The sequence below is a fragment of the Lissotriton helveticus genome, chromosome 9 (assembly GCF_964261635.1).
Source record: "Lissotriton helveticus chromosome 9, aLisHel1.1, whole genome shotgun sequence".
Lineage (NCBI taxonomy): Eukaryota > Metazoa > Chordata > Amphibia > Caudata > Salamandridae > Lissotriton > Lissotriton helveticus.
In genome coordinates this window covers 692,801,260-692,873,348 of record NC_136070.1, presented here as the reverse complement: position 1 = coordinate 692,873,348, position 72,089 = coordinate 692,801,260, and the positions used below count along the sequence as shown (strand labels likewise).

General features: G+C 45.4%; 1 pseudogene; it reads left to right on the top strand.

Annotated features, from left to right (window-relative positions):
* The first annotated feature begins 45,916 nt into the window (after positions 1 to 45,916).
* On the top strand, positions 45,917 to 46,937 carry LOC144783705 (28S ribosomal RNA; annotated as a pseudogene).
* The last annotated feature ends 25,152 nt before the right edge of the window (positions 46,938 to 72,089 follow it).

The window sequence follows — 72,089 nt, the reverse complement described above, 5'->3', positions numbered from 1 at the left end:
CCGAGTGCTCCGTGGGCTGCTGTTTGGTGAAAAAGCTCGAGGTCCTCTTGTGACTCCTGTGCCTCCGGCCTGTGAGTCCATTTGAGGGTCTACTTTGCTTTTCTTGGGCTCCTCTGGTTGCTCCAGGCCTGCCCTGACTCCCCTTGCTTTGGAGAGTCTCTTGGACCTTGCTGATCCGAACCGTAACCTTCTTTGACCTTCTGAATGGGTTGCCGTTTCCAAGGATTGTTGGTGCTCCCACCGGACACCGACCCCAAAGCACTTGACATTCTTTATGGGACAGCTCATATCCGGCTCCTGGTCATCCTCGAAGTCTCCTGGTCCAAGTGGCTGCAGAGTCAAGAATCCCCTCAACGCACCTGAAGGACCCGACATCGGCGGGCATTCGTCTAGCGAGCCCCTGGTCACCCCTTAGTGACCCAGACTCTGTCCCCTCTGCTTTCAGGTACTCTTTGACTAGAATCCACCTTTGCATTCCAGCAGACACTGTTCTTCCTTCCAGAAGCGGCTCTTCTTCGAAGTCCTACATTGGGTTCGACAGCGGTACGCCACTTCAGACTTATGCACCCGGCTCCCCTAGGATAGGTAACTCTGGTACTACGGTATCCATGGGTGGGGTGGCTCTCCAACCTCCTAACTTCCACAGGGTTTCTCGCGGTCCACTAGGAAGGGCCTTTAAACTCTAAAACTTAAACCGCGACTCTCCTGTAGAAGTGTACGTTCCCACACTGCACCCGTCCTCCGAGGGGTCCCTACTTTTACCTTGTGTGGTTCCTTGGGGTCCCAGCGATTCTACGTCCTCTAGACGCTGTCTTGCCTTGAGTCGTGGTTCTTATACCACTGTTTTAGTATATGGTTTGGTCTCCCCTGGAGCCCACTGAGCATTAGTACTATTTACTATTGTTTCAGTGCTACAGTATTGTGAGCTATGTGATTATCTCTATGTAGGAGATACTCTGCCGTACTAGTGAGTGTTAAATCAATAAATACATATTTTTATAGCTACTGTGTGGTTCTCCTTTCATTTCACCAATACCATAAGGTTGCAATCTGGTAAAACAAGCGGCTTGACATTCCTTCAAGACTAAGCTCTCCACAGCTACCACTTGGATAACTTTCTATGGTTATCTTTGAACTCTTAAATCATCATGAGGGCTGTTTGGACTGGTGCAAGGATCCCACTTTAATTAGTGGACAGCATATACCAGGCCAACTTCTCACACTGCAGAATAAGCATGATTAGAACCAATTCTGGCTGTGCAGACCCATCAGTGTAAATTATACATTTATACTGATCAAGAGGGATTAGGGAGAAAGGAAGAGGATGAACATGTTCATACTGTAAAAACTCATGTGTCTGCAAAGAAGGATCAAAGATGAAATTGAGATAAGCCAAAGTCAATGAACTAGCCCATTGTATCCAACAAGGATGCAGAGCTTTAGAATTGGGCATGCTCGCCTTGGTGACAGCCTCCAAAGCTGGCACAGGTGAGACCATGAAAATGTGTTTGCCCTGAGCCATAGAGTGTTCTTTCAGAATTGCCATCTGTACTGCCGTCAAAAACTTTTTGGTAGGATTAAAACGCATTTCAGCAGGAGTATATAAATACGATTTATAAGCAATGGGAACTGTGTCCCCTTCATTAAAAGTCACGTAGGTGAAACCTAATGTCCCCGGTACAATCCTTACGACCAAGTTTGTAGTACTATCACGTGTCAACTAAAACTGAGTAATAAGCAGATCAGACTGCAAAGACTGCAGTATTGGGGTGTGTTCCGGAATCCAACTGGAAGACGAGAAAGAAGGTTGTATCAACGCATACAGCGGTTTGATACGTTGAGCATAAACTGGAATGTAAATTCTGCCAAAATTCAAGAAACCCAGCAAAGACTGTAACTTTTTGAGGGTAGATGGAGGTTGCACTTGAGCACATTTTTCCCAAAAAGTGGGGTGCTAAACACCTACCTTCATTATTCAGTTCATAACCGGAAAAAAGAACAGCTAAAAAGGCAATATGTGATTTCGCAAAGTTGAATTTGTAACCTAAAGCCAAAAAAATTGTAATTATGCGATCTACATGCATCTATATTTTACCTTAGGTTTCAGTTTTGTAGCCTGTCTTAGAGGCACAGTTGTATTCACTAAATGGCTTTGGCGTGCATTTGCTTTTCTATGCTAAGATGTCACGAAGACAAGTTGAATTAATGTCTTCTTATGGTCACAATGTAAAAATATGTGCACACATAGGCTTTCAAAAATATGTTACAGGAATACTGACCCTTCACCAAAAGTATCTACTACACTAAATTATGTTGCATGTGCTTTCTAAGTTCACCACTCACAACACAAACATTATCTTCTAACTCCTTTACATAACAGTCCTCTTGAGAGCACATTTTAACTTTGCTACGGCTGTCTGTTCACCAAAGGGCACTTACTCTCACCTGAGACCAACACGCACAAAGTTGCAGAAATAATAGCAAACACCTGTACTAAATATAAGACCAGATATGTTGGCTTTGCCTGTGCTTGCTCCTTTTGTTGGACCGATAGAAGTTAATTCTCCTGTACGGCAGTAGGTGATTAGCACTGAGGCCCAACCCGCGCTCAGCTAGTTAGAGTGTGAGCCTGGTTACATCTTATCTACTGCCCTGCATTACAACCACTAGGCCTGACTCTCTCCAACTGCCTACCAGACTGATGTTAATAGGTCTCTACTGCCCTGTAGTACAAATACTAGGCCTACCTCTCTCCCACTGTCTGCCAGACTGATGTAACCAGGTCTCTACTGCCCTGTAGTACAAATACTAGGCCTGCCTCTCTCCCACTGCCTGCCAGACTGACGTAACCAGGACTCTACTGCCCTGTAGTACAAATACTAGGCCTACCTCTCTCCCACTGTCTGCCAGACTGATGTAACCAGGTCTCTACTGCCCTGTAGTACAAATACTAGGCCTACCTCTCTCCCACTGTCTGCCAGACTGACGTAACCAGGACTCTACTGCCCTGTAGTACAAATACTAGGCCTACCTCTCTCCCACTGTCTGCCAGACTGATGTAACCAGGTCTCTACTGCCCTGTAGTACAAATACTAGGCCTACCTCTCTCCCAACCAGGTCTCTACTGCCCTGTAGTACAAATACTAGGCCTACCTCTCTCCCACTGTCTGCCAGACTGACGTAACCATGTCTCTACTGCCCTGTAGTACAAATACTAGGTCTACCTCTCTCCCACTGTCTGCCAGACTGATGTAACCAGGTCTCTACTGCCCTGTAGTACAAATACTAGGCCTGCCTCTCTCCCACTGTCTGCCAGACTGATGTAACCAGGTCTCTACTGCCCTGTAGTACAAATACTAGGCCTACCTCTCTCCCACTGTCTGCCAGACTGATGTAACCAGGTCTCTACTGCCCTGTAGTACAAATACTAGGCCTGCCTCTCTCCCACTGCCTGCCAGACTGACGTAACCAGGACTCTACTGCCCTGTAGTACAAATACTAGGCCTGCCTCTCTCCCACTGCCTGCCAGACTGACGTAACCAGGACTCTACTGCCCTGTAGTACAAATACTAGGCCTACCTCTCTCCCACTGCCTGCCAGACTGACGTAACCAGGACTCTACTGCCCTGTAGGACAAATACTAGGCCTGCCTCTCTCTTACTGCCTGCCAGACTGATGTAACCAGGTCTTTACTACCCTGTAGTACAAATACCAGGCCTGCCTCTCCCACTTCCGGTCAGAATTATGTAAATATGTCTCTACTGCACCGTGCAGTACAAATACCCGGCCTGCCACTGCCTGTGAGGCTGGAATAAACGGGTATGTACAGTTCAGACGCCAGGGCTCCCTGCCTCCCTCTCTGTCAAAGTCTGTTCGGTTGTGTACAAGGGTATTTCCCGCCCAGAAGGCAGAAGCACAAGCACAAGACCTAACTCTCTGCCTCTCGGTGTTATACGGCGTGCATGGGTATTTCCCGCCCTTCAGAACAGACGCAGGTCCTCCCTCCCTCACCACTGCTTCTCTAAGGCTGATGTCATAGGTTCCTCCATCCCTATAAAAAGAAAGCGCCTGTCCTCGCAGCCTCCCCCTCCCCCCCGGCTGCCTCTTTGTCTCGGAGGCTGATGTGATGGATATCCCCTGACCTGAACAACATACAGATGACCGGCTGTGGCCCCCTCCTCCCCTCTGTCTGTGAATCTCCTTCAGTGATGGATCTCTGCTGCTCCACGGTGCACGCAGGGAGCCCTCTATGAATCAAGACATGCTGCAGTGTCTTTAAGAGGCATCAGCATGTTTTAATCAGCTGGATGGGGGACGCCATGATGGATTCACCTCAGCTGGCAGGGAACCGCTCTCTAGGGGCATGGTGGAAGGAGAGGAGAGTGGACGGGGTACACACAATGAGGAGCGGATAGGAAGGAAGAGAAAATGAAGGGGAGATAATGGTGGAACGAAAGAAAAAGAAGGTAGGGACGACAGAAGGGGAAACGAAAGGCAATAAGAGTAGGAAATGAGAATTGGGAGGGATGGAATGAAAAGTGGGCAGGGAAGGAAGGAAAGGAATTTAGGAAGGAAAAGGACAATGAATAAGGAAAAGAACGGAGGAAGGTGCAAGGAAGACAAGGAACGAGGGAAAGAAGAAACTTAGAAGGGAATGACAGAAGGGAAGGGAGGCGGGTTTGAGGTAGAGAAGGACGTTAGATGAAGAAAGGCAGAGAGGGACGGAGGGAGGGAGAAAGGACATAACAATGGAACCATGTCTCTTCTGCCGCCAAGGGAGACCGACAGGAGTGAAGGGAGGGGGCTATAAGGCAATGAAGCGACTGCGTAGGTAGAGAAATATTAACTGAGATAGCCGGATCAATACACTAGAGATAAGGAAACGAAGTGGGGATGGAAGATAGGACAGCGAGGATTCGAAGGGTAAGTACGAGACATTAATCTCTGCAGAAGAACTGTCAACCCACCCTCACCCCTTCCGCGGCCTTATGCATAGGCAGGCGTCCGCCTAACACTTAAATTATCCTAGGGTGCAGGCGCCCAAACCTGGGTGCAGGGCAGGCCAAGAATGATTTTCTATACAGCTTCTACCACTGTACAGTTCACACCACACACTGCGTTGTCTTGAGGCTTGAATACCAAATGTTATCATTCGCCCAAACTCGGTGGCACTCCCTTTTTTGACATAGGAAGGTTGAAAGGCCTAATCCCCTCTGCCGGAATTAGGAACTGTGACCTGTAGGTGGTACAGAGAACCCTGCAGCTCACCCACAACCCACTGAGCCATATCACTGTGTGTAGTTTCAGGGCGACCAGCAACTGTACTCAAAGGCAGGGAATCTGTAAGGCGTGCATTGGCTTGTTTCATCGCCTCAGTTTTCTTCTTCTTCTGCTTCCCCCCCAGTTCAACTAGATAAAGTTATGTCCTAACAATTTATCCCACTCCTCCCATTCAGGCAGTCCGAAGCTGTGAAAGAAGAAACAGCTTGGAGTCCCATATCTGGGTAGCACAGTGGGGCATTGGAGCTGTTTTCGTGTTGGGTAAGGAGGGAGCAATTTGGGATACTAGGATTAGGGGACTGGTCCAAGGTTTAGGTATTTCTGCTGAGCCTGAATCCCCACATGCCTAGTGTGGTTCCAGTGGGATTCTGGTAAGGCAAATATCTGACAAAGTGTCCCCCACACCTTTATAACAAACCCCAAAAATGGTCCGCAGAACTGGACATAATATGTATGCCACCTGGATAGTGAATCTAGAATATTGATGTATACAAATATAGGGGGCAAAATATTGAACTTAAAATACTGAAGGGTAAGTATAGATTTTCTATACCTAACTTATGATATCTATCTGTCTATCTATCTATCTATCTATCTATCTATCTATCTATCTATCTATCTATCTATCTATCTATCTATCTATCTATCTATCTATCTATCTTTCTATCATCTACTGGCGGTCGCCATTAGATAGTTATAGTTAGGACCTAGTTTCCATGGAAAAAATGTTTTTTGTTTTCCCAATAACTTTGGTGCCAGTTGACGAATGTTCATGAAATTTTCAAAACTTGTGGCCGGCTCCGGTCAGCTCCTATCCTGGAAGTTTCGGGGTGATTTGCCAAGCGGGGGCTGGGAAAAAAGGGGGGGTTCCAAATGTGTTTTCTCCATGGTATTTTCCATAGGAAACTTTAGACACGGCTACAGCCCGAACTGCTGAACGGAATTAAACCAAATTTGGCAAAAAGGTAGTGCTTGGTTCAGAAACGCCCTTTTTTTTCCAAATGGTGTAAATCCGTTCAGTAGTTGCTAAGAAAATAAAAAAAATTAAAGTATCGATATATAGAGGCGCGGTGGATCCGCAGACCCTCCCTACCACGAGCTTTATTCTAATTGGCTGTCAGCACTCCAAACCCGGAAGTGTAACCGAGGCACAAGAAAAGAGAAAAACAAATGCGAAAAAGAAGAAAAGGGGGCAGGTTAAAAACACCCTGACCCCCTAGGCCAGCTCAAGGGGTCCCACAAGGACCCCCAGGGTCAAAAACAGCATTAAGAAAAATAAATCAGCGAGATTCGCGCACCCAACGCGAATTTCGGCTGAAAATTAAAAAACGAATCGCAGGCTCCCGCGCTTCATTATTATTTAGCCCCCGGGTGGGCCAAGTCCTGGGGGCATATACCAATGTAATTGCGGGGGCCCAGGGAGGCCTCCACAGCCCCTGGGACCCCCATCCCTGGGGCTTTCCTTAAATATTTGCGGGGGTACCTACGGTGCTTTTTAAGTTGGGGAATTAATTCCCTTTCAATCCTGAGAGCCCCTGGGGGCAAACTAGCCCACCAGATACCTCCAGTGAGTGCCACTGACCTGCATTGCAGTGATGTGGTCCAGGCCACGCCCCTTTTTACACCTCTCTGCAACGCAGCTCTGTGGCGCTTACTGGAGGTACCTGGTGGGCTAGTTGGACCCCAGGGATCCTCAGGATTCAAGGGGACTTAATCCCCCAACTTAAAATGCGCCACAGGGCATGTTTGCACAGTGGTGAAGGGAGAGGGCAGGGCCTGAGGTGACATGTGTGCAAACACGCCCTGTGACACGTTTTAAGTTGGGGAATTAATTCCCCTTCAATTCTGAGGGCCTCTGGGGGCCAACTAGCCTACCAGGTACCTCCAGTAAGCGCCACAGGCCTGTGTTGCAGAGAGGTGGTCCAGGCCACGCCCCTTTTTACACCTCTCTGGCCCCGTCCTGCGGCCTGCCAAGAGTCCATCTGCCCGGAACAAGAGTCCCTGGTGCAGAGCCCTGGAGACCTGCAAGGCTCCATGGGTCACGGGCAGTCCTCTCCCGGGCGGCTGGGCCCCAGGAGCGCCTGCGGGCCTCCCCATGCCTGAAGCCCAGCGTGGGGTTTCAGAGCCCCCCTGAGCCCTACAACCCGGAGCCCTGCAGCCCCGGAGCCCTGCAGCCCCCTAGCCCTGTGGAAAAGTAAATTTTGCCATGTTGTATGTGCCTACGTGTTCCCCATCTTATGCTATATGTGCATGATCGATATGCATGTATTCCCTTCTGATCGATTAAAGATGCAATTACAGTTGTGTCCATCTCTAGTATGCCAGTTTCCAGTCTTCGTGAATACAATGAATATCAGGCCTATGTAAAACTACGTTGCCACGTTTTACAGTGTGCACGTTAATTCATTGAATTATCCCCGTTTTTAGGCCTCAAAAGGGCCCGGACTCAGATTCAGCTCCTGTTTCCTGAACCCTCTCCGAGGAGCGATACAGCCCCCACCTGTATCCCTGACCCTTCACTTACTTCATGCCTCGCAGTGCCCGGCTCGGCCTGGCTCTGTCTCCCAGTCTGCCAAGAATATGTTATGTTTCTAGTTATCAGTCCAACCCTCCTTCTCTGCATTCCTAAGCTACTGAATCGCATCAATAGTTTCCGTCATGGTCTAGCCTTTATGTCTCCATGTAAGAGAAATACTGTATTAATATTCATAAGAATATTCCTCGCACACGCATTACATATAGAATTATGCATGCACCAGTCTTAAAGTCTGTTAGCCTTTGCCCTGATAACTTTTGGATTCTATCAACATGTACTATAAACACCAGATACCAGATATGCCTGAGTACATGTCGCTCTGACACTCCAGACTTTAGTCTCCTCTTCTAGCGCAGAAGTCATAGCCCCCAGTTCTCCCTAGTAACACGTCATTGTCAGTTTGCGCGCACCACTAGGTTAGAGGTCCCAGCTGCTCAGGTAGCCCCCTCCATGTTTCCGCCCCGTTTATGACATATTCTGTTACGTTTGTATCACATGTCTATGTATACGCCCTGTACACACCTCTTGTTACACCCACTTTATGCCTTATCTTTCGCGACTGCTACAAACTCCGCCTACTGCTACGCCTACTGTATTGAATGCAATGTATTTGTTTAACTATAAATATTGTGCACTGTTATTAAAAGTTACCCCTTATGCTCCCAGATCCTGCCCCCGGCAGCTGCCATCCCATTCCCGTACAGGCTGTCCTGTTCCAGTCCTTTATGCTTGATTAAAGCCTGTATACTCCAGCTACCTCGTATCTTGACTCTTATTTATTGAGCTATCTGTTTATATTGTATCCAGTCAAAAATAGAACCGGTAATTAATTATTTATTTACCACATAATGGCGCCCGAACAGGGACTTGCCCTTTCCCCACGCGCCGGAGAAGCCACGCAGGCCCCCTGATCCTCTGCAGCCGTGACGGAACCATACCGTGCACGTGCAGATATTTCTGCTTCAAGTATCCCTCAGGCCCACGGAGGAGACGGAGGTTGCGGTCCAGCATCCAGACGAGGCGGTGGAGGAACGCGGCGAGTCCCGACCAGAGCCCAAGCCGAGAGTCCAAGGTCCGAGGTATCCGGAGGCCCACCTGTAACTGAAGTCCGAAGTTCGTCCGTCCGTCGTCGTAGCAGTCCAGTCCAGTCCGAGGCCTTCCGTTCTTGCTGCCCGGTGAGTACCGTTGCTGGGGTAGTATCTAGACAGGGTCAATTAATTTGTCTCTGGTCCGTGGGTTTGGGTACACAGATCCAACACGAAGTGTCCACTTAGGTGGATGCGGGTCCTGACGTGTCTCTTTATGGGACCGGTAAGTTTCGTACTGTTTCAGCAGTGCATCTAGTAATTCTAGTCAGTTCTGTTCTCGAGAAATTCATGTGTTCTGTTCTCAGTATTTCAGGTAGTATTCTGTCCAAACTGTTATTTTAAATGTTATTTCATGTGTTTTCAATGTCGTGGTATGAGTGATTTGTTTTCTTAAAGTTATTATTGTGTTTATCGTGTATTGTACTGTGTCCAGACTCTAGCCTAGTTATGCCTCTGTTCTCGAAGTTACGTCAGTTAAAAACTGGAAAAGGTCTGCTCGAGGAAGCAGTTCCTGTCCCGCCTAGGGACAGTCCAGGTCATTTTATGTATCATAAACATGGCATAAGTGTCATATTATATCTAGATTTATGGGTAGAGTACACCAAGGAATTAGAAGAGAAATATAGATGGCCTGTATCAGGTACATGGGATGCCGAGTGCATCATGCGAGTAGAAGAAGCATTATGGAAAAAGAAATCCAGACAGTCCCAGAAAGATGCCATCGAGTTATGGCGCAAAGAATCTCATAAAAGAACCGAAAAAGAAATCAGAAAGACAGAATTAAGTAGAGAATCCTCAGAAAGAGCCCAAGAAAGGGAATTAATCGAAATAGGTGAACGAGTTAAAGCCGAACAGTCAGACAGACAGAGAAATGCCCTCATTAAGGGTATGTATCCTCTTCTTACCGAGGGCTTGCCAAAAGCAACCCCGGAAGCACCATGTAATTTTCCGCCACCATTAGTTCCGATTAAGCTACGTCACAAACCGACCGCAGCTGATATTTTTCTCTCGTCCTATTTGGACGACACAGTCCCAGAATATGCAAATCCTGTTCCGCCAGCTCCTGTAAATAATGTAATTCCTGTTCTTCCAGCCACCGGGGCACCTGTTACAGCACCTGTTACGGTACCCCCGGTCCAGCCCATAGTACAAGTTCCCGCTACATCGGTCACTCTGCCAGCACGAAGAGTATCAGTCGACGATTCCAGTTTAGGGGCCGCGGGGGGAGGTCCTCCTGGTACCCCGCCGCCACACAAACGTGTAACGTTAGTCGAGTTACATGAACGTGCGTTACAGCGTACGCCCAAATACCAGTCCGTTGCAGATATCAGACGAGCTCTTACCGAATGCCGTTATGATCCAGTCCCAGGCGATGATAACATGGTTATATATTCATTGCGCGTAAGACGGGTGATCGAGTATTTGGACACCCACACCGAATATGAAAGAAGATCTAGACAGAATATATTGTTTCATCCGTACAGGAGACGATCCAGAAAGTATTGGCGAAATCATGTCTCTAAGGAAAGCTGAGACTCAGCTCATGCTATTAAAATTTTTAATTAATTGTTTAATAAGGGAACAAGATTGTCCGACTAAAGATCCGACCGAAATGAAAGTTCTGACAAGGTGGAGTGATAATATAGCCGAGGGTAGACACAAGACACTCAGTAGTATAGAGAGTATGTACAAGAAAATTCGTAAGGAAATAATAAGGTTACACGACAATCGTAAAGCAGCACAAGTAAGCGAGAAAGAAGACAACACTGATACTGAAGAAGTAGAAGACGAGAATACCGCCAGAATAGCGTATGTAGGTAGATCTAGACTTCCAGACCGACATTCACGCCTAGAACACAAGAAAGTTTTTCATCTTCCAGCACCAGAACAAGGTTCTCTTGAACAAGTATTTCAAGCTACCGATCACATTCTGAAATCACGAATCGGTTATAGTGAACTTAGCACCATGTATGAACAAGAACTAGCCCGATCAGCAGTCCGATGGGCTACTGATTCTACCACTTTTCCAGACGAAATAGTGGCACAAATGTTTCTGAAACTGCCCCCAGCCGAGCAGCGACTGGTGGGTATGTATATGATCCAGCACCTCATCACACTGTATGAGGGTCAGCATTCTGATCCAGGTCCGTTACATGATGTTCTGAACGAGTTACTCCAGTATAAATGGAAAGGTTTAGGTACTGATTTAATTAGCGTCATTCTAGAACAGCGCCACAAATATAGAACGTTTCTGAATCCGCATTTTGGTCATGTCTCACCTCCAGAAAGTAAATCATTTTACATAGATAGACAGCATCCGTTACGAGAAGTACACCCAGTTAGGACAGCGGGTGGTGAAATGCAACGAGTATTTGTTTACACCCCTATCACAAAGATGGAACTCTTAGAGATGAAGAAATTAATTCCCTGTCACGACAAAGATCCAGCAGGGTTCCATCGAGAATTAAAAGACATGCTCCGTATGGGAGAATACACGTATCCAGATATCATTAAAATGTTAAAGGTCCTGTTGCCCGCAGGGGTATATGAAAAACTCAAGGAAAAAGAATGGGAGGTGGGAGAGAAAAAGATAGATTGGACAGCTCTAGAAGCTGAAGATAAAATACGAGTACCAGGTACCGGTCTTGGGGATAAATGTAAAGAATTGCCCGAGTTATTGATACAAGTTTTGCCAAGGTTACTAGCCACGAAAAAGGAAGATTGGGATGCAATCTCAGCATGTAAACAGAAACAGGATGAAGACACTAGTGATTTTTATTCTAGATTTGAAAAATGTTTCATTATCAACAGTGGTTTAAAGACAGGTAGCGAGTCATACCCTCATCTTTTTGTTACCAAACTAGTCGAGAATTCAAGTCCACAAGTTAAAAATCGAGTTTTGAAAGTCGAAAGTACCTGGCAAGCTAGTACCCCGTCACAAATGTTACAGATGCTCCAGTATCACCAGAACAGAATCAGGGAAGAGCAAGAACACGAAAGAAGACGTATGAAAGACACGAAAATGAAAGTACTAGTTGCACAATCTGTTCCACAAGACAGTCAGAAGAGGGGTCCGAATCAAGCCTGTCGTGTATTTCTATAGGTTCTGAATCGATCCCCCTATTCCTGACCCTATTCTGGTTAAACTAACTAGCTAGTTAACTAACAGTCAGCCCATGAGGCAAGAAATCCCCCATGATGCAGATACCGTTATCTGACGCAGTCACACTACGGCACAGGAACGTGTTATCTGATTAGGTCATAACGCTTGAGATCTAATTAGACAAGCGACATTCCTCCAGCCCCTGATAAGGCATACGACGTTCTCATAACAAATCAAACCTATGACAACCTGGATAATCCGTGCGGCCATTGTTTTGATTTCACAGAGAACTTTAGTAAAGAATGTGCTAACGAGCAAGTCGTATGACATCTTTATTGACGTACCTATGTCCATCCTTACGTCAATCCCGGCACCTTTAAGGTATAAATATTGCCGACCTTGCCCTATGCAAACACACGCGTGGTGACAAGACGGAGCAGCCATACTTGCCGAAGCCGAGAGCAGAAGCAGCCCCGCCTTCCTGACGCGCTGAGAGACGCGCTGCTATCTCAAGCCGAGAGACCCAGCACCGGCGTTTCTGGGCAGCCCTCGCAGGCAGCCTGGAATATCGAGAGCAGAGAAAGAGATACCATTCCTCATTCATCCTAAATTCCAGGTACAGAACTGAATAACCCCTCCTAGAGAATTCTTTAGTTATTCACTTGGCAAAAACAAACTTAACTTAAACTGTAACTTTCTATTCCCGCCCACGCATTAGACTTAGGTCAGGTACACGGGGTAGGCGTATTTAGAAACACCAGTTGAGTACGTTTAGTCAAATGTATATGTGTATGTAAATATATTTTAATCATTTCAAAACATCATATGGCTCAGAAACCATATCAATGTTTTTACAGTATTATTTTATACTATTGCTTTTAATGTATGCACTTTACTTAACTATAAGTATTGCAATAATATCGATCCATTTCTCTTGTACGAGAAAAGAGACTGATCAATAAATAACATCTTTTATTGAACACGCCCGTCTCTTCCTTTTCTCTACATTCTGATGAGACTAAGAATGCACGTACTGACTGAGTAAAATAATTGCCTTGTGCTCACACGACTCTTGAGATTGACTCTTGATTAGGGGAGAGCAAAGTTGTCATGTTCTATGGTTGTCAGAAACTAAATCCCTTCTTGTCTAATCAGGGGAGTTAATCCTTCCTTGAACATTCGAGAAAGTTTCTAGCGAACTCTGAGCTTAGCTGGCAAACCCAAAAATTAAGTCTAGCATCGACAGTAGTAGACCTAGTTAACGTCTGGCCTAGGCCTTTACTGCTGTAGGTACTATTCCAATGCGCAGAGCCTATTGGTAAAATAGGAGCTACACTACATGGCGCCCAACGCGTTTGGAAAGGGCGATAAAACTAACGTAAGACATTTAGAGTAACTCAGTCGTGCTTTCTCACTCAGACCCCTTTTCCCAAATACTCCAAAGACGTCTGGAGTGGGTGAAAGGTTATAATATCCTCCAAAACCTCGCAGGAGGGAACTCCTATGTATGGTTCTTGGTCTAGTCAACGTTGAAGGATAAACAGTGTTCCAAAATATTGTGCATCTAATCTCTGTTTCCATAAAGAAACCTGATCTGCAAATAAACATAATACCATCCTGTCAGCAAAATGGACAGCGATGAAGAACGAGAGGTTACTAGATTAGCTACTGAAATAGCAGATGCTGATGCTACCATGCAAGCAGCAGACGCGGATATAATACTCATTCCGGTCGCAAAAAGGAGATCTATAACCTTAAAACTTATAGAAAATGGACTGACACCTAGAGGTGGCACAGTCATATTCGTAATCGAGGCACACGAATATCGGCAGACAGAGGTATACTATACATGGATACATTTTCCAGCAGCTAATACTATAACAAAGTACTTCCACTATTACAAAGTAGAGGAACCTCCTAATGAGTACACTCCTTTCGAGGAGGTGGAAGTACCACTCAAATTCCAAGAGCATTTGCTCTTATTTGATGGCGCCCTAAAACATAATAATCACATTACAAGGCTCTGTCCTTTAGGAAGACCAGGAGCAACGTGGCCGGTCCTAGCCGGATACACACCATATCCAGACATCGAAAGAATGCCTGCAGCAGAGCTGTTAATACAGCTAAAACAACTACTAAAAATTCACAGACAATTAGTTCAGTATGTAATGCGGACTTCAACAATTCAGCCAGCGATTAAACTTCCACAGCTGACCCCTCACCAGGGGAACACAAATAAAATTACACCACAGAACATCCAATCCTGCCTAGGTAAAGTTCCAGCTAAACGGGAACAAATACCATTCTGGTTGGCACAGAAAATTACCCAAATAGAGGCGGTGTTTCCTGACACCACCCCATTAGAAAAACACAGGATTCTGACTATATGTCTCCCAATGGGAATCGCACCACACATTGAGGACTGTGACACTTGGGGTACAGTCTTTGCTTCCATCTACACAAAAACGCACGGTGTTCCATCCATTTCGGTAATACCAGATGTGCTAAAACAAATTCAAGATGAATACGGTCCAGAACCTGCTTTAACTCTTGGTATGAAATTACTAAAAGACTTCAAGCAGGTCTCGGCTATATTACTAGCCAACATAAAGGGTGAAGCAGCAAACGTGGCGATCCGCCAGAGGTTAAAAGAGACAGATATAGCAGACCAACCAGCTGAAATTGCCAGAATCATAGAAAAATCCTATGAAGAACTAGGCAGAGATAGTCTAGGTGGAATACCAGTAAAACCGCAACTGACTACAAGTCCAGAAAAAATGTTTTTTAATAATAATAATAATTCACCAAAAAAGAACTGGGATGGGAACAAACAATCCAATCCCAAAGAAAAGAAATTCCAGTCCAGAGGAAGGTCTCCTAGGCGAAGAGAGAAATCTCCAAACCCGAGACAAAGGTCACCCCAGAGTGAACCCTCTGGGAATAGATATAACCTTAGAAATAGGGATAATATTAAAAAACCTGATAGATATCAAGACATTGATACACGTCCCTCTCAATCTTTTCAGAATTCCTCGCAGAAATCGGAAAGAAGAGGACGATCAGAAGAGCACGCCAAGTCCAAAGACAAGGAACCTGCTCAACTGAAAAAGAAATCACAATTTCCAAAAAAGAAGGTAGCCAGTATCAAGGTAGTTAACAATGCCGAGAATACTGAGGACACAACTGAAAAACGGAGAGTGGGCTCAGACAATGCTAGACAGTGCAGCAGAGGTGAGCATAGCTCGCAAAGTCCTTATGAATCATCTGGAGACAGTGGACACGAATGAATACCTTCAAGTGGAAACTGCAGATACCAGAGTTAGCAAGCCCCACAAAATATACGAGATAACATTACGTATAGAGGGAGATAAGACTAGGAAAATTAGGGGACTATTTTGGGATAACCTCTCAAAAGGCTATGACATCCTTCTAGCTGAAAAAGACTGGCCACCAGAGTTTGTCAGGGAGTGCCCTCATGGCGAAGAAGTAATTATGCCTGCCTTCTCGAATCAAATCCCGATTCATAAAAAATACACACTTGCTAGAAAGTGGGCAGTGGCCTTAGCACCTGCTTTATATAAAAATCATGTAGGATGGGATGAGGATTCTCCTCCTCACAAAGTCCAGTTAAAATCACAACCAACTGCACAAAGGCAGTACCCAATTAAGCAAGAAGCTAAAAAACAAGTAAATGAAATACTAGATCAGCTAGAATACCAGGGGGTGATTGAAACTTGCACCTCACAAATGAACAATCCTTTGTTTCCGGTCTCCAAACCAGACAATTCATATCGTCTAGTTTTGGATTACCGACACCTTAACACATGTTGCAAAACTTTTGCAGTGCAAAACTCACACAGTGCTGCACTAATGAATAACATAGTGCGCAAAAAATACAAAACTACCTTGGACATCTCCAACGGATTCTTTTGTCAAAACATAGCACCAGAGAGCAGATATTTAACAGCTTTCTCAGTAAATGGCACTCAAAAACAATTCTGTCGGTTAGCCCAGGGGTACAAGAACAGCCCGGGGGTATCCTCAGCGAGAGTAACAGAATTACTACAACAATATGATGATGAAGCATTATCTTATGTCGATGACATTTACTTAACAGATGATGACTTGGAGACTCACTTGAAAAGAGTGAACACCATAATACTTGGTTTCGCTGCAGAGGGTTACAAATTCAACTTCAAAAAGTCCAGAATTGCCCATCTGACGGTCCTATTCTTAGGATATGAGTTATCAAGTGAAGGCAAAAGCCTGGCAGACAATTTCCTAGAGAAATGTGCCGTAATCCAAGCTCCTAAAACACTAAAAAACCTACAGTCAATTCTAGGCTTCCTAAATTTCGGAAGAACTTACATTGCAAATTACGCAGAAAGGGTCAAACCCCTTTACGATCTAATTAAACCAGATTTTAAAAGATCCAGTTGGACTCAAACACACACAGACATTTTGAGATCCTTACAAACAGACATGCTAATTAAGACAAAATTAGAAACACGTGATAATACACGCAACCTTGTGATCCGAGTCATCCCAGGGAGATGCGGATTCACATACCTGACCTCTAATGAGGGAGAAAAGGTACCAATTGCATTCAAATCACACTTGTACACTAAGGCTGAAATGAAATTTAGCCCAACGGAAAAAATTCTTACAGCAACACAGACAGCTATAGCAAAAGAACGAGCCCTGGCACAAGGTAAACGAATAATAATCGTGACACCAATACCAGCCTTAGAGGCGGTAACAAAGGCAAGCATTCCAAATGCGAAAGCACTCCATCCGAGATGGATACAATGGGCTAACTCTCTTGCTGCAACAGACGTGGTGTACGAATTTGATCCTTACTTAAAAACACAAGAATTTCTACAATATGAATTCGAATGTCCTCTGCCAACTGAAATTCTGCCTCTAGACCAATACGGCTGTATAATATATACAGACGGATCAGCACAACCCGCAGTAGGGGGTAAACAAGCTTACAGTGCTGCGTGCGCGATTGTTAAAGGTCGTTGGCACGAAGGGAAATTTAAACCAACCCTAACTAAAACACAATCCCTAGGAGATTGTACAGCTCAGCGAGCTGAACTACTAGCATTCAAGATGGCGCTTGAAAATACGGATCGAGAATTCCCCACACTCATAGTGTGCGATTCGTATTATTGCGTTCAATCTTACAATGAATACTTGCAGATCTGGCTTCAAAATGGTTTCAAGGATGCGAAAGTTGGCACAATCAAGCACAAAATGCTCTGGGAACAAGTAGCTCTTTTACAAAAAGAACTACCAAAGACTCACGTGATACATACACTGAGTCATCAACGTGATGGCGTTCACGTTGCAGGGAATTCATTGGCTGATGAGGCCGCGAAGGCAGCTGTGCAAACGGCTTCCGTAGCTGCCGTCACCCGGTCAAAAACAAAAATAGACAGTGAAATATTACAAGCTGTCAGCGCTTCAGAAAAGGATTCGATAGAACCACTCCCTAAAGGCTTTCCAGTAAAATACTCATACATAACTGATGCAAACAATGTTCCTTTTGCTCAAATCCCTGGAGTGGGGGATAGGGCAATTCCAAACATGGAACATAGGTTAGGACTAATAATAGCGGCACACGAAGGGCTTGCTTCTACCCATGCTGGCGTCTCAGCCACAGTATCATTATTAAAACAGCGATACTGGTGGCCACAAATGAGAAGACAAACAAGGAACTATGTTCTAGCATGTGAAATATGTCAAAAAATGAAAGTATCAACTGTGAGACGTCCAGCACAGACGCCCCTTCTAATCTCGGATAAACCATTAGCCTGTGTTTATCTAGACCACTGCGGTCCCTTACAAAGGGATGGTAACTATAAATATATCTTGGTCGCAGTGGACTCATGCACGAGATTCATATGGATGTGGCCCCAGCGAACGGCTGACGCCAGAACTGTTATAAAAGATTTGCGGGTCTTTATCGGCACATACGCAATTGGCATTCTGCATTCGGACAATGGTCCTGCTTTTAGCTCTCGGGCTTATAAGGAGACCATGGTCAGCATGGGCGTGCAATTGCGGTACTCTTGTCCATTTCACCCTGAGGGGAACGGAATTGTTGAAAGAAAAAACCGTGACATAAAGCAATCTATAACGGCAAAGGTATTAGGTTCGGGAGCTGGGTGGGTCAAACATCTAATAAGTGTCCAACGTAGTCTAAATAACTTGCCAAGAAATTCTCTGAAGGGATTCAGTCCGTACGAATTATTATTCGGAACTAGGATGTTGATCTCTGACCTTGATAGTCAGACTTCAGTGGTAATAGAAAAAAGCTTTGATGTCAAAGACCGTTTGGCTATTTTTGCAGGACTTAAACAAAACAAGAAAAGACCTGAGCAACATACAGTTGAAACAACAGCCAACAACCACTGAAGAATCACCACCTGTCCCAGCAAGACCTGTCTGGATTCCAAAAGTCGGGGATCTAGTCAGGGAGAAGATCGCGGTAAAGAAGGAATTTGGGCCTTCTTACAGAAAAGCAGTTCCTGTCTTGTCTGTCAACGGGACAAGATCAGTTGTACTACCGCCACTTGCTGGAAAAAAGGAGAACCGAGTTGTATCCATCGACCTGGTAAAACCACAACATGTGGCCGATAACAAACAGTAGGCCAAGTGGACTCCCAATAAGTAGCAGAACACCAAGGTTTGCTACCAGTACAGAGGTCCTAACAAAGAGGCTCATCACATTCGAAACGCCTACAGAAGAACAACAAGGACTATGCAACAATGCAATAGAACTTAGACCTCTGAAAACCCAAATAAAGACATTTAGCAGAGACACACCAATCTATACTGAAGTACCAAGTGAAAATGCAAAAAACAAAAATCCTGAACCAATTGGAACAATTGACAGAACTGCATCCGGTTACTTCATCAACTTCGATGATTCCTCTGAAGGCTTCAGCGAACAAAAAACACAGCCATCATCAAAATCCTTTAAAGACAAAGCGAAGGAACTTTTGAAACAACTAAAAGAAACATATCTGATTTCTCCATGGATTGAATTTTGGGTTGTTTTTGGTGCATTTATCCTCATACTTTGGCTCATCATGGTATTTACTTTGGGACGCTTCATTGAGGGAAAATATGCTAAAATGGACACAGCAAGTCAGAACATCAACTTGGTCCTCAAACCACACACATCTTCACACGTCGAGAAAAGAGAACTTTCTTCAGAACTTTCTTCAGCCAACCTCACAGCAATTCCAATACCTGGTGGGGTAGCCTGGGACAACACTGACTATGAAATTTATGGTCCGGTCGAGATCCTGAAATATCCACACCAAATTAAGATCTCTTTGAGTGACTTTGCAAAACCAAACTCATTTGCTGATGATTGGGACTTTGAAAGTATAAACAATATGATGTCTGACTTAGTAATGTCTGCTAAATTTACAAAACATGATTATTTGCAAGGTTCTACAAATTATGATAGTATGTATTGCTATAACCACTATGGTAACCATTTCTTGCATAAATCTGCACAACCTAGAAATGTTTTAAATTTTAATCAATGGGAACATTGTGTTACACCTCCAAAAGGGAGCTCTAGAACCGTTTATGACAAATATTCATACTTTCAAGGTTTTAACACTAGTAATGCTGAAACATTTTATTATAAATTGTCAAACAAGACAGGGACCAAAACCATGATAACCAACACAAAATTGATTTATTCTGATTCATTCTTTGAAAAAATGAATACTTTTGGATTCGATTATTGGGACAAAAATGTTGATTTGAAAAGTGTTTGGGGTACAAAAGAATGGCAAGTACAGGGTATAGAAGCTTTGTTTAGAGCCTGCATGATCCCAGAACAAATGATATTTTTAAATGACACTGTTCAACAAACCACCTGTCTTGGCTTAGCCAAAATCAAAGATTTAAATAACCCGTCTATTCCAAAGCCAACAATGTTTAGCAATAACTCTGATGAAGAAATAGACATAAACCATATACTTAACCAAAACAGAACACATCCTGATTGGAAACAATGGTTGATCTGGCCCACAGATACAAATAACTGTCAAGATAGATTCCTGAATAAAACACAGGGTTTCAAAATGACCAGGCCAGACCCTAGATATCCCCAAAGACATCACCCAGGGATAATAACAACCTACAGTGTGGGCAAATTATGCCTTCAATGGCTACAGTCTTCCACACTGCCTGAAATTAAGCAACACCTAACTTTACTTACTGATGGTGCTGACTTGCGTGATTTCATAATGGGACCACGCAAACAGCGTCAAAAGCGTTTCATAGCAGCCTCTGTATATGCAGCATACAATGAGGCCTGGAAGGTTACTCAAATTGAAACAGCAGAGAGAATACGTGAAATTGATCGTATTAATTTGGAAAAATCACTTTCTGTAGTGGACAATGGGTTAATGACTCTGTCCTCCAGAATTTTTTCATTGGACAGCATTGTGTCTTCAGCAATCGATATATTATCGCAAGACTTACTGTTATTACAACATGGTCAGTCACAATTGCGTTCTATCGTACAGCTTGGCTGGACGTTACAAAATCTGCGTTCAGGCTATGTGCCTTGGCGTTTAATCAACACTACGTCACTATTCCAAATCTTTAACCTTACTGATAGACAAATCGGTATGGCGCAGAAGGGTGCTGATTATACAATCTTGAGCATTGAAAAACTAGAAAGATTACCAATGACAATGTCAGAACGACCTGTCAGTGAATGGATAATCCACGGAATCATAAATATTCCAATCTCAACCTTCAGGTTTCAATACTGCCAAAAATATATACAGGCTGGCATGTACGAGAAATTGGGAAAGGGGTACCTTAAAACAACTTGGAACCTGCCCTATTCACATGCATGTGTCAGTAACAAAGGACAGAAAGTGTTTCTTAGTGGCAACAATTGTGCTATGTCACTAAGCGGCACGCTTCTGTGTAACGGTATTAGTTTGCACGGAGCCTGTGAAGGGAATTCATACAACCTTTCATGTCACCAGCAAGGCGCACCTGCAACTGAAATAGAACCATTCTTTCAAAGACTCTATAATGGGAGTTACATTCTTATTGTAGACCGCAGATGTTGTAGTCTTATGCCCGGGACTCCTTATCACGTCACTACGACGGCGAAGGTCAAGTGCTGTGGACGTTCTTTGTTCCCCAGCTCCTTTCCAGACAGGGAGGCAAGGGCATGGCCCGGTTTGAAAATTACTTCTATTCGAATAGACACTTTAAGCAGAATGAAAACAGTGCTTCTTCAGACGCCTACAAGGCTCACGTCATCAAAAGAAACGTATGATCTACAAGTCGCAAGGACGACTGCAGAGATACATACATTATTATCAACTAATTCCCCCGTACATTTCGCGGAAATCCTGAGCGAAATCTTAAATATTTCTGATACCACAGGGGTCTCAAAGGTATTTAAGACAGTATTTTCTATGGAATTAACACCATTCAAAGCCATACTGGGTATTTTTCCAGATTTTGTCCATTCGATTTTTGGCGGACTTCCCCTGATCCTGGGACTAATTGCAGGAATCCTATTCCTAGTCCTTATTTTTCGATATGGCAACCCATGTCACAGATCAAACTCTCGCGACAATGGAAGATACGATCCTAGCCATTGGATACCGGGACCGGATATCAAAAATCCTGGGACTCTCCCGGCTTAGAGACCTGAACATGACTTGGTTTCTATCATTTCGACCAATGTGGCAAAGGTGTGTTTTACCTGTACTAAGGTGTCTGCTGTGCGGAGAAGAATGCGTGTTAGACACCTGTCTGACACTACAATCGGATGCGCCGGTGGATGCAGATACACTGCTGGTTCCTACCAAGGTTCACGCTTTGTGCTGCCCTCAAAGGCTGCCAATTCTGATGACGGCATTCCTGGAATCTTCACCACTGCGATTGAAGAGTAGTGAAGTTCAAGATGAAAGCAACATCGAACAGGTACGACCTTCTGTCAGCAATGCAAATCAGAATGTCAATGCAGACAATCATGCGCATGAATGCATGGTTACCCCTATTTCCGACTTAGTGGAACTTTCCCATGAAGCTGTTGACAGTTTTTTCGAAAGCCTGAATGATATGATGTTCTCTCCGGAACAGAAATAGAGACTTTTGAGTAAACTCGCACACGGCGTTCCCTGAATTCGGCCTTCAACTTTTAAAAAATAAAGTCAAATGAACAATTACAATCCAGTTCACGGACAGCAACCTTTTTCAGCAAGCCCTTAAAATATTTTTCTATATATTTTTTCCCCGGGACACTGACCTTCTGCTTAAAGTAAGAAACTATTCCTAGAGAACTAAGATTTCTATTTTTTTTAGATACTTTATAGACTTTATATAGACTTTAGCTGCCCGCTGGTATGTTCACAATATATTTTATGTGATGAAATGGTTTCGACTTTTTTTCTGTATAGCCATATTAAGAGCCATTTCATGTGTATTTCTCATATACCAACAAACAATAATGCATAACAATGCGTGTTTACTTTTGCATTTAATTCATAGCTTAAGTGCATACAATATATATGACTGCAATTTTTCAGTATATTTGAAAATTTCAAAATGCATTTATGTATTTTGGGGTGGTAAGGTATACACTATACTCTATAGTATGTTGTACTATGTTATACTATGCATAGATTAGTAGATATGACCATAGTTAGCGTGGAGTGGGTGTCGTGTATTTCTATAGGTTCTGAATCGATCCCCCTATTCCTGACCCTATTCTGGTTAAACTAACTAGCTAGTTAACTAACAGTCAGCCCATGAGGCAAGAAATCCCCCATGATGCAGATACCGTTATCTGACGCAGTCACACTACGGCACAGGAACGTGTTATCTGATTAGGTCATAACGCTTGAGATCTAATTAGACAAGCGACATTCCTCCAGCCCCTGATAAGGCATACGACGTTCTCATAACAGATCAAACCTATGACAACCTGGATAATCCGTGCGGCCATTGTTTTGATTTCACAGAGAACTTTAGTAAAGAATGTGCTAACGAGCAAGTCGTATGACATCTTTATTGACGTACCTATGTCCATCCTTACGTCAATCCCGGCACCTTTAAGGTATAAATATTGCCGACCTTGCCCTATGCAAACACACGCGTGGTGACAAGACGGAGCAGCCATACTTGCCGAAGCCGAGAGCAGAAGCAGCCCCGCCTTCCTGATGCGCTGAGAGACGCGCTGCTATCTCAAGCCGAGAGACCCAGCACCGGCGTTTCTGGGCAGCCCTCGCAGGCAGCCTGGAATATCGAGAGCAGAGAAAGAGATACCATTCCTCATTCATCCTAAATTCCAGGTACAGAACTGAATAACCCCTCCTAGAGAATTCTTTAGTTATTCACTTGGCAAAAACAAACTTAACTTAAACTGTAACTTTCTATTCCCGCCCACGCATTAGACTTAGGTCAGGTACACGGGGTAGGCGTATTTAGAAACACCAGTTGAGTACGTTTAGTCAAATGTATATGTGTATGTAAATATATTTTAATCATTTCAAAACATCATATGGCTCAGAAACCATATCAATGTTTTTACAGTATTATTTTATACTATTGCTTTTAATGTATGCACTTTACTTAACTATAAGTATTGCAATAATATCGATCCATTTCTCTTGTACGAGAAAAGAGACTGATCAATAAATAACATCTTTTATTGAACACGCCCGTCTCTTCCTTTTCTCTACATTCTGATGAGACTAAGAATGCACGTACTGACTGAGTAAAATAATTGCCTTGTGCTCACACGACTCTTGAGATTGACTCTTGATTAGGGGAGAGCAAAGTTGTCATGTTCTATGGTTGTCAGAAACTAAATCCCTTCTTGTCTAATCAGGGGAGTTAATCCTTCCTTGAACATTCGAGAAAGTTTCTAGCGAACTCTGAGCTTAGCTGGCAAACCCCAAAATTAAGTCTAGCATCGACAGTAGTAGACCTAGTTAACGTCTGGCCTAGGCCTTTACTGCTGTAGGTACTATTCCAATGCGCAGAGCCTATTGGGAAAATAGGAGCTACACTACAAGCCAGTCATCCTACAGCTCCCGTTAAAGGGACATGCAATTATTGTAAACAGCCAGGTCATTTTATAAACGAGTGTGCAGTTCTGAAACATAACATAGCAACTGGTAAAACTAAAGAAAGACCACGTCCGCCTAGACAAGAACAAGTTTCGCAGACTTCTCAGCCACCACAGAATGCACAACAGACAGCTCCAGCACCGCAGCCTATCGCTGCAACACAGCATGTTACACAGCAGATGTACCAGTATGCCCAGACAGAGTATCCAGAGTATCAACAGTATTCATGAAATAGCCTAGAGAGGGAGGTAGGCTTGCCTCTCATCGAGATACCTGTAGATCAAGAGGGTCCCTATGTACACAGTCAAGTATTAGGGAAAGACAGAAAGTTTCTGATTGATACAGGGGCAAGTAGGACTACTATCAGTCATGACGAGGTTCCAGGGGCTCCGCTCTCAGGCTCTAGAAATGTTTCCCTTGGATTTTCAGGAAAGCCTATTGTAAACGAGATATCAAAGCCAGTTACTCTAGAAGTTGGTCCATTGTCCCGAACTACTGATTTATTACTTACGAAATCATGTCCAGAAAATGTGTTAGGCATTAAAACATTGAAAGAATTAGGTGCAGTAATTTGCTGTTCCCCAGAAGGAATCCGATTGTTCTTAAGGGACTTTAAAGGTCACTATGTATTACGTGATTTTGATCCAAGATTGTCAAATGTACCGCAGCATTTATGGGTGCAAGGTCCAACTGATGTAGGTTTTATGCAAATCACACCCCATCGTGTGACTCTCAAGCAAGGTATAGTCTTGCCACGAATCAGACAGTACAGATTGCCACCTGAGGCTGTAGCAGCCTTATCCAAAATTATTGATGAGCTCATTGCTCAAGGAGTGGTTGTAGAAACTGACTCCAATGTATGTAATTCTCCTATCATTCCAGTCATGAAACGTACTGATCCAAATGCACCTCCAGTATATCGATTAGTGATTGACCTTCGAGAACTTAATAAATGTATCATACCCCAGTATCCAGTAGTCCCAGATATTTCATCCTTATTGACAGCTATTGATTCTGAAGCTACATTTTTTACTGTAATCGACCTCAAGAATGCATTTTTCAGTGTCCCCATTCATCCAGACAGCCAGTACCTTTTCAGTTTTTGTTTAAATGGAAGGAGCTATAAATTCACACGAGCTCCTCAAGGTTTCACAGAAAGTCCTAGTATTTACAGTCAAGCACTTAAAAGACAACTAGACAATATTCACATGCCAGCTGACACTGCCCTGCTCCAGTATGTCGATGATCTACTGATCACAGCCCGTTCTGAACGTGACTGCGAGCGAGCGTCACTTACAGTTCTGTATTTCCTAGCCGAGATGGGGCACAAGGTGTCCCCTTCGAAGCTTCAGTTCTGTGTCCAGCAAGTGATCTACTTAGGCCACTTACTGTCCAAGTGGGGTAGGCAGTTGACACCAGACCGTATCCAGTTAATAGCGAGTCTTCCACAGCCCAAGACACAGAAGGAGGTACGTGCTTTTATTGGCCTTACTTCTTACTGCAGACAATGGATTCCTCAGTATGCATTTCTAGCCAAGCCATTGATACAGTTAACGACACAGGAGGCAGCCGTATCGACTGTCCTCCCTTGGACCCAGGAACATACACTTGTTTTTAATGAGTTAAAGAAAGCCTTATGCCAAGCACCTGTTCTAGCTACACCGAACTACAGTAAGCCTTTTACACTTTTTGTCACAGAACGTAATGGTACTGCATTATCTGTTCTCACACAAGATCAAGCCGGACAGTACAAGCCCTGTGCTTATTTTTCGAGCACACTAGATCCAGTAGCCCAGGCTCTGCCTGCGTGCCTCAAGTCAGTTGCAGCTACAGCTCTAGCTATCAGACAAAGTGATTCCATAGTATTAGGACACTCCCTGACAGTACAAGTTCCACATTCCGTGGAAGTTCTTTTAAACCGAACACAGACTCAGCACTTGACCATTGCACGTTTAACAGGTTATGAACTGACACTGTTCCAGCCACACATAGAAATCAGACGCTGCAACGTTTTAAATCCTGCTACACTGTTACCGTCAGTTACTTCAAATCCTGCCACACATGACTGTGTGGAAGTTGTTAACACTATGACAAAGCCAAGACAAGACCTGACAGACATTGCATTACCTAATCCCGACCTGACACTTTATGTGGATGGTTCATGTATGAGAACTAGTACAGGAGAACTAGTAGCCGCGTATGCAGTGACTACTGAAACCGAAGTTATAGAAACACATCGTATTGACACCCTGTCTGCTCAAGCAGCAGAGCTAGTTGCTCTGACCCAAGCCTGCATACGTGCCAAGAACCTGAAAGTAAACATATACACAGATTCACGTTACGCATTCGGAGTTGTACACGACTTCGGAGTGCTCTGGCAGGAGAGAGGTTTCATGACTTCTCATGGAACCAAGATTCAGCATGGTCTCCTCATTCAAGCTCTGTTAGATGCAATACATTTACCGATATCTATCGCTATTATGAAGTGCAAGGCACATACGAAAGTTACTGACATCATTTCCCAAGGTAATGATCTAGCAGATCGAACAGCCAAGCTTACAGCTCAGACCCCAGACATTCCAGTTAACAAGACACAGACATGCATTCCTGAGCAGACTACTTGTATGACAGTTAAGGACCCTACACAAGATGTCATAGACATACAGTTACATGCCACTCCCGAAGAAATCAAGAAATGGTCCGAACAAGGAGGGGTCCAGACAGATCAAGGATGGGTGACGAGGGGAAAAGCCACATGGTTTCTCCCCGACTCTATGGTTCAAGTAATTATCCATACCGCACATAGTCCAGCACATCTAGGAGAAAAAGCTATGTTAGACAGTATCCAGAACCTTTGGTTCAACAAGCACTTACGAGCTGCAGCCAAGCAGAAAGTCCGTACCTGTATGATATGTTGCCAGTTCAATCCAGGTAAAAGTGTCCCGGTGGAACAAGGTGGATTCCAGCCCCCTGACCACCCTTTTGAAGCCCTCCAGATGGATTATATTCAGATGGAGCGATGTCGAGGTTTCAAGTATGTTCTTGTAGTTGTATGCGCTTTGTCCAGGTGGACAGAAGCATATCCAGTTCCAGATTACACAGCAGCGACCACTGCCAAGCAGTTGGTTCGTGAATTCTTCCCCCGTTATGGACTCCCTAGGGTCGTGTATTCTGATAACGGCCAGCCATTCTCATCCGAGCTAATGAAACATGTTTCCCTTTTGTTAGGGTACCAGTGGAAGTTCCATTGTGTACGCCATCCTGAAGCAGCCGGTCTCGTAGAGAGACATAATCAGACCTTGAAAATCCGTATTGCCAAGACATGTAAAGAGAAAGGTGTAGACTGGCTAGTTGCCCTGCCAGTTGCTTTATTCTTCATGAGCATGGTTGAACATTCCAGATCAGGTCTGTCCCCTTATGAGGTCGTATTCGGCCGTCCCCCAAATATGTGGGGTACACCTAGACCCCGCAGTATTACAGATGTTTCCAGTAATATGTTGACAGATTACCTAGCTTCTTTGATGTCTGCCCTACACTCTTGTCGTTCGCAGGTTGCCGCTGCATTTCCAGACAATACTGAAGTGAAACCGCACGAGGTCATTCCAGGAGACCTTGTTCTCGTAAGGAACTTTGATCGTTCAAGTCCGCTGGAGCCCCGTTGGAAGGAGCCGAGACTAGTCCTCCTGACCACCCGCACGGCCGTGAAGTTGGAAGGCCGCAAGGGATGGGTCCATCTGTCGCATATCAAGAAATTCCATGGAGTCCGGAAAAAGACGTTTATAAAGGACATTTCTAAAGACTGTTCCATTTCTAAAGACTGCCTGAAGCCAGACTCTAAACCAGACATTGATTTGAATCCCGAACTGAAAGTTCCTCTGTTAGAGAAAACTCCGCAGCAGGAGTATAAGTTAAAACTCCGGTCTAGTAAAATAAATCAGCCAGTTTAATTGTCTAAGTCCCCCTCGGGTGAAACGGTTAGACAGGTATCTGACATGTATGAGATAGACCCCCATAGTGAGAGAGTTAGTCAAAACTCTATACAATGTATCATTTTTCTAAGTTTTCTATTGTTTCTAAGTTTGATGGTTACCTGCACAAGTTATGCATTGCATTTATGTTTTCCAATGACCAGACCAGCAATGCCACTAATTGTTGGGTGTGTGGTCGACTCCCCCCTTTCCAGACACCGAAGGGAGTTCTGCCACTCTTTCCTTATCCGTTTTCAAATAATGGTTCGTGTGGAGCATGGTCCACGTTAACGTCATCTTCAAATGATATGTCCCTTCTGAATAGAACATGTTTTCCAGACAAGCAAGGTCTCTCCCATAGAACAGGGTTAGATCTAGAAAATGAAGTTTATAATTTAGGTAATTATTCTTCGAATTTTATGGTCCTGAATGTTCAGTCTGATACTACTCCAGACTTACCTGCTATTTCAGTACTACCAGTCAAAGGCGAATTATGTGTCAGAAATAATGGTTCCGCACATGTAGGACATAGTGATTGTATTACTACTGTCGAGTATAGTGACAGTGGGAAATCTATTTTCAAAGCCTCACGTCATTCTTATTTTGTTTGTGGTCAGACCGCATATGTTCGTCTGCCCCTTGATTGGGATGGAACATGTTACATTGCCTTCCTACTGCCACCAGTTTTTCTAGCCCCATCAGATTATCACAGAAACACACATCTAGTACACGTCAGACATAGAAGGGAGATCGAGTCCCCAGTTGTCGATCAAACTGAAACTGCTCTAGAACAATATACAGATTTCAATAAAGGTTTTTTCTTCTTTATAGGACCTGTCCAGAATAGTAAGTTAATACGTAGGTTAACCAGAACCCTTGAAGCAGTAGTGAATGAGACTACTTCTGCTCTAGGTAACTTAACCGAAGAGCAATCTGCTATGAGATTTGTCGTGCTCCAAAATCGTCTCGTTCTTGACGTCATACTGGCCGATAGAGGAGGAGCATGTCGAGTCATCGGATCTAGTTGCTGCATTTTCATTCCTAATAACGCGCCGTCTGTTTATTCAGCTATAACCAGACTTCATAAAATTGCCCATCAGTTACACCAGAATCCAGGCACCTGGACATGGTCCGGTTGGCTCTGGAGTATCATATCCGCCTGGGGATGGAAAGTATTGTCATTCCTAGGTATTGCAGTAACGATCATATTCAGTTGCTGCCTCTGTATACAATGTGGCCCTGCGATTTGCGGCATGTGCGCTACCTCTTGTATTCCTAGTCCTAAGTCCCGTTCCAAGACAATTCGAGACGAGCAAATGATGCTATATGAAATGATAGATGGTATCATGAATATAGATGTTTCCTGATGGAAACGTAGGGCACAAGGAGGGAATGTGGAAAAGTAAATTTTGCCATGTTGTATGTGCCTACGTGTTCCCCATCTTATGCTATATGTGCATGATCGATATGCATGTATTCCCTTCTGATCGATTAAAGATGCAATTACAGTTGTGTCCATCTCTAGTATGCCAGTTTCCAGTCTTCGTGAATACAATGAATATCAGGCCTATGTAAAACTACGTTGCCACGTTTTACAGTGTGCACGTTAATTCATTGAATTATCCCCGTTTTTAGGCCTCAAAAGGGCCCGGACTCAGATTCAGCTCCTGTTTCCTGAACCCTCTCCGAGGAGCGATACAGCCCCCACCTGTATCCCTGACCCTTCACTTACTTCATGCCTCGCAGTGCCCGGCTCGGCCTGGCTCTGCCTCCCAGTCTGCCAAGAATATGTTATGTTTCTAGTTATCAGTCCAACCCTCCTTCTCTGCATTCCTAAGCTACTGAATCGCATCAATAGTTTCCGTCATGGTCTAGCCTTTATGTCTCCATGTAAGAGAAATACTGTATTAATATTCATAAGAATATTCCTCGCACACGCATTACATATAGAATTATGCATGCACCAGTCTTAAAGTCTGTTAGCCTTTGCCCTGATAACTTTTGGATTCTATCAACATGTACTATAAACAACAGATACCAGATATGCCTGAGTACATGTCGCTCTGACACTCCAGACTTTAGTCTCCTCTTCTAGCGCAGAAGTCATAGCCCCCAGTTCTCCCTAGTAACACGTCATTGTCAGTTTGCGCGCACCACTAGGTTAGAGGTCCCAGCTGCTCAGGTAGCCCCCTCCATGTTTCCGCCCCGTTTATGACATATTCTGTTACGTTTGTATCACATGTCTATGTATACGCCCTGTACACACCTCTTGTTACACCCACTTTATGCCTTATCTTTCGCGACTGCTACAAACTCCGCCTACTGCTACGCCTACTGTATTGAATGCAATGTATTTGTTTAACTATAAATATTGTGCACTGTTATTAAAAGTTACCCCTTATGCTCCCAGATCCTGCCCCCGGCAGCTGCCATCCCATTCCCGTACAGGCTGTCCTGTTCCAGTCCTTTATGCTTGATTAAAGCCTGTATACTCCAGCTACCTCGTATCTTGACTCTTATTTATTGAGCTATCTGTTTATATTGTATCCAGTCAAAAATAGAACCGGTAATTAATTATTTATTTACCACAGCCCTGCAGCCCCCGAGCCCTGCAGCCCCTGAGCCCTGCGTGGGTTGGCGGTAGCCCTACTGTGAAGGCTCGGGCGGGCAGCTGGGAGTCCTTTCGGTCCCGGCCATCTGGTCGCATCTTTTCCCCTCGGCCAGCTGGTCGGAGCAATGCTTTCCAATGGGGTGACCAGATGGTATGGGCTTCGCTGGAAGTCCTGAGGAGGGGCCATTCGCCTCCCTGATCCCAGCGAGGGCTCCAGGAGGTCGGGCGCCTCCGCGCCATGGGTCCCCTCCGTCACTCGGTGTGTACGGGTTCCCAGAGAGAGGGGTAGCCTTCCTCCGGATTACTATGGGCAGGGTATGCAGGAACACCCCTCCAGGGCTGGTGGTTCTCTGCTGGTGACCAGATGGGCTATACTCGGACACCTCTCCTCTGTCCGGGGGTCTCTGGCCCACGGCGTGGCAAAGTGCCTGGGACGGGCTCCATGGGTCCCAGGCAGTCCTTCCCCGGGCGTCCGGGCCCGAGAGCTCCGGTGGTCGTCCCCGTGCCTTAGGCCCAGCGGTGGCCCGAGCCCCCAGGAAGTGGAGCCCCCGAGCCCTGCGTGGGCAGACGGGAGCCCTACAGTGAAGGCTCGGGTGGGCAGCTGGGAGTCCTTTCTGTCCCGGGCATCTGGTCGCACGCAATAATTTCCAATGGGGCGACCAAATGGCCGGGCTTCCCTGGAAGTCCCAATGAGTGGCCATTCGCCTCCCTGATCCCAGCGAGGCCTCCAGGAGGTCATGCGTCTCTGCGCCCTAGGTCCCCTCCGTCACTCGGTGCACGCGGGTTCCCAGAAAGAGGGGTAGCCTTCCTCTGGATTACTAGGGGCAGGGTATGTCGGGACACCCCTCCAGGGCTGGTTGTTCTCTGCCGGTGACCAGATCGGCTATGCTTGGACAACACCTCTCCTCCGTCCTGGGGGTCTATGGCCCACGGCGTGGCAAAGTGCCTGGGATGGGCTCCATGGGTCCCGGACAGTTCCTCCTCTTGGCCCGAGAGCTCCGGTGGTCCTCCCCGTGCCTGAGGCCAAGCCGGGGTCCGCGAGCCCCCAGGAAGTGGAGCCCCCGAGCCCTGTGTGGGCAGACAGGAGTCCTACCGCGAAGCCTTAGGGTAGGTAGCTGGGAGTCCTTTCAGTCCCGGCCATCTGGTCGCACCTTTCCCCTTGGCCATCGGGTCGCACGCAATGCTTTCCACTGGGGCAACCAGATGGCCGGGCTTCCCTGGAAGTCCAGATGAGGGGCCATTTGCCTCCCGGATCCCAGTCACGGCTCCAGGAGGTCGGGCGCGTTCACGCCTAGGGTCCCCTGTGCCTCGCAGTCCGCACAAGTTCCCAGAAAGAGGGGTAGCCTTCTCCCGGATTACTAGGGGCAGAGTATGCCGGGACACCCTTCCCGGGCTGGTGGTTCTCTGCCGGTGACCAGATGGGCTATGCTCGGACAACACCACTTCTCCATCCGGGGGGCTCTGTCCCATGGTGTGGCAAAGTTCCCAGGAGGGCTCCATGGGTCCCCGGCAGTCCTCCCTGGGCGTCCGGGCCCAAGAGCTCCGGTGGTCCTCCTCGTGCCTGAGGCCCAGCCGTGGTCCCCAAGCCCCAGGGAAGCGGAGCCCCCGAGCCCTGCCCTGCATGGGCAGGTGGGAGCCCTACCGCGAAGGCTCGGTGGGCAGCTGGGAGTCCTTTCGGTCCCGGCCATCTGGTCGCACCTTTTCCCTCTTAGCCATCTGGTCGCACGCAATACTTTCCAATGGGGTGACCAGATGTGTGGGCTTCCCTGGAAGTCCCGATGAGGGGCCATTCACCTCCCCGATCCCAGCGAGGGCTCCAGGAGGTCGGGCAGCTCAGCGCCCTGGGTACCCTCCGTCACTCGGTGCATGCGTGTTCCCAGAAAGAGAGATAGCCTTCCATCGGATTACTAGGGACAGGGTATGCCGGGACACCTCTCCCGGGCTGGCGGTTCTCTGCTGGTGACCAGATGGGCTATGCTCGAACAACACATCTCCTGCGTCCGGGGGGCTCCGGCCCAGGGCGTGGCAAAGTGCCCGGGACGGGCTCCATGGCTCCAGGCAAATCCTCCCCCAGGCGTCCGGGCCCGAGAGCTCCGGTGGTCCTCTCCATGCCTGAGGCCCAGTCGGGGTACTAGGGCCCCCTGGAAGTGGAGCCCCCGAGCCCTGCCCTGCGTGGGCAGGCGGAAGCCCTACCGCAAAGGCTCGGGTGGACGGTTGGGTGTCCTTTTGGTCCCGGCCATGCTTTCCAATGGGGCAACCAGATAGCCGGGCTTTCCTGGAAGTCCAGATGAGGGGACATTTGCCTCCCGGATCCCAGCCAGGGCTCTAGGAGGTCGGGCGCGTCAGTGCCTAGGGTCCCCTCCATCTTGGGGTGCGCACAGGTTACCAGAAAGGGGGCCTTCCTCCAGATTACTAGGGACAAGGTACTCTGGGACCCCTCTCGGCCTACTGGTCCTCAGCCGGCAGCTGGATGCCACCCCAGCCCTGTGCCCGTCCCGGGGCCTGCCGTGTGGCAGGCTGCCCTGGATGGGGTCTGGCAAGCCCAGGGAGCCTCTCCCTGTTGGGCAGGGTCCAGGGGCCCCGAGGAGGGAGGCCTCCCCACCTCAGGCTCTGTCCTAGGTCCTTCTGCATGGCAGGGTGCCCGAACGAGGTCCCGCAGGCCCGGGAAGGCTTCCCCTGCGCCTAGGCCTGGGAGCCCAGCCCGGCCCTGGGTCCGTTGCTCTGGCCCATGGCCCCATCCCCCTGCCTGCCGTACTACCAAAGCCACAGGACAGGGTTCCGTTGTGCCCGGGGAGCCTCTCCTTGCTTGGCTGGGTTCAGGAGCTCCATCCGGGGCTCTTAAGTGCCCCGGGGAGGGTGGCCTCCCCACCCGGGCTCTGTCCTTGGTCCTGCAGCGTGGCAGGGTGACCGGGATGGTGTCCAGCAGGCCTGGGGAGGCTTCCCCCGTGCCTCTAGGCCTGGAAGCCCCTGCTGGGTCCAGGGGCCCGCCGGCCCTGGGTTGGGTGCTCCGGCCCTGGGCCCTGTCCCCCAGCCTTCTGCACTGCCAAAGGCCCAGGACAGGGTACAGTTGTGCCCAGGGAGCCTCCCCTTGCTTGGCTGGGTTCAGGAGCACTGGCCGGGGTCCCTGAGGGCCCCGGGGAGGGTGGCCTCCCACCCCGGGCTTCGTCCTTGTTCCTACCGCATGGCAGGGTGCCCGGGACTGGGTACAGACGTCCCCTGCCCCTCCGGGCTTAGGAGACCCGGCTAGGTCCAGGGGCCCGGGTCGGGTGCTCCGGCCCTGGGCCCCGCCCCTCAGCCTGCTACTCCACCAAGGGCCCAGGACAGGGGGGCGTTGGTCCCATGCAGGCCTCCCCTGCTTGTCAAGGTGTCCGCAGGCCCCAGGTTGGAGGGCCCTTCGGGTCCCTCCTCACAGCTTCCATGACTGGGCCCAACTGGGGCCCCGGGCCTCTGGTCCCCCATGCCCCGGCGCCCGCTCACTCTTTCTTTGGGACACAGAGAGACCTGATGGCTTCCCTGTCGTGCAGGGCCATCTGGTCGCCCTTTTCCCTCGGCCATCTGGTTGCACCGATCCCTCAGCCATCTGGTCGCACCGATCCCCTCGGCCATCTGGTCGCACCCAATGCTTTCCTAGGGGGTGACCAGATGGCTGAGCTTCCCTGGAAGTCCCGATGAAGGTCCATTTGCCTCCTCGATCTCAGCGAGGGCTCCTAGAGGTCGGGTACTTTCGCGCCTAGGGTCCCCTCTGTCACCTCATGTGCACGGATTACAAGAAAGGGGGGTAATTCTCAGGATTACTATGGAGAAGGTCAGTCAGACCTCCTTGAGGTCCGGCGATTCTGAAACAGGCGAAGGCGTAACCCGGGCCCACCCGCCAGGGCCCCCAGGGGCCCGGGTACGCACCTGCCTCTCAGTCCCCTTGCCGATGGTCTTTTTTCTCCGAGTTTGCTCAGGCAGACCTCCGTGAGGTCCGGCAATGCTGAAACAGGGGAAGGCAGCACTCGGGCCCGCCGGCTGGGGGCCAGAGTATGCACCTGACTCTCAGCTCCTTCCCGATGGTCCTTTTACTCCGAGTTTGCTCAGGCAGACCTCTGTGCGGTCCGGCAATGCTGAGATGGGGAAGGCAGCACTCTGGCCCGCCCGCCGGGGCCCCCAGGGGCCCAGTTACGCAACTGCCTCTCAGCCCCTTCCCGATGGTCCTTTTTCTCCGAGTTTCCTCAGGCAGACCTCCGTGAGGTCTGGCAATGCTGAGACGGGAGAAGGCAGCACCCCTGCCCACCCGCCGGGGCCCCCAGGGGCCCGGGTACGCACCTGTCTCTCAGCCCCATCCTGCTGGTCCTTTTTCTCCGAGTTTGCTCAGACCTCCGTGAGGTCCAGCGATGCTCACACAGGGGAAGGCAGGCCCCGGGCCCACCCGCAGGGGCCCCCAGGGGCCCGGGTATGCACCTGCCTCTCAGCCCCTTCCCGATGGTCCTTTTTCTCCGAGTTTGCTCAGGCAGACCTCCGTGAGGTCCTGCAATACTGAGATGTGGGAAGGCAGCACCCGGACCCGCCCTCCGGTGCCTCCAGGGGCCCGGGTACACACCTCCCTCTCAGCTCCTTCCCGATGGTCCTTTTTCTCTGAATTTGCTCAGGCAGACCTCCGTGAGGTCCGGCGATGCTGAGATGGGAGAAGGCCTGCACACTGCGGGCGTTAGAAAACACTATGACTATGCGCCATTTCACTTTGTGAACACACGCTGGGACCTCTTCGAATCACCACAAAGACAGCATTTATTTGACTTAGGACACCTTACACAACTTATCCCCCACTCCCGGTCAGTCATAATAACACCAGTAATTACTAATATCTGCAATTTACATGAGAAGCAAAGCTTATCCGTGTGGTGCTACATACATCAGTGTTAATGCCAAAGCAATACTATTTTTTCCAGCCTATGCATCCCACTGATCGTTTCATAAAGGAGTTTCTCACCTAAATTTGGTATGTAATGCTCTAGCTCACCAATTGTATTTATCTGTAAAGATTACACATATAAATAGTGTTTCACTAGCTGCTGATTTTTAATCACACAGATACTACAAGTCCTCCTTGAGAAAGGTTAACCCTGATGAAGACCTTTGCTATAAGAAGTGCCATCTAGAAGGTCGAAACGCTCGTTGGTCACATATTTTTGAGAGGCTCGCTCAAGAACCTAGCCCTAATTTTGGTCCCGGATTTGGACACAATAGAGCCTACGGCGTATGGCCCTATACTAGGTTTAAGACATTGGTGCGACCTCCCCTTGGCACAAAATACTAGTGTACTTTGAGGACATTAATGAGAGGAGTCCCTGTACTGTCCACTAAAAAAGGACTTGTACTGTCCACTAAAAAAGGAATTGGACTATTATTGGCCTGGTGAATTGTACAGTCTTTGGTGCTTGACAGCATCAATATGTTTCATGTTTGTAAATTGTATAGATGTTTGTGTATTGTAAATATTGTCTAGATGTACATAAAGTATGTTTTCTTTGTCAACACCTCATATACAAAATTAGACAAGAAGGTAATTTTCTAGCTAGTCCTGCATAGGGTGAATGTATTTTGGGAAAAGTAATCTAAAAAATGTTCCTTATATTCAATTATAATCCAGGGATAAATAAAAAATCCAACTGGAGAAAAAGAAAATTTGGATCTATGGTGTCAGAGGTAATTTGTTTTTGCACACAGTTTAGGATTCCGACCTCTGTACCCCTGAACCAAATCATTCCCCTGTTCTTTATCTACTCTTATAGTAGGCACCACGCCTATGAGGGAAGCTATATACAGAAGAGTCACATGGCATATTGTAGATGCCAGCAAGAAGGTAGTTGTAACCTTCAGGTATAAAATTCCCAATACAGCCGTTGTTCCCCCTTTGCAGTACACATAACAAGTAAGGATTCATTCACTTACCACTTCAATGTCCAGTTTTCACGTGAGCATTGCACCAAAAAACCTATAGACTAGAACACCAACAAGTCTACTTCAGGTCAGAATTAAAGAATCTAAGCATTGGGGAAGATGAAATTGAGGAACTATTGAAGCGCCCCTCAAAACTCAACCCAAATAGTACTTCGACAAATCCAGGACAACAGTCTGATTTGGAAAAAATAACCCGATTGAAGAAGTAACAAGTATGAACGGCCCTACATGGCGAAGTGCTGCTAGAACATCTAAGAGCAGGCAGAATACCAGCTGGTCTCCAAGTGAAAAATGTTCCAGTAATATTTACAGATCAACCAGAGTACCTAGACGGATTCAGCCATATAGGGACAAAATGTTCGCGAGACTGTATGTTTCACTCTAATAAGGCAGCGGAGCGATTGTGTCTAAAGGAACTAGAACTTATAAAAGAATTGGAAGAATAATTTCTAAACAACTCAGCAGTTCAGAAAGCCCATGCACCCTTGGCTAAAATTAAAAAAGAGAACGAACTGGAACATGCATCAACAATGCCATTTGCGATTCCTTATTAGCGAAAAATAAGGATTCGCTAATAAGGAATAGCAAAAGGCTATGTATGAAGAAATCCCTTAAAAAATAGCGATTTCTAAACATTCCTTAATCGCAATTAAGGAATACCTCCCCATTCATTCCTATGAGCCTAGAGGCCCATAGGAATGAGTGGGAAGACATTCGAATTTGTGATTCTCTATTAGAGAATGGCAAATTGAGAATGCAATTTCAAGGGTGCCAGGGTGTCAAAAGGACACCCTATTGCACCCTTGAAATCCGCATATGAGTAAATTTTTTACACACACAGGCCCAAAGGGCATGTGTGTGTGTAAAATGGAACTTTGAAAAATGCAAGTTTTTGCAAATTACCATGAATTACCCCTTATTAGCGAAATCGCTCGTTTTTTTACTTTAATGCATTGCATTTAAGGAATCTCAATTTGCAATTCCCTAAATGCAATGGCAATTTAAGTAATCGCAATTTAGAGATTACTTAAATTCCAATTTTTGCATTTGGGATGATGCATCCCAAATGCAAAAATACAGGTCGCAAAGGGGAAGATTCTGAGAATCTGCCCGTTTGCGACCGGTTTTTGCTTTGATGCATGTGGGCCAAAATCTTTAAAAAGAACACAGAAGATATAAAGAGATTAAAACTTCATAAAGATATCAGTGATTTTACAGAAAAGAAGACCTATCCTTACCTCGATAAGGAATATTACAAACAGCCTGCCAACCTTGGTATGCTCCGCACCTACGGCGGCAAAAAGGAGACAATATACCACATTCTCTGATGCCTCTTTGTATTCAGATAATTTGAGTGACTCAGAACCTTCAACCAGCAATAATGGAAACCAACCTAGACAATTTTACCAACCGGACCTTTTTTAGAGAGAGGACACAGACGACCAACAGGAAGAACAAGACCAGTACAGTGGTACAATTGTCCACCTCCACCTCAACAATACCAAGTAGGGATCCCGACTCGGAGGAGAGTATATCGATGGTAGAAGAGGATAAGAATTCTATTTATAATTTGTCTAACTATACCTTAGCACAGTACTCTAGAAAGGTTTGTCCTTCATACCTACAGTTAAACCAGACATTGGCCAAACAAAGCTGGAGATACTACAACTTTTCAGAAAATGAGGCTGAAAGTCTTCTTTTCAGACAAACAAGAGACCACAACTACCAACTATTTGGAGCTCAAGAATCCATCGACGTTCCTCCCTGCCTCTGATTCAATGCCAATTGAATTGCTTACATTCAAAAAGAATGTAATGAGAGATCTAAATGTACTAGATAAAAAGAAAATTTACACCAAATGGAACTTGACAAATAATGAAAAAACAGCCTTGGATAAACTAATGGAGAATGAAGCTTGCAGACAAGGGCGGTGCCATTGCCATTTTACAACGCGACAAATACAAATCAGAAGCTGCATGACAGTTGTCCTAGGAAGAACACTATAAGCGTTCAGATGAAGATTTTACCAACTTGATTAAAAATAAACTCACCAACCTTATCACCATTGGAGAAAGGGAAGGATGGTTGTCAAAAAAAGAAGCATAATATCTGATTAATGACAACCCTAGGACGCCAATTATATACGTCCTACCAAAAGTCCACAAGGATATCCAGAATCCCCTCGGAAGATCAATTATCTCAGGAGTGAATTCCATCCTGGAAAGACCAGAATATCTTTCTAAAACCTCTAGTAGGAGATACTACCAGCTATATAAAAGACACAATGCAGGCCATCACCCTATTGGAGGGGCAACCGTTTGAAGAAGAGAAGAATATCTAGTTACGCTAGACATCGTCAGCTTATATACAAACATCCCACAAGAAGCAGGGTTGGAAGCTATTGAATTCTTCTTGGAGAAACGTGTACGTCCCCACAATGTGCCGACTACTTTTTTTACGACAAATGGCTGAAATATGTCGAAAATATACCTTTTTCAATTTCAACGGATCTCAATTTGTAAAAAGGAGCCGCAATGGGCTGTCCCTTTGCGCCCGAAATGGCAATAATGTTTATGGCTCTATTCGAGGACAGATGGATTTACAGTAACAATCCATATGACGGGCACATGAAAATGTGGTACCGTTATATTGAAGTTGTTTTTATGTTATGGAGAGGCTCAAGAGAAATACTCATGGAGTTCCTAAATTGGTTCATCAATAGGAACAGAGATATCCAGTTCACAATTAACTACAATAAAACTGAGATGAACTTTCTGGATTTGATGATAAAACACGAAAAAGGGCTTCTGTCCTCAACCCTCTACAAGAAAAAAACTGATAGAAACACCATACTTCATTTTTCAAGTTTTCACCAATGGAACCTTCCGGAAAATTTGCCCTTCAGTCAGTTTTTAAGAACAAGACGCAATTGTATGAAAAAGGAGGATTATTTTGAGAACGCGAAAGTACTTATGGAGAAGCTTGTGGAACGCGACTACCCAAGAAAACTCCTGAAGAGGCCTATGAAGAGAGCCTGGTATACTCCTAGGGAAACACTTCTTGTACCGAAAGAAAGAAATAATAATGTACCCCTGGTATGTGTAACCACATTTTCGGGTTGCAACAACGACGTGAAGAAAAAAGTGTGAAAAAACTGGGCCACTGTAAAAGCACTGGAAACACTGAAAGATCTTCCTATCTTCGCACTGAAGAAAAACAGAAGTATAAAGGACAAACGGGTACGGGCCGATACCTCAAAGAGAAAAAATACCCAGATACTTTGAACTTTACTTTCACTTCCACCTATCAAAGGACCCAGAAAATGTGGTAACCGTTCTTCTTATGACAGCACAATAGAAGGCTCTCTGTTTACATACGGACACAAGCTTGTGAAACATGAAGCATTCACTAATTGTAATACGCACAACGTATTATACTGTGTGGTGTGTTCATGTCCGAAAGCATACGTTGGAAAAACGACCCACGCCATAAAAAGAGAATCACACAACATCGCTCAAGAATCCGATGCAAAATTACAAGTGCACTGATAGTAACACACTGTATGGAATATCAACACACCCCCAACGGCATAAAATGTACAATATTAAAACATGTGTCTGGTAACAACATCGACAATCTACTATCCAGATTTGAAGCCAAAACTATTATGTACCTAAATACCATCGATAACGGACTGAACGATATGAGTGAGATAAACCATTGAGTATGATCAAATTACGGCAATGGTTCTTCTTTCTTCTCTCCGCTTCTTAGGTCTTAGAGACAGAATTTTAATAGGGCGCCACCTAAGGAACTTATAGTAGCAAATATTCAAACGAGAACTTTGAAGGCCAAAGTGGAGAAGGGTTCCATGTGAATAGCAGTTAAATATGGGTCAGTTGGTCCTAAGAGATGGGTGAGCGCCATTCGGAAGGGACGGGCAATGGCCTCCGTTGCCCTCGGCCGATCAAAAGGGAGTCGGGTTCAGATCCCCGAACCCGGAGTGGCGGAGACGAGCGCCCTCACGGCGTCCAGTGCAGTAACGCAAACGATCCTGGAGAAGCCGGCAGGAGCCCCAGGGAGAGTTCTCTGTTCTTTGTGTAGGGCAGGGCGCCCTGGAATGGGTTCGCCCCGAGAGAGGGGCCCGATCCTTGGAAAACGTCGCAGTTCCGGCTGCGTCCGGTGAGCTCTCGCTGGTCCTTTAAAATCCAGGGGAGATGGTGTAAATCTCGCGCGAGGCCGTACCCATATCCGCAGCAGGTCTCCAAGGTGAACAGCCTCTGGCATTTTGGAACAATGTAGGTAAGGGAAGATGGCAAGTCAGATACGTAACTTCGGCATAAGGATTGGCTCTAAGGGCTGGGTCGGACGAGCTGGGGTGCGAAGCGGGGCTGGGCGCGTGCTGCGGCTGGACAAGGTGCCTCCCTTCGGGGCGGCGGTGATTCTGGATGCGAGCCGGGTCCTTCCTGTGGATCACCCCAGCTGCGGTGGTCGCCTCTCCCCATGCCCCCTCCCCGGGGGCGCGAGGCCAGCGTTCTGCCTCGGCTGGCGCCTAGCAGCTGACTTAGAACTGGTAAGGACCAGGGGAATCCGACTGTTTAATTAAAACAAAGCATCGCGAAGGCCCGAGGAGGGTGTTGACGCAATGTGATTTCTGCCCAGGGCTCTGAATGTCAAAGTTAAGAAATTCAATGAAGTGCGGGTAAACGGTGGGAGTAACTATGACTCTCTTAAGGCTATGACTCTCTTGACCTATTCTCGGTTGTAATGGCCTTTACCTCCCAGTGGTCCCGCCGGTAACTGCCTCTGTAGTGCTAGACTCTGTGTAGAGAAGCATATAGAGACAGGCCAAACAAGGTTCTATCATGGCTGTGAGCGTGATAGTGAGAAATGGCGAAGCAAACGAACCCAATTCCAGATGGGGTAGTTCCTGCAGAATAAAAACCCTATTAAGATGGCGTAAGGAGGTGCTGTCTTTCCCAGAAATCATTAACCTCCTCACCGAATTTGACAAACCAGCACCCGCTTCAAACAATGAAACAAGCAACAACGATTCAGATCACGATATAGGCCCTAGTTCACCCTCCATAGCAGAAGAAGACACAACAATAGACCTCAGCAAATCCATCGAGTTTGTGGCCTTCTCAGCCAAGAATGACATTTGTACAGCATACTTTGAAAATCTAACAGATGTGTACGAGGTCAGCAAAGATGTAGTAACAAAGAAAAGTGACTACACAAAGAAAGTCACTTATTGGAAGTACCCAAACGAAAAATATAAAAGTGACTTGTGTGGAGACAAAATGGGAACTTTTAAAGAACTGAGAAAACTTGTCTCCAACAAGCACAAAGGCTTCTATCATAAAACGTACTGATCAAAATGTGACAAAGAAGCCGAATACCACAATATTGCATGCCATTCTGCCAAATGTAAAGGAAGACCTCAAAAAGGAGAGCTGCCATTCCTGTGCAGCTTTTGTGACCTCAGATTTGGAACAAAAATTGATGTTTCTCAACATGCTCAGCATGCGCATACAAGAGCGCAAAATGAGGCTAGACTAGCAGCTCTAGCAAGCAGCAAACCGTCAAAATTATGGTCACAGGAAGAAATACTGCTATTAGCAGAATTGGAAAAAGTATATGAAAATAAGAGGAATATTAATGCGCTGATGGTTCCACATTTTGACAATAAAAACATAAAACAAATTGCAGAAAAAAGAAGAGATAGAAGAGATAAAAGCAAAAAATCCACAAAAGATGTACTGCAAGCATCAAATGTTTCTGAAAATGACTCTTGCAATCAACCAGAGGTTACAATGGAAGTAACAACAGAAAAGCGCAGAGACTATCAATCGCAAACATGCGCAAAAAATCAAGAACTTTGATGAGCTGGAAGACAGAATCACAGAAATCGAGAAGTACACCCAATACGTAGAGCAACACGATGCTGCTATGGATCTGATGGATGAGGTAGTAACTTATATCGCAGAAAACACCACTGATATAAGTCCTACACCAGCAAGTGTACCAACAAATGAACCAGCAAGAGAACTCAATAATGAGCCTATGAACTCTGCTCAAGATGAGCACCAGAATGCCTCAGTAGGGAACAAGATAACAAAAAAAGACAAGAAAAAATGGAAGGCTTAATCGGACGTGCAAGAAAAATTATGCCAAAGCAAAGGACAGCTATAAAAAATACCAGGCAATGTTTCAAAAAGACAAAAAGAAAATTGCCAGGATTATCACTGATGGGGCAGAAGATGCCACTTGCCAAATAAGTGCTGATGAAATCTTCCAATATTACAAAAACATAATTGAGAAAGAAAACAAGAAAAATCCTAATTTCATGCCGATTGATCGAATACCAGAGGATTATGAAATTAGAAATCTATGTAAAGAAATAACACTGCTCGAAATAACTCATGCCTTTGAGAACTCCAATTTGAAGAAAGCAGTGGGGCCTGATAAGATTGGTCTGAATGACTTGTATAAAGTACACAGCAAACAACCAAGACTGCTGCCCAGAATCCTATAGTCTTGGTTGATGATGAGAAGAGTACCAGAAATTATCAAAAAGAACCGATCAATTTTGATACCCAAGAATGTAACGAATAGTGAACTTATAAAAATCAGTAACTGGCGTCCAATTACCATCGGTACTGCATTCATTAAGTTATTCACAAAAATATTAACTAAACGACTCTCATTTTTTGTTGAATTGAATACGAGACAAAAAGGCTTCATGAAGGTGAGAGGTTGTCTCGAGAATCTGACTCTCCTGCAAAATATCATAAAAGGGGCACGAAAAAACAGTCACTCATTAGCAGTTGTGTTCATAGATATATCAAAAGCCTTCGACTCTGTCAGTCATGGTCACATTATACAGAGTCTTGCAAGGCAAAGAGTTCCATCATACATCAGAGACATAATAAAAGACTTGTACACTGAATCAACAACATCTTTCAAGGGAAATAACAACGAAGCAATTCCTGAAATAACAATGAAATCTGGGGTCAAGCAAGGTGACTCTTTATCCCTGCTACTATTTAACATTGCCATGGATCCTCTGATCTGTGATCTTCAGAAAAACGTCAAGGGCTTCACATTTGGATCAGATGGTCTTATTGAGCAAATCACCGCTCTCGCCTTTGCCGATGACATCGCAGTACTCAGCAGTACCTGGGAAGGAATGACTACAAATCTGAAAATCATTGAAAAGTTCAGTAAAAATACAGGTTCAAAACTTAATGTGAAAAAGACACATGGATTTTATATCAGTCACCATAAAGATAAAATCCTGGTTAACAACTGTAAACCATGGCAATTTGAAAAAGTAAATATTAAAAATATTCATCCAGGAGAAAGTCAGAGATACCTCGGATTGAACTTTGATCCACACACTGGTCATACAAGCAACAACAAATTTAATGAGGTTCTTGTCAATTGGGCTAAAAAACTTGATAATCTACCACTTAAGCCCACACAGAAAATAGATATTTTGTGTCAATACTTGGTACCTAAACTATCATTCAAGTTGGAAATGACAGGAACAGAAGCAAAAACTTTAAATGCCCTGGATCAAACAATAAAAACGTATGTCAAACACTTTCTACACCTTCCTACATACACATGTGATGGTCTCCTATACTCGAAAAGATCATTTGGGGGCCTCAATATACCAAAAGTATGTACACAAATTGGTCTCAATAAAGTCAATAGTTTATTGTATCTCAGGGCAGCTCCAGATCTGTACATACCGCATTCCTTCATGTATGCAGGAGAAGTAATAAATGAAAAAATTGATAACATCATCAAAACGCACAAACTTAACATTTCAGACATTGGGTTTCTGAGCTATGATTTGAATTTGTTAGCAACATATGATTGGAGAAAAGAAGAATTTGAGAAATGGGCAAATCTCCCTGTCCAAGGTGATGGTATAAAATATTTAGCAAGTAATCCAACCTCAAACATCTGGATCAGCAAGCATAACAAAATGAAAGAAAACTAATACATAATTGCGCTTATGTTAAGAGCAAATGTTTTATCTACTAGGGAAACCATCACTAGAGGAAGAAATCATACATTTGCGACTTGTAGATATTGTAATGATGTTTGCGAAACAATTTCTCATATTTCAGGTGCATGTCCTGAAACCAAGGACATTAGGATAAAAGGACACAACAAAATTCTGGAACTGCTCATTGATAGAGCAAAAAGGTGTGGTTGGATCGCATATAGGGAACCTCATATTAAGAATAATCAAGGTGAACTACGAAAACCAGATGTAGTGTTTACCAAAAATGGTACAGCTGTAGTGATTGATGTTTCAATTAGATATGAAAACTCACAGAATTCCCTTGAATTAGCATATGAGAGTAAAGTGAAATATTATCAGGATCTGTCACAGCAAATCTCACAAGATGCACCATTGTAAAATTTCATGGCTTTATCGTAGGATATCGTGGTATTTGGCCTCAATGTAATGATATTGTTCTGGCTGATTTAGGTTTGCAAATGTCATTCCCATTCAAGAAAAATGTTTGCCTGACTACTTTAATGGACACTCTTAAAATGTGTCAAGAATTCATGGACAATTGAGTATCAAGCTTATACTGAGATGTACACTTTCTTGCCGCACACATGTCACCCTTATATAGCATAATGTTTTAACATATAGGTTTATAGTTGACACAAGATTTAGTATAGATGTGAATTTTATAGATGTGAATTTTTACAATTTTATAGATGTGCATTTTCTAGTTAGATGTGTAATTTGTAGATGTGTATATTTTATAAATGTGTGCTTATAACAATTTATATTTATTGAAATGTCTTGATTGAGGAATAGGTCTCAAATAATCTCATACACATAGTTATCACACATTGATTATTGATGTCCTGCTAATCATATTTTAATTTCTCAGGACTGTTCGTAGACAATTTTAAATTGTTGGAATAGGACTGCAGGGTGTACTATCTCCGGCCTATACGTGATCCCAGTTCCAGTGAGGACAGCGTTGAGTGTGGCTGTACTCCGGAGCGAAAGAATGTTGTATTGTTGGAAGCAAAACCAAATTGATGCTGATGGGCAGCATAATAACCCAGAATGAGCCACCGCGAGGTGGTACAGAATAGCCAAATGCCTCGTCATCTAATTAGTGATGCGCATGAATGGATGAACAAGATTCCCACTGTCCCTACCTACTATTTAGCAAAACCACAGCCAAGTGAACGGGCCTGGCAGAATCAGCGGGGAAAGAAGTCTGTGTTGAGCTTGACTCTAGTCTGGCACTGTGAAGAGACATGGGAGGTGTAGGAAAAGTGGGAGGCCCTCGGGCCGCGGGTGAAATACCACTACTCCTATTGTTTTTTCACTTACCCGGTAAGGCAGGTGGCGAGCCCCATGGGGCTCTCACTTCTGGCTCCAGGCGCCCGGTGAACTCCAGGCGCGACCCGCTCCGGGTCAGTGGCAGGTGGGGAGTTTGACTGAGGCAGTAACGCAGGTGTCCTAAGGTGAGCTCAGGGAGGACAGAAACCTCACACGGAGCAGAAGGGCAAAAGCTCGCTTGATCTCGATTTTCAGTATGAATATAGACAGTGAAAGCGGGGCCTCACGATCCTTCTGACTTTTTGGGTTTCAAGCAGGAGGTGTCAGAAAAGTTACCACAGGGATAACTGGTTTGTGGCGGCCAAGCATTCATAGCGACATCACTTTTTGATCCTTCGATGTCGGCTTTTCCTATCATTGTGAAGCAGAATTCACCAAGCGTTGGATTGTTCACCCACTAATAGGGAATGTGAGCTGGGCTTAGACCGTCATGAGACAGGTTAGTTTTACCCTACTGATGATGTGTTGTTGCAATAGTAATCCTGCTCAGTACGAGAGGAACCACAGGTTCAGACATTTGGTGTATGTGCTTGGCTGAGGAGCCAATGGGGTGCAGCTACCATCTGTGGGATTATGACTGAACGCCTCTAAGTCAGAATCCCCCCTAAACCGTAATGATACCGCTGTGCTGTGGAGCCTCGGTTGGCCTGGGATAGCCGGCCTCTCTCGGTGGCCGGTGCGTAGAGCCACTCGCTTGGGAACCAGAGCGCGGACGGAAGGGGGCCGCATCCATCGCCCTTAGTGTACCGCATGTTCGTGGGGCACCTGGTGCTCAATCATTCATAGACTACCTGATTCTGGGTCGGGGTTTCGTAAGTAGCAGAGCAGCTACCTCGCTGCGATCTATTGAAAGTCATCCTCTGAGCCAAGCTTTTGTCTCTCTGTGCTCGGGTGCCCGAGAAAGCCCTCCTCCACCACACCCAGGGGTGGGTCCCTCTGCCACCGGGCCGGCAGGAGGGAAGCAGAGGGGGTAACGCAGGCCCGTGGTAGGCTGCCTCCACCATGTGCCCTCTGGCACGGGGGCCTCCCCCTCCCGTCCCTGCCCCACTGGGGTACAGGGATGGGGGCCTCCATCCCTTGCGGGTGGACAGGGTGACCAGATGGCCTGGGAAGACCGGGCCTCCCCTTCCCCCTGCTCCCGGCCAAGTCGGCAGGGAGGCGAGCAGCAGCCACCTGGGGGAAGGAGCCTCCAGAGCGGCTGCCTCGGTGTGCCCAGCCACACTCACCGGACTGCAAGGGCGACTTTTCACGCCACCCTCCCAGGCCATCTAGGTGCTGGGCCATCCCTGGCCATCTGGACGCCTGACTGTGCGACCAGATGGCCCTGCGGTCAGGGTGACCAGATGGCCCTGCCGGCTGGGTGACCAGATGGCCCCGTGGGCTGGGTGACCAGATGGCCCCGCGGGCTGGGTGACCAGATGGCCCTGCGGGCTGTGTGACCAGATGGCCCTGCAGGCTGGTGGCCGAGCTAACTCCAACTTTTGTCCCTCCCCAAAGTTTTGTAAGCCCCCACGTAGTGGTGGCTTAATAGTCGAGAAAAATGGGCTCCCCGGGCCGGCTGAGGACATGGCAAGGGCTTAAGTCTCCTTGGTTCCAGGCGAGGGTCCGGGTGGTGGGGACGGGGGTCCACCGATGCCCGGGGAGGCTCTCCACGGCCTGCCTAGGGTTCAGAAGCTCGTGCTGCGACCTAGGGTCCCAGGCTGTGGGAGCCCCCTGTCCTGGAAGCTAGCCTAGGGTCCGGGTGCTGTAGATGGGGGGTCCGCCGGGGCCCGTGGAGGCTCTCCCTGACTAGGGTTCGGAAGCTGGGACCGGGCCCGGGGCTCGTGCTGTGTCCCAGGGTCCCAGGCCCGGGGCTCGTGCTGTGTCCCAGGGTCCCAGGGTCCCAGGCTGTGGGAGTCCCCTGATCCAGCGCTCTGATTGAAAAACTGTCTCAAAAACGCTACTTATCACCTCAATACTCACCATTAATCACAAAACACAAACAAAGGCCCATAATACCAATGAGACAATTTTTGAGCAACTGAATCATGTGGTCTGATTAACTAATCTACTCTCATATTATTTACAAAACTATATACAACTGCAGTTTATCTATTTTCACCATGGTTTTTAAAACATTTATCATTTATTAATCAGGCCACTAAGGCAATTGGATCAACTGATGGAAACTAGACCATGAATAAACAAGACCAGCTTGTCTTTTCAAATCTAATTTTATTAACTTTATTTTCCATAAAGAAAAAAGCATTTACGTTTAGAATCTTTATTTTATAAGCAAATAGGAAAGCAGCATTTTAATAAGGAAATAAGTTAATGAACTGACATTTTCAAAGCAAGCTCAGAAACATGAAATATTAGCAAAATAACAGTTTCCATTCCCTAAATCTATTTCCCTGTCTATTTCTCACTTCACCTAGAAAGGGAAAATCATTTAAAGTCTGCTGTCCTTACGTGCGCCAGAAGTCCAACAGCATGTCACGTCATTCAGGAATCAGAAAGCGAGAGTTTTTTCTCCTGCTCATAATGTCAGGTTTTATACCTTTCTTTCTAACTAAACTTTCTACATTTTACATTCTTTTCAACGAATCCAAGCTTCTCATTGGCTGTCCTGCGCCAGTCCATGATAAAAACATTAGCTCATCTCCGTTTCTTGACCAAGTCTAGGCTTCACATAAGCCCTATTGTCTTTTGCTTCCACAACTTTCGGCTTCCTCAAGTAAGTTACTTTTCCTCGAGTTTCAAACATCTACTTCCTAGCCTTGGCAGACACATTAAGTTCCTGTCTTTGAGCCTTTTCTCCAAGAGCACGTTCAACTCAACCAAAGAACTGCTTTTTCAATTAACGATGACAATGCAGTAAAAATCTTCACAGCTACGCATGTGCAAGGCTCCACTCTGGACAAGCTTTTGCGTCTGCAGCTCTGTCAGCCATGTTTTTCTGAACCACCTTTAGGCCTCACTTTGAAAACTATTATTAAACAAACACAAGACATCAGTTAATTGAAGAATTGAGACCCATTCTGTTACCCACCCCTTTACTAATTAATCCTGTTAATTATGTTACCTAGCAAAAGCACATTCAAGCAGCAATATATTTACTTTTCTTCTTTGAACTGCACGATCTCCATGAGCTTTTGTCACAGAAAAGACATAACATAAGCACACAAAATAAGCACATGCCATTAGTTAAACAGCCGCATTTAATACTGACAAAGACAATAGACAAGGTTAGTTTATTATTTTTCTTTGCGTTTGCAACATAAAGCACATTAGTTTATCCCGCGTGTACTGATGAATGTATTCTTAAACTAAGTTGATTAGTAATTTCACCACATGCTGATTAATTTAATTACTACTGTTATGGGAGATTAACTTCGCAAGTTTGAACAAAATCTTGTTTTTCACCTTGCTCCATCAACTCCCTCATCTGGTGATTTCAAAATCACCAAATAATACCCAAAATTTATAAATTTTCAACCCTTGAACATGTTTTGGACTTTCTTGATATTAGTATTTCTAAACTTTAGATTCATCTGTTTTTCTGCAATTTTCATATTGAGTTCTCTGAAACTCTTCTAATTCTATTTCTTTTTCCTTTTCTTTTCTTAATTTGTAAATTCTTTTCTTTTCTATTAGATGTTTTCTTCTCCTGTGTATCGTGCAACTAATTTTTAACAAAAGTATCACTATAGCTATGACTATTAAAGGAAAAACTATTTTACTTATAATTGAACTACCAATCTCTTGAAACCAGTGTTTAATTGCTGCAAATCTTTTACTTAAGCGATCTGAAAAACTATCGTCTTCTAAAGGTTCAACCTCAATATGTAATTCTGTGATATTCTTAATATACATTTCTATATTCTGACTCTTGTCAGGTATGAATGTACAAAAATATTGGACATGTAAAATTCCACAGACTCCACCCTCTTTTGCCAGCAAAATGTCTAAAGCAAGACGATTTTGCATCACCTTAGTTCTCATAGCAATAAGCTCTGTATTTACTAATTGAAATCCACTTGCAGTATCTGTTGACAATCTATCAACAATTGTAGACATTTTTCTAATTTTATTTGCATTCAGTGTTATTCCTACCATGGGTATTATTGCACCAAATATGTCACCCATTATTTCTGAATCTATTCAGGTGATTGCCAATTTCAAATAAACCCTTTGCATTTCTATCTACATGAAAACATTTTGGAAAGACTAAACCTACATAACATGTCCCATACCAGTGGTCTGGGAGATTGTAATAAGCTTTATTCCCACAAATAAAATAAATTCCAGGAAAAATTGGATCTTTGCCTCTTTTAAATCCCCAAACCCCTAGTATACGATAAGTGTCTTCACATTGACTTGCACCTACAAAATAATTATCAAACAAAGTATTGTCTCTTCTTATACAAAATTTTCCACTAACAGGTTCATCTATGATGAATTGCAACATTTTCATTTCACCATTAAGCTTCTCATCTTCCATCTGCCAACATTTTGACTTAGTATGTTTCATCATCTCATTTCGCTTGTAAATTGCCCTTCTCTCTTCCACCATACTTAAGAACGTCTTCTCTTCTGTTCTCAATTTACATGTTAAATTATTTCTAAAAGCATACTCATAAGTGAGTTCACTAGACACTAAGAAAAATTCCCTCATCTGTTTGGCATGTTTCACTTTATTCAAACTATTTTCAACTTTCAAATTTGCAAAAATCTCATCAAAATCTGAATAATAATATTCCAGACGTCCAGTTTGATAAAACAAACCAGCTATTACACTACATGTTATGCCATAAGTAAGAGGAAGCATATTATATGTAACACCTTCAGAAACAGAAGTAGGTTACTTTACACAAATGTAGCACTCTTTTACATCCATCACCTTAACGTATTCAGATAAAAGTCTTGAAAAAGTATTGCTAGAAAAATCTCCTACAGATCTATCTTGGTGAATCTCCGGTTTATGTACAATGATTTTATTTGACTTGTCAACTTTATCATGATTAACCACAACTTTACTAGTCATGTTAGTTTTATACATCTCTTTATCTATTCCAAAAGGAAAAATGACAGCTAAAATTAACCAAACTAAAATTATCAAGATTACACATATTGAAGACAATTTGCAACATCTTCTGAAAATTGAGCATCTCGAATTATTATTAGTAGAAGGCATCTTTTCTTCTAAACAAGAACCTTATAAACAAAATGAAAAATGAAAAAATAACAAAATATACTCCCCTCTTTTTTTTTAACTGATAACTTTACTTTCTAACAACTTTTCTTCGACCTCATGTCATACATCAATGTGTTTTCCAGCTAACACTTTCTTCGACCTTGTGTCACCTAACACAATTTCTTCAACCTTGTGTCACCTAATGAACAAAATCAATCATTATCACTTTTATCATCTAAATGTCCTTGACTACTATTTACTTCTACTACTGGTGGAATTATGATGTAAGTCCACTCAGGTGACTTGTACTTCTGATTTGGCCTAAATATTCTTTTTGCTCTGCTGTTTATCACTTCAATTTTCTTTTCTGCTTGTTTTTTCTTATTTGAGTCTTCTTCTTTTTAACTTGTGATCTCGTTCACATGCTCTTTTGCTTTATTCACTAATTTAAATTTTAGGCCTTCATTTCAGTTGGCCAATTATCTCCTTTTCTTGTTAATTTCCTTTTTGGTTCTGCTAAATTATATTCCACTCTCCAAGCTCTTTTCCTTGATCTTTTCACTTTTTTTTTTTCAAAACCAATTTTATTGAGCAAGTAGGCAATAAGAGAGTGGCACCCCACCAATCGGAGGTCACCACCAACATTACAGTTACAGTATATCAGTTAAGTAGCAAATATTCAAGTATGCATTGAAAATAAGCTCGTCATTAATAAACCCCCGAACCCACCCGACCCCACAACCCCCGTCCCCCCCCAACTCCCCACAACTCCCCCCCACCCCACCTCCCATGCACGTGTACATACAGCAGCGGATTAAGGGCATAGGTGTAGTGCTACATGAGTGTCACAGAGTCAGGCCTAGTACATCCATTCAATCAGACGTCTTCTTCTCGCTCCACGGGGGGATCCAGAGACAGGCCCCGGTATTCGGCCCACCGCTTCCAAATTTTGTAGTGTTTGCGAGGGCAGCCCCTCGCCTCAAAGATCGGCCTCTCAAGGCCCATGAAATAGTCCAGGCCCGCCTTCCACGCCGACAGGGGAGGGGTCCTCACACTCTTCCACGCCTGTGCTAGGTCTCGCTTGGCCACAACAAACCCCAAAAGCAGCAAATGTCGCTTGTAGACGTTCCCGCCAATACCCTCCATAATATGCAGCAACCCCAACCGATGGGTGCGGGGAAGGTCCCAGCCCAGGACTTCAGATAGACAGCCCCATACGCCTCTCCAAAAGCCAGACAATCTGCCACACAACCACACTGTATGCAACAGGGATCCAGGCACCATCCCGCAACGCAGACATTCTGGGGACGCAATCAGCCCAGCTCTCCACAGTCGCTCGCGGGTGTAGTAGGCCCGGTGCAAGTACTTAAATTGGATGAGCCGGAGCCGTATAGCAATGGCGGCCCCACAAGGGGATTCTAGTGCTTCTCTCCAATCGTCTTCGTCTAGGGGCCCCACGTCCACCTCCCAAGCAGCCCGAAGAGAGTGTAGGGTAGAGGAGCAATGGATAACTAGTGTCTGGTATATCCGGGATACCTTCCTATCTCCCAGGTCTCCCATGAAGACCTTCGCCTCGACAGGACTGAACTCAGGCAGGGAGTCCAGGTTAGCAATACTCGGGGTGAGGGCATGGCGCAGTTGCAAATAACGGAAAAACTGAGACTGAGGCATTTGGAACTCCGTACGCAGTTCCTCAAATGATTTGAGGGTAGTGCCGGACATGACCTGGCCCAGTAGCGAGATACCTATCGCCTCCCAGCCCTCAAAGCCTGCCAGGGCCGCGAGCTCCGGGAGCTGGCCATTATGCCAGAGCGGCGTCTCAGCCGTCAGTTTGCCCCACCAGCCCATGCGACAGAGGGTCTGTCTCCACACCGCAAAGACCACTCTGGTAACCGACGGCAGTGCACGACGCAGACGAGCCGAGTATAAAATGGTGTGCAGCGTGTGATCGCCCATGAGCGACCGCTCCAATGCATACGCCGGATCCCCCCTGTCACCATACCACCACTCATTAAGAACAAGTAGTTGGGAAGCCTGGTAGTACGAGAGGAGATCAGAGGTGGCCAGGCCCCCGCAATAGGTGGACAGGAAGCACGTTTTCAACGCCACCCTGGCCGACCCACCGGCCCACAAAAAGCGACCCAGCGTCGAGTTGACTTGGCGAAACCATTGCAGACCGATAGGGTAGGGGAAGTTTTGTAGCTGGTATAGCAGTCGAGGAAGCGCCACCATTTTGAAGATGGCCGACCTCCCAAAGATAGTGAGGGGCATTCTGGACCAAGTCTTGACATCGGCTTGGACCCGTTCCCAAACCGGTAGGACGCCACGATCCCACGCTATGGTGCGTTATTCCGAGAGATAGACGCCAAGGTATTTCAGCCCATCCGTCGCAACTCGTAGTCCTGCAGCCCAGGGGTCTACCACAACTCCGCTACCCAGCACCCATAGAGTGGACTTGCGAAGGTTGAGCCGAAGGCCGGAGATCTCGCCAAAGATGCGCATGACCTCCAGTACCCGGGGACCCGAGCGCTGCAGTTCGGTAATGAAAAAGAGAATATCGTCTGCATATAATGCAATTCTATCCACCAGGTCCCCACCCCACTCAAACCCGCGTATCTGGGCATCTGCTCGCACCCGGGATGCCAAAGGCTCCATCGCCAGGGCAAACAGGTACGGTGACAGCGGGCAGCCCTGTCGGGTACCTCGTCCAATCTGAAAGCGCCCAGACGTGGCTCCGGCCACCCGGACTGAGGCCGTGACGTTGGTGTATAGTAGTTTCAAATACGACAGGAACACCGGGCCGAGGTTTAGGCGGGGCAAGAGCGTAAACAGGTAGGCCCAACTCACTGAGTCAAAGGCCCTGTCAACATCCGCCAATAGAAGCGCTGCCTGTTCATCCCGAGCCCCCATGGCATCTATCGCCGCCTGCGCCCGTCGGATATTGTGGCGGGTTGCCCTACGAGGCATGAACCCGGCCTGATCAGGGTGGACCAAGGCGGTAATATGGGGCAGCAGGCGGTTTGCCAAGGCCTTAGCCAAGACCTTGGCCTCTACATTCAGCAGCGAAATGGGTCGATATGAGTCGTGCCTGTCTGGGGCCCTGCCGGGTTTTAGAAATACCACGATCTCGGCATGGCGCCAATCCGGCGGCATCTCCCCCACCGCCCGTGCTGCCTCAAGCGCACGTCTGTACTGGGGCCCTAGTTGAAGGTGGAACTTTTTGTAGAATTCACATGGGTAACCACTCGGGCCCGGCGCCTTCCCGGTATTGAGTTGCCCCAGTGCGTCCCCGAGTTCCTCGGCCGTGAGCGGGACCTCGAGCGCAGTTCTAGTGGCGTCGGAGACGGCCAGTGGCAGCAGGTCATCGAGATACGCGGAAAGCTCCTCCAATGCCAGGGAGTCCTGGGGGGCGTATTGTGTCTCAAAGTAATGGGCAAAGCTAGCCGCGAGGCGGGCCGGATCTGTCACCACCGAGCCATCCTCCGCCGTGAGGCCCGGCAGCGTGAGAGGCTGGAAGGTAGCCTGACACAGCCGGTGGAGCATTGTGCAGGACTTGTCCCCCCACTGATAAACCCTGCTACGCGTGGTGAGCCACGCCTGTCTGGCTTCATCATGCAAGACCGAGGCATAGGATTGTTGCGCCTGCAAGAGCTGCCGTACCGCAGTCTCATCTCCACCCTCCCGGCCACGCCGCTCCAAGATCTCTACTCGGGCCGCAGCGGCCGTAATGGCCTCCCGGCGCTTTCGTCGGGCGGCTGCACACCAGGCGATATCAACACCCCGTATTGTGGGCTTCAATGCCTCCCACACCGTTACCGCGCCAACATCCCCTTCCGGATTATCGCGCCAATAATTATCGATCGCTTCGCGCAAGTGATGTACGTATTCAGGGTGCTGCAGATGCCACGAAGACATCCGCCAACGAAACGGTTGTCGGTGCGTGAGAAGGTCTATGGTGGCCACTACTGGGGAGTGATCCGACAGACCCCTAGGCAGGATGGCAGCGTCTCTCACACGACTCAAACAGGCACCAGGCATAAAGATGTAGTCCAGTCTCGAGAAGGAACCATGCACCGCCGATACATACGTAAACCCACTCGCAGCAGGGTGAAAATGGCGCCACACATCAACCCAGCCCAGGCTGTCCGCAGTTGCACGCAGTTTAGTATGTGGGGGAGAGGAGGAGGGATCCACTGCCACAGGCGCACGTCGCAGACGGTCTGAGCCCACATCCATAACATCATTCCAATCGCCCCCTACCACCGTCAACACATCCGGCATGTCATCCCACACAGCAAAGAGTCTCTCTGACAAGGCCCACTGCATAGGGGGAGGGGCATATACACTACCAAAAATCACCGGTTCGGTACCCATCTGTCCCTTGATGAAAACAAAGCGGCCCTGGGGGTCAATCCACTGCCTCTCATGAACGTACGCCACCCTGCGATGAACCAAGACAGCCACCCCCCTCGACCCCCTCGCAAAGCCGGCATGATAAACCTGCTGGAAGCCAAATCTCTGGAGGCTAAGGACCTTAGAGCCCAGCATATGAGTTTCTTGGAGCAGCAGCACATCCACCGCTTCCCTCTTCCCCCAGCGCAACACTGCTCCACGTTTGATTTTATCGAGCATCCCCCTCACGTTCCATGTTACAACTCGAATGGCCTTATGAGGAAGCACAGTAGTTGGATCAGCCATCATCTAGATATTCACCTCCGTTAGGTCCTCCGCGCCACCCCAGCACTCCCCACCAATCATAAGGTCCATCATCAATATACACGTGCGGTCCCACCCCCCCCAGCCCCAAACAACAACAAGCCAACCCTTCCCCCATCCCCGCTCCCCCCACCCCAATACCTCATAGAACACTGAAGTGTCTGTCGCGGCATGGAGAGACCCGGGTCCAGAACCGAGGACCTAGGGCTCACCATACCAATGGATCCCAACACCCCGGCCATCACTCACTCACCCCCCTCCCACACCCACAGCTCGTGAGGGTCTAAGGCCCCTAGAAGTCGCCTCCCGAGCCCCACAGCATTCCCACAGATAGCCCCATATTCTTACATGCGTAGAAAGTCTGGCATCACCAGGTCCCTAGTAGCCGATCAGATACAGAGCAGGGTCACACATTACCAGACAGGATTAAGGTCCGGGCCCCCCCAGAGTTCAGCTGCCAGCATCTGAGTGCTCAGAGTCCATAGTGCCACTGGTCTGTGTCGCACTAACGGAGGCCGACCGTTTACGTGATCTGGACCTCCGGTGTCGCCCCTTCCGGTTCGGGCGGTTCGTCCGCTCTGGCGATGATCCTCTCGACCCTCCCGGATTCAGCCCCGGCTGGGGATGCGGCCTGATCCTTACCGCCTCGTCCGTCCACCGAAAGACCTCCTCGGGTGAATCGAAGAAATGTGTCCGGGACTGGTGCACCACCCGTAGGCGGGCCGGGTACAGGAGAGAATACTGGAGTTTCAGACCCCGCAACTTAGCTTTAGCGGCCACAAAGGACTGTCTCTGCTGCTGTACCAGCTTCGTATAATCCGGAAAGATCATAATTGTGTGATTTTCATAGGAGAGCGAACCCTTTTTCCTTGCCTCTCGCAAAATGACATCGCGGTCATGGTAGTTCAAGAGTCTTGCAATTACAGGCCGGGGGCGCTCACCTTCCGGCGGCCGCTGTGTCAAGGCCCTGTGTGCCCTTTCAATCACGAAACAAGTGGACAGTGTCCCCTCTGGGAGCCAGTCCCCCAGCCATTGAGTCAAAAACTGCACCATGTCGTCTTTCTCACACCTTTCCGGAAAACCTATAAAGCGTAGGTTGTTCCTCCTTGCGCGCCCTTCGGCATCCTCCACCCGGGTAGCGAGAGTCTTCTGGGTGCGCTCCACCTCCGCCAGCCTCTGCTTCAGCGCGCCAATGTCGGTCTCCGTCACATGTGATGCGAGATTCGGTCACAGTAATTCGCTCCACCGCATTGCGGAGATCCTGGCGCAGCAGCGTAACGTCCGCACCCACGGCCCCAATCTTGGCATCAAGCATGTCCCGGGACTGGGTGATGGCCGCCAAGATCGCCGCATTGTCCGGCCCTGTCCCGCTGCCACTGCTGGGCGCCCCTGCTCCACCACTGGGCCCCGTGAATTTGTCTATAGGGCCTTGTTTGGGCGGGCCTCCTCCACCGCCCCTGGTCATTGCTACTTATAGTCCCAACGTTGTCACTCACCGGACTGTCGTCTGTGGCCCCGGCGCCGGAGACCTCCGCCCAGCCGGACCGTCCACCCGAGATCAGGGCGGACACCCCCGCAGCAATCCACAGCCAGTCTCCAGGAGCAGGCCTACGACTGTGGGCACAGGGAGCCTCGGGCCCCAGCCAAGCGCCACCACAGGCGTCCCGGGGGTGCAGAGTGAAGATTACTGCCTCCAGGCCAGGCCAGTCCCAATGACGCGAAACTCGAGGCCCCGGTCTCACAAGGGCGGTGTAGGCCTCCACCACACCGTGACGTCCGTGAAAGGTCTCCCAGGCACAGCACTCGTTTATAGGGCGCCTCCACACCTCGTAGGTCACTGGAGCTGCAAAGTCGGGCCGGGACCTACCCAGTTGAAGCGATCTCCGGCAGTCCGGCACCGACCGCCGCTCGGCGTCCCGAAAATCGAGGTCCCGGATCCACTGCCAGTGACCAGGCCGCTCTCCGCCGCCGGCGCCACCAGACCCCGGGATAGATGGAGCCGCCGGACCAGCGCACCGGAGGGGTCAGAATACTCCCCGGAACCGATGCCACTCACGTGGTACAAACTGCGGGCTCGGGGGCCAGGATAAATGAACAATTTGTGTCCGGGCCGGCGGGAGCTCTACAAAGCTGCGACCGCCATCTCCGCCCGCCAAACAAAGTCCTGATCTTTTCACTTTTGATTCATTTTCACTTTCATCTGTTTCGCTTTCTGTGTTATCAGCTGATTCATTAATAATCAGTTTTATTGTATCAGATTCTTCTTTAGATTCAGGTACTTCTTTACTCGGCAGTTTCACTCTGTTAGGAACATCATCCTTATAGCTGGTACTTGGAATTTCTTCTTCTTCTTCTTCTTCAATTACTTTCAATTTTCCAGTTTCAGAATTATCGTTCCTTCTTCCAGAGCTTCCAATCTGCTTTTCAATACTCTCCTGATCTTGATCTTGAATCACTCCTTGTTCAGTTTCTTTTTCTGCTACTTGATCTAGCAGATCTTCATCATTTTCAGAATCTTGTATCACTATTTCTTCATTCAATGCTTCATTCGCATTTGAATCTTCCAGATGTCGACTTTCTTGTCGATCTTCAGGATCTGGATTTCTTTCAGGTTCTTCTTCAGAGTCTGAATCAGCTGTTGTTTCACCTTCGTCAGGATTCTCAGGTGCTGGCACTCGTATGGTATGGCTAGCATGAATCCATCTCTTCAATCCTCTACACTTTACTGCATTTCTTGTGACTACTATCACCTGTCTTGCCTTCTGCCACCTTGGTACTAGGCAGTTTCTTCTTCGGTGTACTTTTGTCCTTACCCAGTCTCTTGGTAACAGATCATAAGCTTGTTCTTTCTCTTTTGTAATTACTTCAGTTCCCACCTGATGGAACACAGAAGTCACCACATCAGATAGATTTTTGCAGTAATCCATAATGACGCTATCATTAATGCTCAACAGTTTATCAACTGGAACAAATGCTTGCCTCATGACCCTGCCCATTAAAATCTCATGAGGACTCAAACCTGTTTTTCTATCTGGAATGCTTCTCAAAGACATCAAAACAAGTGGAAGTGCGTCTGTCCACTTCATTCCTGTTGCTAAGCACATTTTTGCTATTCTGTTTTTTATTGTACCATTCACTTGCTCAACAACACCTGATGCTTCTGGTCTGTAAGCACAATGTAATTTTTGCTTAATGTCCAGTGCTTCACAAATCAATTTTAACAATCTGTTTTCAAAATGTGTGCCACGATCTGTCTCGACCGTCACCGGAAATCCATACCTTGGTATGATTTCTCTCAAAAACCAATTTTGCCACAGTAACTGAATCATTGTGACGTGTTGGGAACGCTTCTACCCATCTTGAAAACAGACAGATTATCACCAAGACATATCTGAGTTTGTTGTGAGGTGGCATGTCAATGAAGTCAAGCTGTATTCTGGTAAATGGACCACCCTCCCGTCCTATGGTTCCCATGCTCACAACTGTTTTTCTGTTTGGATTGATCTGTTGGCAGATAAGACACCTCTGACAAAAAGATTCTGCAATTATTCTGAATTTTGGATTGTACCATATTTGTCTGAATAATCTAATCATTGAATCTCTGCCAATATGTCCTGGACCATGGTACATGCGTGCCATGTCAGAAATCATACTGTCTGGCATTACTGGTCTGTCATCTTTGTAAACCCAAACCTCATCTTCTTCTCTCTGTCTGCATCCTGCTTTTAACCATGTGTCTTTCTCCTCATCATTTGCCTCATCTTGCAACTCTTTTACTCCCAGCCAAGTTTCAACTACAGATGTTAGCATAAGTGAGTTCAAAACATGTTCATTGACTTTTTCCCGATTAATGGACATATTATTCTTTGCACAAAATTTTGCTATTGAGTCAGCATACGAGTTTCCTTTTGTTATGTAATCTTCACCTTTTTTATGTGCAGTGCACTTTACTACTGCAATTATTTCTGGTAGCTGTATTCCATCAATTAATCTTTTGATCAACTGTGCATTTCTTATTGGTGATCCCGCAGAAGTTAAATAACCTCTTTGAGACCAGAGCTGGCCATAGTCATGGACTACACCATATCCATACTGACTATCAGTCACTATGGTAATTTTTAACTCTTTTCCCATTTCACATGCACGAATCAAAGCAACCAATTCTGCTACTTGAGCTGAACGAATTCCTTTGAGACAGGAAGCTTCAATTACATCTGCAACTGTACATACCGAATATGCTGCGCTCAGAACACCTTCATCTGTTCTTAAGCATGAACCATCAACAAACAAAACATAATCTGATTCAGCTAATGGGACATCTTTTATGTCCTGCAACAAGGGGGGGTAGCTGAACTGTTCCTATAGAGAGAGAAAAATAGGTTGGCTGGCGTGACCAAAGGTGTGTGTGTGACACCTTGGGGCATCCATTTTGTTGGATGTAGTTGCCTCACACACCCAGAAGGGTGTCATGCTTCATCATCGGCGGTTGCTCCTCGTCGGGGAGGCGGTGCAATCCCCGACGGGCTCACCTCAAAGAGGGGCGCTTTGGCGGAGATCTTTTGTATCAAACTGCCTTATGGTGGAGTGGGGGGGTGTGGGCAGGGTAGCAAGTTACAGGGAAATCAAAAGGGGGGAGTGAAGAGGTGGTGCCGATGGGCACCGAGGTGGGCACGTCCTCCTCTTAACAGGGATAAAGGTCAATCAAACAAGGGCCACCTCGCAATGGGTGGGTGTATAACCGGATATTGTTGGAATACACCTTCTTTGTTAAAATACCCCTCACACACCAAAAGGGCCCTTGGTGTCATGCTTCATCATCGGGGTCTTCCCGTCCCGCTGCGGGGCGGGGCAGTGCTGCGACAAGCGGATACGCCGGAGCACCTTTAGATGGAAGTGCTATGTGTATGGAGTGAGTGTCAGTGGGGTCAGGAGTGAGATATAGGTGAAATGTTAAAAAATACCTGGCCTAGTGGAAAAAAGGATATTTATTAAACACTGGCTGGTATTGTTAAAAGAAAAGTGAAGCGGAGAGATGGAGCTGATTAATGGGCTCTCTCTCCTATGTGGGTCAACATGTTTCGAGGCGCTAGGCCTCTTCGTCAGGACCTTAGGGGAGATCCCCCTGTCACTCACTAGTGTTTCCTCCACAAAGGTAGAAATGGTGTATATACAAAAAAAGTGAAAAAAAGGGAACTATGTGTGTAAATACAATTAATAATTACAACACTGCTATACTACCACACTGATAATGTAGTATGCCTGCAAGATAAGAAAACCAGTTTAATAATAGCGCCGATCCCAGTATGTGCTTAACTCTATGTCACCTGTAAGGGAAAAGAGACATACACACACAGATATACCGGTATGCAAATGAGGGATCTAGCATGATTGGTGAAGAAAAACATCATCAGACAAACATAGTCACACACACAGAGTAAGTAATGGGGGATGAGGATAGCCAGGGAATCAAATACATACTTTTCACAGGAGGAAGTAATGCCTCATGAGTCAGCTTTAGACTGAAGGGTATAGTGGGGTCCCAACTGCAGGAGGGAAAAGAAGGGGTTTGCATTGTAAGTTCTGTCCCATTAGTAGTATCCCTAGGTACAGGCATGGCTGGGATATACAAGTTTATCCTCTTTGAACCGGCTACGCCGTACTTACTGAGCCCCTAGCACGCTTGTGCTTCCTCCTTCGTCTGCTGCTTCCGTGGTTGTGAGGGAGGAAGGGAGCGGCGAGTATTTATATGCTTAAATGATTGGATAATTAATCAATTACCTCAGGAAAAGCCCGCCGAAACTATAAGGGCCTAACAGGTAAGTAAGGGGGGCGGCCATGCTGGAAGGTCCGCTACCTGCTCGTTATTATGCGCGTTCGATCTTGAGTGTGGTAAATACAAGGATCGGTGCATGACTTTAAGATAGGAGATCGTTACATGTTTAAGCCTGGGGTACTGAGGGAAGGCTCTGACTTGGCGCTGAGCAGAGAAAAGCAATGCGTGTGCCGAGTGCACCGCGCATGCGCCGGTCACCCTGCATCGCGCGCATGCGCGTCACGAAGTCACTATCGCCCGGTGTGTGCGCGTGCGCACAAGTACCTAAACAGATAGTGTCGATTTTGTCTCGAGGTCTGGGGAAAGACTGCGAGGCATGCAAAGGAGTACATGTAGTGTGGCTCCAGGTGGGGCGGATTACAGGGTTTAATGCTCAATAAATTAACAGGAGGATTTTTACTGTGCTTAAAGGCAGTTCTTTGAGGACTAGAGAGGAGCATTAGGTTTGTTCACGTTAATAATGGCTTCAGTTTATTATTATAAGGAAAATACAGTCATGTATAAGACTTCCATTTTTCTAAAAAATGGGTGATTTGTTTTTGTAAAAAACAAAAAGGGGGGGGGGAAGAGGGACAGGTAGTAAACCTATTGAGGTAAAGGGGAAAGCTTTAGAGCCATACACCTATTTGCAGAGAAATTATTCATGGTGGCTCTGGCTGTCAGTGGCTGTGTCACAAGCAGCAGACCCTAGGTATTTAAATGAGCCCACGGAATATCGTCATTCAAGCCTGTGCGATGTGTCCCCAGACGGTACACCCAACGTTGCTCTTTCGATAGAAGGTCTCTATCGTTGGAAAAGGCTTCTATGACGGTCCATTTAAGGTCGTGGACACTGTGTCCAACAGTAGCAAAATGTGTAGACATTTTCGTGGTAGTCTTATTGCAGCGGACGTTGCTACGGTGTTTGCCCATTCGGATCTTCACGGGTCTGCTGGTCATTCCCACATATTCCATGTGGCACGGACACGTGATTAGGTACACCACATTGCGGGTGTTACAGTTAGTGAAGGCTCGCTGTTCCCATGTAGATTTGTTAGAAAAAGTGATGTTTCTACTCTTCTGCGTGTATTGGCAAGATACACACGAGCCACAGGGGTGGTGCCCGCTTACACCTGCTATCCTGGGGGGTTTACTCGCTCTTGTAGCTTTTGGTCTGGTATGAACTAGAAGATCCTTCAGGTTCATTCCTCTCCTATGCGCAAACATAGGTTTAGGAAAATTCAATTTGCCACAGGATAACACTCTCCAATGTTTGTTCACGATCTTCGTGATCTGGTTGGAGTTTGTGTTGTAAGTTGTTACGCAAATTGGGCGAGGATCGGGTTCTTTCCTTTCGGTATCCTCTAAAAGTGCTTCCCTGTTGTTATTCCGTGCACGTTTGAGGCCTTTCCGAACAATGTTCGTGGGGTATTGCCTGTTCAAAAGTTTGACCTCCAAATCTGCCGCCTGTGTTTTGAAATCCTCAATGTTGCTACAGTTCCGACGTAGGCGAAGGAACTGTCCGTACGGGAGATTCTCCCGCAGGTGGCGTGGATGGAAGCTGCTGTACAGGAGCAGACTGTTCTTTGCTGTAGGCTTAAAGTGAATGCTCGTTACAAGTTTACCGTCTTTCGGGTAGATGTTTAAATCCAGAAACACCAAATTTTCATTAGAGACCGTGTGTGTAAATTTCAGGAACTGATCTTGTTGGTTCAGCCAGGTCATGAACTGGATAACAGAGTCTTGGTTACCCCTCCAGATGACAAAAATGTCATCTATATACCTCTTCCATGTTAATACCTGGTGTCTATAGGGATTGCTCTGTCCCAGGATTTTCGTTGATTCTAGGTGGTGTACATATAGTCCAGCCAGGCTGGGCGCACAGGTGCTCCCCATGCTGGTTCCATGTCTTTGGAGGTAGTAGGTGTCCTCGTATTGGAAGAAGTTCTTTGTGAGGGACAAAGAGATACACTCCAAGACCACTTGTCTAGGGGTTTGGTAATCCCATGTTGTAGGGAAAAGTACTTCCTCTATTATTTCTAACGTTTCTTTGTGTGGGAGGCTTGTATAAAGGCTCTCCACGTCGAGTCCTACTAGGAGATCATGCTCTGGGTCAAAAGGAACGTCTTTTATCAATTGGAGGACTGCCTTAGTTTCTCTGAGATAGGTGTCGGTTTTTTGGACAATTGGTCGAAGAAATGCGTCAGCAAACTTCGATAGTGGTTCCAAAAGTGAGTTAATACCGGACACTATCGGACGCCCAGGTGGATAGGGGGCGTCCTTGTGAATCTTGGGGATAGTGTAAAAGTATGGTATTTTCGGTTTATCTTGGACCAGAAACTCACTCTCTTTCCTAGGGAGCCAATCATTAGCTCTGGCTTCTTCGATCATGATTTGGATCGCTATCCTTACTTCCTCAGATGGATCATCTCTCAGTTCTTGATAGTTACGTTCATCTTCCAGCAATTTCCTGCACTCCCTGTCATAGTTGCAGTGAGATTGTACAACCGTGGCCCCACCCTTATCGGCTGGTTTGATCACTATAGTCTGGTTATTTGCAAGTTCTTGTAGGGCTGTTTGTTCTTGCCTGGAAGTATTCCAAAAGGAGATCTTATCACCCGTGGGTAACTTGTCAAGATCTTCCATTACTGCTTTCTCGAAGGTTAGCAGTTCAACAGGGATAGTTGAGTCTAATGGGGTGAAAGTCGACTTTTTCTTTAGCCCTGTATCTGACTGCTCGGTGCCCTCTTTGGTGGAATCCTGAAAGAAAGCTCGGAGTTTTAGTTTTCGCATGAACTCCTTCATCTCCATGCAGATTTTAAATTTGTCCATTCTGTTCGTAGGGACAAAACCTAGACCTTTTGATAAAACATTCGTCTGGGCCTCTGTTAAATCCTGATCTGATAGGTTCACTACTAAGTTCCCCGACTGGTGGAGGCTGTTTGGCTCCGAGTCGATACACCGGGTATGGACTCCGGTGGTTGGTTCCAATGGACTTGGGTTCCTTTTCGATTTCTTCCCCTTCTGGGGCCTCGGCGCTGGCCTAAAAAAGGCTGCTGCCCATAGTAATTGAATTGGGGAGCTTGTGGGTCCCAAGGTTGGAAGGGATGGCCCATGAAAGGTGGTACTGGTTGGTATTGCATGTACCCTGGGGGGGCCTGGTATGGCATCCAACCTCTTCCACCCCTTGGGAATTGTCCTCTAAAGGAGGGCTTTCCTCTGTTGGCAAGTTAGCCTGGTGAGGTGATTAAAATGTAGCAGGGGGGGCCGGAAACCACTTTATTCTGGGGGTCCCCCTACTGCAATTAAAAGCGTGAAGCTAGCTCGCTAGGGATCAACAGGTTAGGTCGAGTGACGTGGTTTGTACAATAGCAGTGAAAGTGACACCATCTTAACCTCAATGTGGCTAGTCAAATGGTGATGTGCAGGATGTCGAGCACCTAACTCACCTAATCGTCGGGGACTACTTGCCACATGAGGGATCGGCGGGTCAGTACAACGGGGTCGAACCAGTTAAGTGTAGCTACAGGGAGAATAAAAGTATTACCACCGAGTTGGATATAGGAGTTGTAGTAGGCTGGGCGCGACATCCTGCACATCACCATTTGACTAGCCACATTGAGGTTTAGATGGTGTCACTTTCACTGCTATTGTACAAACTATGTTATATTGTGATCGTGTCTCTCATAAGACTGCTGTTTTTAATCAATTTTAAATCACTTTTATCACTACCTCCCTCACTTATACAGTGTGAGTGTGTGATATTTACACTGCACGATGCATGTTGTAAACAATTAGGCATGTTCAGGTGGTGCTTATAGTTTAATATAACCACCAGCATACCACACCAGTTCCATGGCTTGGCGATGACTTACAATGTTGTTGATAAGATATATAATGACTATTAATGTGTATTTTTCTTCTGTGTTTAGGCATAGGATTATCCGCAGAGGTAAAATATATCAACACCACACACATGACACTAGCATGTTGTTGATTTTATTTATTTTCACTTTTTCAAGGTCCTGATGAATCGCGGGTAATAGCCCCAGTGCGAGAAACATGTCGACCGATTCCTGTTCTAGTCTCCTCTAGGGTCACTCGACCTAACCTGTTGATCCCTAGCGAGCTAGCTTCACGCTTTTAATTGCAGTAGGGGGACCCCCAGAATAAAGTGGTTTCCGGCACCCCCTGCTACATTTTAATCACCTCACCAGGCTAACTTGCTACCCTGCCTACACACCCCCACTCCACCATAAGGCAGTTGGATACAAAAGATCTCCGCCAAAGCGCCCCTCTTTGAGGTGAGCCCGTCGGGGATTGCACCGCCTCCCCGACGAGGAGCAACCGCCGATGATGAAGCATGACACCCTTCTGGGTGTGTGAGGCAACTACATCCAACAAAATGGATGCCCCAAGGTGTCACACACACACCTTTGGTCACGCCAGCCAACCTATTTTTCTCTCTCTATAGGAACAGTTCAGCTACCCCCCCTTGTTGCATTACTTGTACCTTACACGGGCACATGCTGATACTGGACCTTCCACTCCCTTGAGTGGTAATTGGTGCCCGTGGATCGAAAGATCACTCTCCCCTCTCTTTGATTACTACATCTTTTATGTCCTGCCTTGGTTTGGTGCAATATTCTAATACATCCAGGCATTCATGATTAACCTCATCTCTGATTTCTGTTTCAGAACCGTCAGGTAATAATGTGGAAGGATTTAAATTCACACATCTCGCAATTAAAACATTGTCCCAGCCAAGGATAACCTTTTCATATTTCGTAAGCCTATTGTTTGTCAAACGTTGTGTTTTGCTTCTAGTGAGGAGAATTTCAACTGAGTGTGGTACATAAACTCTCACAGGAAATCCCATTATTATTCCTTTGCTTTGTTCCAAACTTACACTTGTTGCAGCTACTGCTTTTAAGCAAACTGGTAATGCTTTTGCAACAGGGTCAAGAACAGCTGAGAAATATTCTATTGGCTTTCTCAGTCTTCCATGTCTTTGAATCAGGACTGATAATGCACAACCTTCTCTTTCACTGCAATACAGCTCAAATTCTTTCTCATAATCAGGCATTCCTAATGCTGGAGCTTCACCCAAACTTTTCTTTAACTGTTCAAAAGCCTCCTATTCAGTTTGTGTTAGACTCTTTTATGTCTACTTTTGTCAGTCTCTGCAGTGGCTTTGCGATTACTGTAAATCCACTAATCCATTGGTGACAATAACCTACCATCCCTAGAAACATTCTAACCTGTCTCTGTGTTTTTGGAGGTTGCATTGCTTGAATCGGGAAACATCACTTACAACGCAACTTTTACCACGCGATGCTTTTACATCGCAACTTTTACACCGCAAACCATTACAACGCATGGCGCTGGGGGGGCGCTCTAGGATAGGGAATAGGTTTAATGTACTATCCAACACCTTCCCTACTATCCACGGGGACTGGAGTTGGAATAGTAAATTAAACTATTCACTATCCAGCGCCCCAAAGCACTATGCGTTGGTATGGTATGCGTTGTCAAACTTGCGATGTAAAAGCATGCGTGGTAAAAGCATGCGTTGTAATGTCGTACATGGATCACTGAAATAATATCGACTACCAAAATATCGACTACCCAAAATATCGACGAGAAAATATCTACAACCAAAATATCGAGTTTGTATGTACAAACAGGTAAGTACAAAAATATCGAGTACAAAATATTGTTAACAAAAATATAGTTGTAAAAAATATCGACTTTAATAAAAACAATGTTTAATTACATTAATATAAAAAATTAATTACTAAAATATAATTAACAATACTTAAAATAACTATTAATAATTAAATAATTAATGAAAGTAAAAAAATAATATTTTTTTAATCATATTTCTTAAAACATATATATATAGTAACAAAATTTAATTAAATAATAGCCAATATTATTAACGTACAAATACAAAAGAGTAAAAATTACTATTCCCACTACAAAGAGTGCAACAGTGGATATATGACGTTACAACGCAACTTTTACAACGCACTACCATTACAACATAAGTATTGGTAAGTATATAATATTTTTTTTTAATTTAAATTATTTAAAATTATTTAAATATAATTTAATTTAATTTAATTTCATTAAATTAAATTAATGTAAATTTTATTTTACTTTATTTTTACACTGTACCCCTGTACCCCTGTACCCCAAAACTGAACCTGAACCCTAAAAAAACCCTTTACCCAAAAACCCAAAACTGTCCCTGAACCCTAAAAATACCCCTTTACCCAAAAACTAAAAACTGACCCTGAACCCTAAAAATACCCCTTTACCCAAAAACTAAAAACTGAACCTGAACCCTAAAAATACCCCTTTACCCAAAAACTAAAAACTGACCCTGAACCCTAAAAATACCCCTTTACCCAAAAACTAAAAACTGACCCTGAACCCTTAAAATACCCCTTTACCCAAAAACTAAAAACTGACCCTGAACCCTAAAAATACCCCTTTACCCAAAAACTAAAAACTGACCCTGAACCCTAAAAGTACCCCTTTACCCAAAAACTAAAAACTGACCCTGAACCCTAAAAATACCCCTTTACCCAAAAACTAAAAACTGACCCTGAACCCTAAAAATACCCCTTTACCCAAAAACTAAAAACTGACCCTGAACCCTAAAAATAGCCCTTTACCCAAAAACTAAAAACTGACCCTGAACCCTAAAAATACCCCTTTAATTTAACATAATTAGCAATTAATCAATTAAATTAAATTAATTACCAATTAAATTTTAATTAATTAACAAATATTATTTAATTACCAATTAATTAAATATTACTACCAATTAATACATTTACATATTTAATAAATAATAATTAAATTACTTCCCACCCTATTCCCCTATAAACCCACAACCCGCTACAGGAAATACATTATTTTAATTTACATAATTAGCAATTAATAAATTAAATTAAATTAATTACCAATTACATTTTTAATAATTAACATATAATATTTTATTACCAATTAATTAATTATTACTACCAATTAATAAATTTACATATTTAATTAATTATAATTAAATTACTTCCCACCCTATTCCCCTATAAACCCACAACCCGCTACAAAATAAAATTACACAATAATTTTAAAAAAATCATTAATTAAATATAATTATAACATAAAATGACACTTTTCACACATATTATAACATAAAAACACTATAAATAATTACATATTATATAAAAAACGATATTTTTTACTTTCGATATTATTTACAGTCGATATTACTTCACTTACCTTAAAAACGATATTTTTGCTGTCGATATTCTGTCCTGTCGATATTTTCTCCAAACGATATTTAAAACTCGATATTCTGTCCAAACGATATTTTGGAGTCGATATTATGTCTGTGCACCGTCGTACATCCCTTGAATCATTTTTATTCTTTCTGTTGTCACTTGTCTGACTCCTTTTGCAATTCTGTGACCAAGATATTTTACTTCTTGTTTGCAAAACTGTAATTTTGCAGGAGATACTTTATGTCCCTCATCTGCCAGATGATTTAAAAGAGTAATGGTATCTGTTACACAAATATCTCTTGTTTTTGCAGCCACAAGCAGATCATCAATATACTGCACTAACGTAGATTTTCCAGTTAAATCTAGATTTTCCAATGATTTCTTTAGCAACTGATTAAAAAATAGATGGACTTTCGGTGTACCCTTGAGGGATTCGACACCATGCTAGAATGCGCTCTTTGAACCTGAACGCAAAAATTTGTTGGCTCTCTGGATGCAATGGAACAGTAAAGAATGCATTACACAAATCAATAACTGTATACCATTCTGCATCATGCGGAATCTGATATAAAATTACCGCTGGGTTTGGTACAACTGGGCAACATGGAACAACAATTTTATTAACCTTTCTCAGGTCTTGAACAATCCTGAAAGGTCCGTTTGGCTTTTTAATTCCCATAATCGGTGAATTACATGGGCTGCTCTCAATTTCTTTTAGAACACCTTGTTTTATGAATTTTTCTATTACAGGAGTAACTCCTTCAATCACTTCTGCTTTCATTTTATACTGAGGAATGTTTGGATAATCTGCTCCTTGTTTTACAGATATTTTTACTGGGTCTACACTTTTCATCAAACCCATTTCATCTCCAGTGAAATCCCAAATTTTTACATTCAGTGTATCTTTTAATTCTCAGGTAGATTATTCTTATCAAACGCAGGAAATAATTTACTTTCTTCTGCCTCAACCATTGACATTGTTAATTTGTAAAGCCCATCTTCTTCTGGAGTTTGGAGCTCAATACCATCCGGTGAGCAATATATTGCGCAATTCATCTTGCACAGGATATCCCTACCTAATTGATTTACAGGACTGCTATCACAAACTACAAATCTATGCATGTCCTTATATTTACCTATTTCAACTTCAACAGGTTCAGTTAAATCCATTTTTATTTGCTGATTAGCTACACCTACTACTTGGATTTTATCTCCAGAGAGAGGAAGGTTTTCTATTTCCACTGATCTAACAGTAGAACGGGTAGCACCTGTATCTACTAGGAAAGTAATTTCTACATCATTCACTTTACCATTTACAAATGGACCAGATTGATCTACCTCAAGAGTGGCTCCAAGCACACACTCTTCCTCCTCTCTCAGGCACCGTCAGAAGTAATCCTCAGATTCACTCCCTCCATCTTCTTTCAACCAATATTGTTGAGACACATTCGACACATTAACTCTTGGCGATCTGTTTACCTGTTCACCTCCACTGAATCCTGATTCTGCACTGTATCTCTGCACATTTACACAGTTTGGAAGTGGCGGTTGTGGTATCTGACTTTGCTGAACCACTACCTGTCGCTGTAGCTAATGCTGCTGATTTATCTCATTCTGCATCTGTGGATTTAATGATGCATTTTTAAAATGAAATTTGGGCGGATTCTTACACTTGCGCTTCCAGTGTCCAATTTCGCCACAATTAAAACATGGGAGCTTCTGTTTGAGCTCTTCTATGTTTCCCATCAATTTTGGTTTATTATAATTACCTTTAAATTTCCCTTGATTCTGATCAACATTTTTATTTGCTAAAGTTGCTATTTGTTGTTCAGCCACTTTCACCTGTGCCCACATAGCCTTTTCTTTCAGCTTCTTTTGTTTAGCATCAATTCCCTCACTACAGTATTTTGCCTTTCTCAAGATCTCATCTACTGAGTTTGATTGCCAACCAACTATTCCGGTTCTTATCATTTCACCAATTTCAGGTCTCAAGCCGTATATAAATCTGTATATAAAATGGCTCATGTCTTTTTCACTTAAATGTTCATAACCACTATATTGTTTAAATACCAGCAGTAATCTTTCATAAAATCAATGTACTCATTCTTTTGGCTCTTGGGTTGTTCTATCTATTTTAACCCAATCTATCACTTTTGGGGGAATCTTGTTTTTCAAAAACACAATTACCTGATCGTACTTTCTCATTACCTCTGGTGAAGGAGCACCTGTTACTTTATGTCGAGGAAATTCTTCTTTAGGCCAATCTATAGAAATTTTACATTCTGTCCAAAGATCTGATGGGACAACTATGTCAAAGAATCCATCAAGATCAACCCACAAAACTTTTGAAACTTTCACAAATCTGTCTACCTGTCGATACCATTCTACAGGTTTTTCTCTTAATCGGGGAAAATCATTTGTAAACAGTAAAATGTCCTGTCTTGTCCATGGGACATGCACATACCCTCCTCCTGGTATTTCTCTCATTGGAAACTCATTTACTTCTGTTTCCTTTTCTCTGGCAGGAAAAGCTAAACTTGTTCTGTCTTCCTCTCTTTTCTTTGCCCATTTTATTCTCCATTTGCTTAATTTACCCCATTTTCTCAAAATCACAATTAACTCTTTTATATGAATTATTCTTCCTGTGGTATTAATATTTTCAATATCTTTTTCAGAAAAATCCACCCTATAAGTTTTCTGCAAATTCTTCTGCTTACTTAAATCTACTTCTAATTCAAAAGCTATTTCCGCTAATTGATCATATTTGTTTTTCGTTTTCCATGTTATGCTTTTGCAAATAAATAATAATTCATCATCCTGATATGCCTTCAAACTGTCAGTTCCAATTGTTCCAATTATTAATTCCTCTATATCTGCTTTCAATTTTGCAACATCAAGTAATTTACATTCTGGGGTTTGTGTTAAATCTATTTTACTCAGGCTCTTTTCCGGAGTTCCAGAGTCAGATTCTGCACCAGATGGAGTTTTACATGACGAACCTTGATTAAAAGTTAAATCAGGCATCATCAT